The sequence below is a fragment of the Cyanistes caeruleus genome, chromosome 8 (genome assembly GCF_971803275.1).
Source record: "Cyanistes caeruleus chromosome 8, bCyaCae1.hap1.1, whole genome shotgun sequence".
Lineage (NCBI taxonomy): Eukaryota > Metazoa > Chordata > Aves > Passeriformes > Paridae > Cyanistes > Cyanistes caeruleus.
The window spans coordinates 32,271,105-32,341,969 of NC_141708.1; positions in this window are offsets into that span (position 1 = coordinate 32,271,105).

Consider the following 70,865-nt stretch of genomic DNA (forward strand, 5'->3'; position numbering starts at 1 on the left):
ATTTTGTGGAAATTTCCGGAGATTTTGTGAGATGTTGCAGGAATTTTGTGGGATTTTTCTGGAATTTTGAGGAATTCTCTTGAATTTTGTGGGATTTGGAGGAGACTTGAAGAAGTTGGAGGGATTTTTCCTAAATGTTGTGGAAATTGGTGGAGATTTTGTGAGATGTTTCAGGAATTTGTTTGGGTTTTGAGAAGATGGAAGGAATTTTGTTGGATTTTTGTGGAATTTTGAGGATTTCTCTTGAATTTTGTGGGATTTGGAGGAGACTTGAAGAATTTTGCGGGAATTTTCTTAGATTTTGTGGAAATGTGTGGAGATTTTGTGAGATGTCTGTAGAATTTTGTAATGTTTTGAGAAGATGTAGGGAATTTTGTGGCATTTTTCTGGAATTTTGAGGGGCTTTCAAGAACTTTGAGAGAGTTTTTTTGAATTTTTTGGAAATTTGTTGAGATTTTGTGAGATGGTTCTGGAGTTTGGTGGGATATTGAGGAAATTCAGTGAATTTGGAGGGAATGTTCTTGAATTTTGTGGAAATTGTTGGAGATTTTGTGGGATGTTGCAGGAATGTTGGTTGGGTTCTGAGAAGATTTAGGGAATTGTGTGGGGCTTGTACAGAATTTGGTGGGATTTCTCTTGAATTTTGTGGGATTTCTATTGAATTTTATGGGATGTTTGTGGGATGTTTGTGAGATGTTTGTAGGATGTTTGTGGTATTTGGAGGAGACTTGAAGAATTTTGCGGGATTTTTCTTGAAATGTTTGGAAACTGGTGGAGATTTTGTGAGATGTTGCAGGAATTTGTTTGGGTTTTGAGAAGATGGAAGGAATTTTGTTGGATTTTTGTGGAATTTTGAGGATTTCTCTTGAATTTTGTGGGATTTGGAGGAGACTTGAAGAAGTTGGAGGGATTTTTCCTAAATGTTGTGGAAATTGGTGGAGATTTTGTGAGATGTTTCAGGAATTTGTTTGGATTTTGAGAAGATGGAAGGAATTTTGTTGGATTTTTGTGGAATTTTGAGGATTTCTCTTGAATTTTGTGGGATTTGGAGGAGACTTGAAGAATTTTGCGGGAATTTTCTTAGATTTAGTGGAAATTTGTTGAGATTTTGTGAGATGGTTCTGGAATTTGGTGGGATATTGAGGAAATTCAGTGAATTTTGAGGGATTTTTCTTGAATTTTGTGGAAATTGTTGGAGATTTTGTGGGATGTTGCAGGAATTGGGTAGGGTTTTGAGAAGGTTTAGGGAATTTTGTGGCATTTTTCTGCAATTTTGTGAGGCTTTTCCAGAATTTTTGGTGATATTGAGGTGATTTGGTGGGATGTTTCTGGAATTTGGTGGGATTTTTGTGGGATTTTGAGGATTTGTCTTGAATTTTGTGGGATTTGGAGGAGACTTGAAGAATTTGGAGGGAATTTTCTTGAATTTTTTGGATATTGGTGGAGATTTTGTGAGATGCTGCAGGAATGTGGTTGGGTTTTGAGAAGATTTAGGGATTTTTGTGGGATTTTCGTGGAATTTTCAGCAGCTTTCAAGTATTTTGTGAGAGTCTTCTTGAATTTTGTGGAAATTTCCGGAGATTTTGTGAGATGTTGCAGGAATGTGGTTGGGTTTTGAGAAGATTTAGGGAATTGTGTGGGGCTTGTACAGGATTTTGTGCGATTTCTTTTGAATTTTGTGGGATTTCTCTTGAATTTTGTGGGATGTTTGTGAGATGTTTGTGGGATGTTTGTGGTATTTGGAGGAGACTTGAAGAATTTTGCGGGATTTTTCTTGAATTGTTTGGAAATTGGTGGAGATTTTGTGAGATGTTGCAGGAGTTTGTTTGGGTTCTGAGAAGATGGAAGGAATTTTGTGGGATTTTTGTGGAATTTTGAGGATTTGTCTTGAATTTTGTGGGATTTGGAGGAGACTTGAAGAATTTTGCGGAATTTTCTTAGATTTTGTGGAAATTTGTTGAGATATTGTGAGATGGTTCTGGAATTTGGTGGGATATTGAGGAAATACAGTGAATTTTGAGGGATTTTTCTTGAATTTTTTGGCTATTGGTGGAGATTTTGTGAGATGTTGCAGGAATTTGGTAGGGTTTTGAGAAGATTTATGGAATTTTGTGGCAGTTTTCTGCAATTTTGTGAGGCTTTTCCAGAATTTTTGGTGATATTGAGGTGATTTGGTGGGATGTTTCTGGAATTTTGTGGGATTTTTCTGGGATTTGTACGAGACTTGAAGAATTTTGCGGGATTTTTCTTGAATTGTTTGGAAATTGGTGGAGATTTTGTGAGATGTTGCAGGAGTTTGTTTGGGTTTTGAGAAGATGTAGGGAAGTTTGTGGCATTTTTCTGGAATTTTGAGGGGCTTTCAAGAACTTTGTGAGAGTTTTCTTGAATTTAGTGGAAATTTGTTGAGATTTTGTGAGATGGTTCTGGAATTTGGTGGGATTTTTGTGGGATTTTGAGGATTTGTCTTGAATTTTGTGGGATTTGGAGGAGACTTGAAGAATTTGGAGGGAATTTTCTTGAATTTTTTGGATATTGGTGGAGATTTTGTGAGATGCTGCAGGAATGTGGTTGGGTTTTGAGAAGATTTAGGGATTTTTGTGGGATTTTCGTGGAATTTTCAGCAGCTTTCAAGTATTTTGTGAGAGTCTTCTTGAATTTTGTGGAAATTTCCGGAGATTTTGTGAGATGTTGCAGGAATGTGGTTGCGTTTACAGAAGATTTAGGGAATTGTGTGGGGCTTGTACAGGATTTTGTGCGATTTCTTTTGAATTTTGTGGGATTTCTCTTGAATTTTGTGGGATGTTTGTGGGATGTTTGTGGGATGTTTGTGAGATGTTTGTGGGATGTTTGTGGTATTTGGAGGAGACTTGAAGAATTTTGCGGGATTTTTCTTGAATTGTTTGGAAATTGGTGGAGATTTTGTGAGATATTGCAGGAGTTTGTTTGGGTTCTGAGAAGATGGAAGGAATTTTGTGGGATTTTTGTGGAATTTTGAGGATTTGTCTTGAATTTTGTGGGATTTGGAGGAGACTTGAAGAATTTTGCGGAATTTTCTTAGATTTTGTGGAAATTTGTTGAGATTTTGTGAGATGGTTCTGGAATTTGGTGGGATATTGAGGAAATTCAGTGAATTTTGAGGGATTTTTCTTGAATTTTGTGGAAATTGTTGGAGATTTTGTGGGATGTTGCAGGAATTGGGTAGGGTTTTGAGAAGGTTTAGGGAATTTTGTGGCATTTTTCTGCAATTTTGTGAGGCTTTTCCAGAATTTTTGGTGATATTGAGGTGATTTGGTGGGATGTTTCTGGAATTTTGTGGGATTTTTCTGGGATTTGTAGGAGACTTGAAGAATTTTGCGGGATTTTTCTTGAATTGTTTGGAAATTGGTGGAGATTTTGTGAGATGTTGCAGGAGTTTGTTTGGGTTTTGAGAAGATGTAGGGAAGTTTGTGGCATTTTTCTGGAATTTTGAGGGGCTTTCAAGAACTTTGTGAGAGTTTTCTTGAATTTAGTGGAAATTTGTTGAGATTTTGTGAGATGGTTCTGGAATTTGGTGGGATTTTTGTGGGATTTTGAGGATTTGTCTTGAATTTTGTGGGATTTGGAGGAGACTTGAAGAATTTGGAGGGAATTTTCTTGAATTTTTTGGATATTGGTGGAGATTTTGTGAGATGCTGCAGGAATGTGGTTGGGTTTTGAGAAGATTTAGGGATTTTTGTGGGATATTCGTGGAATTTTCAGCAGCTTTCAAGTATTTTGTGAGAGTCTTCTTGAATTTTGTGGAAATTTCCGGAGATTTTGTGAGATGTTGCAGGAATTTTGTGGGATTTTTCTGGAATTTTGAGGAATTCTCTTGAATTTTGTGGGATTTGGAGGAGACTTGAAGAAGTTGGAGGGATTTTTCCTAAATGTTGTGGAAATTGGTGGAGATTTTGTGAGATGTTTCAGGAATTTGTTTGGGTTTACAGAAGATGGAAGGAATTTTGTTGGATTTTTGTGGAATTTTGAGGATTTCTCTTGAATTTTGTGGGATTTGGAGGAGACTTGAAGAATTTTGCGGGAATTTTCTTAGATTTTGTGGAAATGTGTGGAGATTTTGTGAGATGTCTGTAGAATTTTGTAATGTTTTGAGAAGATGTAGGGAATTTTGTGGCATTTTTCTGGAATTTTGAGGGGCTTTCAAGAACTTTGTGAGAGTTTGTTTGAATTTTTTGGAAATTTGTTGAGATTTTGTGAGATGGTTCTGGAGTTTGGTGGGATATTGAGGAAATTCAGTGAATTTGGAGGGAATTTTCTTGAATTTTGTGGAAATTGTTGGAGATTTTGTGGGATGTTGCAGGAATGTGGTTGGGTTCTGAGAAGATTTAGGGAATTGTGTGGGGCTTGTATAGAATTTGGTGGGATTTCTCTTGAATTTTGTGGGATTTCTATTGAATTTTATGGGATGTTTGTGGGATGTTTGTGAGATGTTTGTAGGATGTTTGTGGTATTTGGAGGAGACTTGAAGAATTTTGCGGGATTTTTCTTGAAATGTTTGGAAATTGGTGGAGATTTTGTGAGATGTTGCAGGAATTTGTTTGGGTTTTGAGAAGATGGAAGGAATTTTGTTGGATTTTTGTGGAATTTTGAGGATTTCTCTTGAATTTTGTGGGATTTGGAGGAGACTTGAAGAATTTTGCGGGAATTTTCTTAGATTTAGTGGAAATTTGTTGAGATTTTGTGAGATGGTTCTGGAATTTGGTGGGATATTGAGGAAATTCAGTGAATTTTGAGGGATTTTTCTTGAATTTTGTGGAAATTGTTGGAGATTTTGTGGGATGTTGCAGGAATTGGGTAGGGTTTTGAGAAGGTTTAGGGAATTTTGTGGCATTTTTCTGCAATTTTGTGAGGCTTTTCCAGAATTTTTGGTGATATTGAGGTGATTTGGTGGGATGTTTCTGGAATTTTGTGGGATTTTTCTGGGATTTGTAGGAGACTTGAAGAATTTTGCGGGATTTTTCTTGAATTGTTTGGAAATTGGTGGAGATTTTGTGAGATGTTGCAGGAGTTTGTTTGGGTTTTGAGAAGATGTAGGGAATTTTGTGGCATTTTTCTGGAATTTTGAGGGGCTTTCAAGAACTTTGTGAGAGTTTTCTTGAATTTAGTGGAAATTTGTTGAGATTTTGTGAGATGGTTCTGGAATTTGGTGGGATTTTTGTGGGATTTTGAGGATTTGTCTTGAATTTTGTGGGATTTGGAGGAGACTTGAAGAATTTGGAGGGAATTTTCTTGAATTTTTTGGATATTGGTGGAGATTTTGTGAGATGCTGCAGGAATGTGGTTGGGTTTTGAGAAGATTTAGGGATTTTTGTGGGATTTTCGTGGAATTTTCAGCAGCTTTCAAGTATTTTGTGAGAGTCTTCTTGAATTTTGTGGAAATTTCCGGAGATTTTGTGAGATGTTGCAGGAATGTGGTTGGGTTTACAGAAGATTTAGGGAATTGTGTGGGGCTTGTACAGGATTTTGTGCGATTTCTTTTGAATTTTGTGGGATTTCTCTTGAATTTTGTGGGATGTTTGTGGGATGTTTGTGGGATGTTTGTGAGATGTTTGTGGGATGTTTGTGGTATTTGGAGGAGACTTGAAGAATTTTGCGGGATTTTTCTTGAATTGTTTGGAAATTGGTGGAGATTTTGTGAGATATTGCAGGAGTTTGTTTGGGTTCTGAGAAGATGGAAGGAATTTTGTGGGATTTTTGTGGAATTTTGAGGATTTGTCTTGAATTTTGTGGGATTTGGAGGAGACTTGAAGAATTTTGCGGAATTTTCTTAGATTTTGTGGAAATTTGTTGAGATTTTGTGAGATGGTTCTGGAATTTGGTGGGATATTGAGGAAATTCAGTGAATTTTGAGGGATTTTTCTTGAATTTTGTGGAAATTGTTGGAGATTTTGTGGGATGTTGCAGGAATTGGGTAGGGTTTTGAGAAGGTTTAGGGAATTTTGTGGCATTTTTCTGCAATTTTGTGAGGCTTTTCCAGAATTTTTGGTGATATTGAGGTGATTTGGTGGGATGTTTCTGGAATTTTGTGGGATTTTTCTGGGATTTGTAGGAGACTTGAAGAATTTTGCGGGATTTTTCTTGAATTGTTTGGAAATTGGTGGAGATTTTGTGAGATGTTGCAGGAGTTTGTTTGGGTTTTGAGAAGATGTAGGGAAGTTTGTGGCATTTTTCTGGAATTTTGAGGGGCTTTCAAGAACTTTGTGAGAGTTTTCTTGAATTTAGTGGAAATTTGTTGAGATTTTGTGAGATGGTTCTGGAATTTGGTGGGATTTTTGTGGGATTTTGAGGATTTGTCTTGAATTTTGTGGGATTTGGAGGAGACTTGAAGAATTTGGAGGGAATTTTCTTGAATTTTTTGGATATTGGTGGAGATTTTGTGAGATGCTGCAGGAATGTGGTTGGGTTTTGAGAAGATTTAGGGATTTTTGTGGGATATTCGTGGAATTTTCAGCAGCTTTCAAGTATTTTGTGAGAGTCTTCTTGAATTTTGTGGAAATTTCCGGAGATTTTGTGAGATGTTGCAGGAATTTTGTGGGATTTTTCTGGAATTTTGAGGAATTCTCTTGAATTTTGTGGGATTTGGAGGAGACTTGAAGAAGTTGGAGGGATTTTTCCTAAATGTTGTGGAAATTGGTGGAGATTTTGTGAGATGTTTCAGGAATTTGTTTGGGTTTACAGAAGATGGAAGGAATTTTGTTGGATTTTTGTGGAATTTTGAGGATTTCTCTTGAATTTTGTGGGATTTGGAGGAGACTTGAAGAATTTTGCGGGAATTTTCTTAGATTTTGTGGAAATGTGTGGAGATTTTGTGAGATGTCTGTAGAATTTTGTAATGTTTTGAGAAGATGTAGGGAATTTTGTGGCATTTTTCTGGAATTTTGAGGGGCTTTCAAGAACTTTGTGAGAGTTTTTTTGAATTTTTTGGAAATTTGTTGAGATTTTGTGAGATGGTTCTGGAGTTTGGTGGGATATTGAGGAAATTCAGTGAATTTGGAGGGAATTTTCTTGAATTTTGTGGAAATTGTTGGAGATTTTGTGGGATGTTGCAGGAATGTGGTTGGGTTCTGAGAAGATTTAGGGAATTGTGTGGGGCTTGTATAGAATTTGGTGGGATTTCTCTTGAATTTTGTGGGATTTCTATTGAATTTTATGGGATGTTTGTGGGATGTTTGTGAGATGTTTGTAGGATGTTTGTGGTATTTGGAGGAGACTTGAAGAATTTTGCGGGATTTTTCTTGAAATGTTTGGAAATTGGTGGAGATTTTGTGAGATGTTGCAGGAATTTGTTTGGGTTTTGAGAAGATGGAAGGAATTTTGTTGGATTTTTGTGGAATTTTGAGGATTTCTCTTGAATTTTGTGGGATTTGGAGGAGACTTGAAGAATTTTGCGGGAATTTTCTTAGATTTAGTGGAAATTTGTTGAGATTTTGTGAGATGGTTCTGGAATTTGGTGGGATATTGAGGAAATTCAGTGAATTTTGAGGGATTTTTCTTGAATTTTGTGGAAATTGTTGGAGATTTTGTGGGATGTTGCAGGAATTGGGTAGGGTTTTGAGAAGGTTTAGGGAATTTTGTGGCATTTTTCTGCAATTTTGTGGGGCTTTTCCAGAATTTTTGGTGATATTGAGGTGATTTGGTGGGATGTTTCTGGAATTTTGTGGGATTTTTCTGGGATTTGTAGGAGACTTGAAGAATTTTGCGGGATTTTTCTTGAATTGTTTGGAAATTGGTGGAGATTTTGTGAGATGTTGCAGGAGTTTGTTTGGGTTTTGAGAAGATGTAGGGAATTTTGTGGCATTTTTCTGGAATTTTGAGGGGCTTTCAAGAACTTTGTGAGAGTTTTCTTGAATTTAGTGGAAATTTGTTGAGATTTTGTGAGATGGTTCTGGAATTTGGTGGGATTTTTGTGGGATTTTGAGGATTTGTCTTGAATTTTGTGGGATTTGGAGGAGACTTGAAGAATTTGGAGGGAATTTTCTTGAATTTTTTGGATATTGGTGGAGATTTTGTGAGATGCTGCAGGAATGTGGTTGGGTTTTGAGAAGATTTAGGGATTTTTGTGGGATATTCGTGGAATTTTCAGCAGCTTTCAAGTATTTTGTGAGAGTCTTCTTGAATTTTGTGGAAATTTCCGGAGATTTTGTGAGATGTTGCAGGAATTGTGTGGGATTTTTGTGGAATTTTGAGGAATTCTCTTGAATTTTGTGGGATTTGGAGGAGACTTGAAGAAGTTGGAGGGATTTTTCCTAAATGTTGTGGAAATTGGTGGAGATTTTGTGAGATGTTTCAGGAATTTGTTTGGATTTTGAGAAGATGGAAGGAATTTTGTTGGATTTTTGTGGAATTTTGAGGATTTCTCTTGAATTTTGTGGGATTTGGAGGAGACTTGAAGAATTTTGCGGGAATTTTCTTAGATTTTGTGGAAATGTGTGGAGATTTTGTGAGATGTCTGTAGAATTTTGTAATGTTTTGAGAAGATGTAGGGAATTTTGTGGCATTTTTCTGGAATTTTGAGGGGCTTTCAAGAACTTTGTGAGAGTTTTTTTGAATTTTTTGGAAATTTGTTGAGATTTTGTGAGATGGTTCTGGAGTTTGGTGGGATATTGAGGAAATTCAGTGAATTTGGAGGGAATTTTCTTGAATTTTGTGGAAATTGTTGGAGATTTTGTGGGATGTTGCAGGAATGCGGTTGGGTTCTGAGAAGATTTAGGGAATTGTGTGGGGCTTGTACAGAATTTGGTGGGATTTCTCTTGAATTTTGTGGGATTTCTATTGAATTTTATGGGATGTTTGTGGGATGTTTGTGAGATGTTTGTAGGATGTTTGTGGTATTTGGAGGAGACTTGAAGAATTTTGCGGGATTTTTCTTGAATTGTTTGGAAATTGGTGGAGATTTTGTGAGATGTTGCAGGAGTTTGTTTGGGTTCTGAGAAGATGGAAGGAATTTTGTGGGATTTTTGTGGAATTTTGAGGATTTGTCTTGAATTTTGTGGGATTTGGAGGAGACTTGAAGAATTTTGCGGAATTTTCTTAGATTTTGTGGAAATTTGTTGAGATATTGTGAGATGGTTCTGGAATTTGGTGGGATATTGAGGAAATACAGTGAATTTTGAGGGATTTTTCTTGAATTTTTTGGCTATTGGTGGAGATTTTGTGAGATGTTGCAGGAATGTGGTAGGGTTTTGAGAAGATTTATGGAATTTTGTGGCATTTTTCTGCAATTTTGTGAGGCTTTTCCAGAATTTTTGGTGATATTGAGGTGATTTGGTGGGATGTTTCTGGAATTTTGTGGGATTTTTCTGGGATTTGTAGGAGACTTGAAGAATTTTGCGGGATTTTTCTTGAATTGTTTGGAAATTGGTGGAGATTTTGTGAGATGTTGCAGGAGTTTGTTTGGGTTTTGAGAAGATGTAGGGAAGTTTGTGGCATTTTTCTGGAATTTTGAGTGGCTTTCAAGAACTTTGTGAGAGTTTTCTTGAATTTAGTGGAAATTTGTTGAGATTTTGTGAGATGGTTCTGGAATTTGGTGGGATTTTTGTGGGATTTTGAGGATTTGTCTTGAATTTTGTGGGATTTGGAGGAGACTTGAAGAATTTGGAGGGAATTTTCTTGAATTTTTTGGATATTGGTGGAGATTTTGTGAGATGCTGCAGGAATGTGGTTGGGTTTTGAGAAGATTTAGGGATTTTTGTGGGATTTTCGTGGAATTTTCAGCAGCTTTCAAGTTTTTTGTGTGAGTCTTCTTGAATTTTGTGGAAATTTCCAGAGATTTTGTGGGATGTTGCAGGAATGTGGTTGGGTTTTGAGAAGATTTAGGGAATTGTGTGGGGCTTGTACAGGATTTTGTGCGATTTCTTTTGAATTTTGTGGGATTTCTCTTGAATTTTGTGGGATGTTTGTGGGATGTTTGTGGGATGTTTGTGGGATGTTTGTGGTATTTGGAGGAGACTTGAAGAATTTTGCGGGATTTTTCTTGAATTGTTTGGAAATTGGTGGAGATTTTGTGAGATGTTGCAGGAGTTTGTTTGGGTTCTGAGAAGATGGAAGGAATTTTGTGGGATTTTTGTGGAATTTTGAGGATTTGTCTTGAATTTTGTGGGATTTGGAGGAGACTTGAAGAATTTTGCGGAATTTTCTTAGATTTTGTGTAAATTTGTTGAGATTTTGTGAGATGGTTCTGGAATTTGGTGGGATATTGAGGAAATTCAGTGAATTTTGAGGGATTTTTCTTGAATTTTGTGGAAATTGTTGGAGGTTTTGTGGGATGTTGCAGGAATTGGGTAGGGTTTTGAGAAGGTTTAGGGAATTTTGTGGCATTTTTCTGCAATTTTGTGAGGCTTTTCCAGAATTTTTGGTGATATTGAGGTGATTTGGTGGGATGTTTCTGGAATTTTGTGGGATTTTTCTGGGATTTGTAGGAGACTTGAAGAATTTTGCGGTATTTTTCTTGAATTGTTTGGAAATTGTTGGAGATTTTGTGAGATGTTGCAGGAGTTTGTTTGGGTTTTGAGAAGATGTAGGGAAGTTTGTGGCATTTTTCTGGAATTCTGAGGGGCTTTCAAGAACTTTGTGAGAGTTTTCTTGAATTTAGTGGAAATTTGTTGAGATTTTGTGAGATGGTTCTGGAATTTGGTGGGATATTGAGGAAATTCAGTGAATTTGGAGGGAATGTTCTTGAATTTTGTGGAAATTGTTGGAGATTTTGTGGGATGTTGCAGGAATGTTGGTTGGGTTCTGAGAAGATTTAGGGAATTGTGTGGGGCTTGTACAGAATTTGGTGGGATTTCTCTTGAATTTTGTGGGATTTCTATTGAATTTTATGGGATGTTTGTGGGATGTTTGTGAGATGTTTGTAGGATGTTTGTGGTATTTGGAGGAGACTTGAAGAATTTTGCGGGATTTTTCTTGAAATGTTTGGAAACTGGTGGAGATTTTGTGAGATGTTGCAGGAATTTGTTTGGGTTTTGAGAAGATGGAAGGAATTTTGTTGGATTTTTGTGGAATTTTGAGGATTTCTCTTGAATTTTGTGGGATTTGGAGGAGACTTGAAGAATTTTGCAGGAATTTTCTTAGATTTAGTGGAAATTTGTTGAGATTTTGTGAGATGGTTCTGGAATTTGGTGGGATATTGAGGAAATTCAGTGAATTTTGAGGGATTTTTCTTGAATTTTGTGGAAATTGTTGGAGATTTTGTGGGATGTTGCAGGAATTGGGTAGGGTTTTGAGAAGGTTTAGGGAATTTTGTGGCATTTTTCTGCAATTTTGTGAGGCTTTTCCAGAATTTTTGGTGATATTGAGGTGATTTGGTGGGATGTTTCTGGAATTTTGTGGGATTTTTCTGGGATTTGTAGGAGACTTGAAGAATTTTGCGGTATTTTTCTTGAATTGTTTGGAAATTGGTGGAGATTTTGTGAGATGTTGCAGGAGTTTGTTTGGGTTTTGAGAAGATGTAGGGAAGTTTGTGGCATTTTTCTGGAATTCTGAGGGGCTTTCAAGAACTTTGTGAGAGTTTTCTTGAATTTAGTGGAAATTTGTTGAGATTTTGTGAGATGGTTCTGGAATTTGGTGGGATTTTTGTGGGATTTTGAGGATTTGTCTTGAATTTTGTGGGATTTGGAGGAGACTTGAAGAATTTGGAGGGAATTTTCTTGAATTTTTTGGATATTGGTGGAGATTTTGTGAGATGCTGCAGGAATGTGGTTGGGTTTTGAGAAGATTTAGGGATTTTTGTGGGATATTCGTGGAATTTTCAGCAGCTTTCAAGTATTTTGTGAGAGTCTTCTTGAATTTTGTGGAAATTTCCGGAGATTTTGTGAGATGTTGCAGGAATTGTGTGGGATTTTTGTGGAATTTTGAGGAATTCTCTTGAATTTTGTGGGATTTGGAGGAGACTTGAAGAAGTTGGAGGGATTTTTCCTAAATGTTGTGGAAATTGGTGGAGATTTTGTGAGATGTTTCAGGAATTTGTTTGGATTTTGAGAAGATGGAAGGAATTTTGTTGGATTTTTGTGGAATTTTGAGGATTTCTCTTGAATTTTGTGGGATTTGGAGGAGACTTGAAGAATTTTGCGGGAATTTTCTTAGATTTTGTGGAAATGTGTGGAGATTTTGTGAGATGTCTGTAGAATTTTGTAATGTTTTGAGAAGATGTAGGGAATTTTGTGGCATTTTTCTGGAATTTTAAGGGGCTTTCAAGAACTTTGTGAGAGTTTTTTTGAATTTTTTGGAAATTTGTTGAGATTTTGTGAGATGGTTCTGGAGTTTGGTGGGATATTGAGGAAATTCAGTGAATTTGGAGGGAATTTTCTTGAATTTTGTGGAAATTGTTGGAGATTTTGTGGGATGTTGCAGGAATGCGGTTGGGTTCTGAGAAGATTTAGGGAATTGTGTGGGGCTTGTACAGAATTTGGTGGGATTTCTCTTGAATTTTGTGGGATTTCTATTGAATTTTATGGGATGTTTGTGGGATGTTTGTGAGATGTTTGTAGGATGTTTGTGGTATTTGGAGGAGACTTGAAGAATTTTGCGGGATTTTTCTTGAATTGTTTGGAAATTGGTGGAGATTTTGTGAGATGTTGCAGGAGTTTGTTTGGGTTCTGAGAAGATGGAAGGAATTTTGTGGGATTTTTGTGGAATTTTGAGGATTTGTCTTGAATTTTGTGGGATTTGGAGGAGACTTGAAGAATTTTGCGGAATTTTCTTAGATTTTGTGGAAATTTGTTGAGATATTGTGAGATGGTTCTGGAATTTGGTGGGATATTGAGGAAATACAGTGAATTTTGAGGGATTTTTCTTGAATTTTTTGGCTATTGGTGGAGATTTTGTGAGATGTTGCAGGAATGTGGTAGGGTTTTGAGAAGATTTATGGAATTTTGTGGCATTTTTCTGCAATTTTGTGAGGCTTTTCCAGAATTTTTGGTGATATTGAGGTGATTTGGTGGGATGTTTCTGGAATTTTGTGGGATTTTTCTGGGATTTGTACGAGACTTGAAGAATTTTGCGGGATTTTTCTTGAATTGTTTGGAAATTGGTGGAGATTTTGTGAGATGTTGCAGGAGTTTGTTTGGGTTTTGAGAAGATGTAGGGAAGTTTGTGGCATTTTTCTGGAATTTTGAGTGGCTTTCAAGAACTTTGTGAGAGTTTTCTTGAATTTAGTGGAAATTTGTTGAGATTTTGTGAGATGGTTCTGGAATTTGGTGGGATTTTTGTGGGATTTTGAGGATTTGTCTTGAATTTTGTGGGATTTGGAGGAGACTTGAAGAATTTGGAGGGAATTTTCTTGAATTTTTTGGATATTGGTGGAGATTTTGTGAGATGCTGCAGGAATGTGGTTGGGTTTTGAGAAGATTTAGGGATTTTTGTGGGATTTTCGTGGAATTTTCAGCAGCTTTCAAGTTTTTTGTGTGAGTCTTCTTGAATTTTGTGGAAATTTCCAGAGATTTTGTGGGATGTTGCAGGAATGTGGTTGGGTTTTGAGAAGATTTAGGGAATTGTGTGGGGCTTGTACAGGATTTTGTGCGATTTCTTTTGAATTTTGTGGGATTTCTCTTGAATTTTGTGGGATGTTTGTGGGATGTTTGTGGGATGTTTGTGGGATGTTTGTGGTATTTGGAGGAGACTTGAAGAATTTTGCGGGATTTTTCTTGAATTGTTTGGAAATTGGTGGAGATTTTGTGAGATGTTGCAGGAGTTTGTTTGGGTTCTGAGAAGATGGAAGGAATTTTGTGGGATTTTTGTGGAATTTTGAGGATTTGTCTTGAATTTTGTGGGATTTGGAGGAGACTTGAAGAATTTTGCGGAATTTTCTTAGATTTTGTGTAAATTTGTTGAGATTTTGTGAGATGGTTCTGGAATTTGGTGGGATATTGAGGAAATTCAGTGAATTTTGAGGGATTTTTCTTGAATTTTGTGGAAATTGTTGGAGGTTTTGTGGGATGTTGCAGGAATTGGGTAGGGTTTTGAGAAGGTTTAGGGAATTTTGTGGCATTTTTCTGCAATTTTGTGAGGCTTTTCCAGAATTTTTGGTGATATTGAGGTGATTTGGTGGGATGTTTCTGGAATTTTGTGGGATTTTTCTGGGATTTGTAGGAGACTTGAAGAATTTTGCGGGATTTTTCTTGAATTGTTTGGAAATTGTTGGAGATTTTGTGAGATGTTGCAGGAGTTTGTTTGGGTTTTGAGAAGATGTAGGGAAGTTTGTGGCATTTTTCTGGAATTCTGAGGGGCTTTCAAGAACTTTGTGAGAGTTTTCTTGAATTTAGTGGAAATTTGTTGAGATTTTGTGAGATGGTTCTGGAATTTGGTGGGATATTGAGGAAATTCAGTGAATTTGGAGGGAATGTTCTTGAATTTTGTGGAAATTGTTGGAGATTTTGTGGGATGTTGCAGGAATGTTGGTTGGGTTCTGAGAAGATTTAGGGAATTGTGTGGGGCTTGTACAGAATTTGGTGGGATTTCTCTTGAATTTTGTGGGATTTCTATTGAATTTTATGGGATGTTTGTGGGATGTTTGTGAGATGTTTGTAGGATGTTTGTGGTATTTGGAGGAGACTTGAAGAATTTTGCGGGATTTTTCTTGAAATGTTTGGAAACTGGTGGAGATTTTGTGAGATGTTGCAGGAATTTGTTTGGGTTTTGAGAAGATGGAAGGAATTTTGTTGGATTTTTGTGGAATTTTGAGGATTTCTCTTGAATTTTGTGGGATTTGGAGGAGACTTGAAGAATTTTGCAGGAATTTTCTTAGATTTAGTGGAAATTTGTTGAGATTTTGTGAGATGGTTCTGGAATTTGGTGGGATATTGAGGAAATTCAGTGAATTTTGAGGGATTTTTCTTGAATTTTGTGGAAATTGTTGGAGATTTTGTGGGATGTTGCAGGAATTGGGTAGGGTTTTGAGAAGGTTTAGGGAATTTTGTGGCATTTTTCTGCAATTTTGTGAGGCTTTTCCAGAATTTTTGGTGATATTGAGGTGATTTGGTGGGATGTTTCTGGAATTTTGTGGGATTTTTCTGGGATTTGTAGGAGACTTGAAGAATTTTGCGGTATTTTTCTTGAATTGTTTGGAAATTGGTGGAGATTTTGTGAGATGTTGCAGGAGTTTGTTTGGGTTTTGAGAAGATGTAGGGAAGTTTGTGGCATTTTTCTGGAATTCTGAGGGGCTTTCAAGAACTTTGTGAGAGTTTTCTTGAATTTAGTGGAAATTTGTTGAGATTTTGTGAGATGGTTCTGGAATTTGGTGGGATTTTTGTGGGATTTTGAGGATTTGTCTTGAATTTTGTGGGATTTGGAGGAGACTTGAAGAATTTGGAGGGAATTTTCTTGAATTTTTTGGATATTGGTGGAGATTTTGTGAGATGCTGCAGGAATGTGGTTGGGTTTTGAGAAGATTTAGGGATTTTTGTGGGATATTCGTGGAATTTTCAGCAGCTTTCAAGTATTTTGTGAGAGTCTTCTTGAATTTTGTGGAAATTTCCGGAGATTTTGTGAGATGTTGCAGGAATTGTGTGGGATTTTTGTGGAATTTTGAGGAATTCTCTTGAATTTTGTGGGATTTGGAGGAGACTTGAAGAAGTTGGAGGGATTTTTCCTAAATGTTGTGGAAATTGGTGGAGATTTTGTGAGATGTTTCAGGAATTTGTTTGGATTTTGAGAAGATGGAAGGAATTTTGTTGGATTTTTGTGGAATTTTGAGGATTTCTCTTGAATTTTGTGGGATTTGGAGGAGACTTGAAGAATTTTGCGGGAATTTTCTTAGATTTTGTGGAAATGTGTGGAGATTTTGTGAGATGTCTGTAGAATTTTGTAATGTTTTGAGAAGATGTAGGGAATTTTGTGGCATTTTTCTGGAATTTTAAGGGGCTTTCAAGAACTTTGTGAGAGTTTTTTTGAATTTTTTGGAAATTTGTTGAGATTTTGTGAGATGGTTCTGGAGTTTGGGGGGATATTGAGGAAATTCAGTGAATTTGGAGGGAATTTTCTTGAATTTTGTGGAAATTGTTGGAGATTTTGTGGGATGTTGCAGGAATGCGGTTGGGTTCTGAGAAGATTTAGGGAATTGTGTGGGGCTTGTACAGAATTTGGTGGGATTTCTCTTGAATTTTGTGGGATTTCTATTGAATTTTATGGGATGTTTGTGGGATGTTTGTGAGATGTTTGTAGGATGTTTGTGGTATTTGGAGGAGACTTGAAGAATTTTGCGGGATTTTTCTTGAATTGTTTGGAAATTGGTGGAGATTTTGTGAGATGTTGCAGGAGTTTGTTTGGGTTCTGAGAAGATGGAAGGAATTTTGTGGGATTTTTGTGGAATTTTGAGGATTTGTCTTGAATTTTGTGGGATTTGGAGGAGACTTGAAGAATTTTGCGGAATTTTCTTAGATTTTGTGGAAATTTGTTGAGATATTGTGAGATGGTTCTGGAATTTGGTGGGATATTGAGGAAATACAGTGAATTTTGAGGGATTTTTCTTGAATTTTTTGGCTATTGGTGGAGATTTTGTGAGATGTTGCAGGAATTTGGTAGGGTTTTGAGAAGATTTATGGAATTTTGTGGCATTTTTCTGCAATTTTGTGAGGCTTTTCCAGAATTTTTGGTGATATTGAGGTGATTTGGTGGGATGTTTCTGGAATTTTGTGGGATTTTTCTGGGATTTGTACGAGACTTGAAGAATTTTGCGGGATTTTTCTTGAATTGTTTGGAAATTGGTGGAGATTTTGTGAGATGTTGCAGGAGTTTGTTTGGGTTTTGAGAAGATGTAGGGAAGTTTGTGGCATTTTTCTGGAATTTTGAGTGGCTTTCAAGAACTTTGTGAGAGTTTTCTTGAATTTAGTGGAAATTTGTTGAGATTTTGTGAGATGGTTCTGGAATTTGGTGGGATTTTTGTGGGATTTTGAGGATTTGTCTTGAATTTTGTGGGATTTGGAGGAGACTTGAAGAATTTGGAGGGAATTTTCTTGAATTTTTTGGATATTGGTGGAGATTTTGTGAGATGCTGCAGGAATGTGGTTGGGTTTTGAGAAGATTTAGGGATTTTTGTGGGATTTTCGTGGAATTTTCAGCAGCTTTCAAGTTTTTTGTGTGAGTCTTCTTGAATTTTGTGGAAATTTCCGGAGATTTTGTGGGATGTTGCAGGAATGTGGTTGGGTTTTGAGAAGATTTAGGGAATTGTGTGGGGCTTGTACAGGATTTTGTGCGATTTCTTTTGAATTTTGTGGGATTTCTCTTGAATTTTGTGGGATGTTTGTGGGATGTTTGTGGGATGTTTGTGGGATGTTTGTGGTATTTGGAGGAGACTTGAAGAATTTTGCGGGATTTTTCTTGAATTGTTTGGAAATTGGTGGAGATTTTGTGAGATGTTGCAGGAGTTTGTTTGGGTTCTGAGAAGATGGAAGGAATTTTGTGGGATTTTTGTGGAATTTTGAGGATTTGTCTTGAATTTTGTGGGATTTGGAGGAGACTTGAAGAATTTTGCGGAATTTTCTTAGATTTTGTGGAAATTTGTTGAGATTTTGTGAGATGGTTCTGGAATTTGGTGGGATATTGAGGAAATTCAGTGAATTTTGAGGGATTTTTCTTGAATTTTGTGGAAATTGTTGGAGGTTTTGTGGGATGTTGCAGGAATTGGGTAGGGTTTTGAGAAGGTTTAGGGAATTTTGTGGCATTTTTCTGCAATTTTGTGAGGCTTTTCCAGAATTTTTGGTGATATTGAGGTGATTTGGTGGGATGTTTCTGGAATTTTGTGGGATTTTTCTGGGATTTGTAGGAGACTTGAAGAATTTTGCGGGATTTTTCTTGAATTGTTTGGAAATTGTTGGAGATTTTGTGAGATGTTGCAGGAGTTTGTTTGGGTTTTGAGAAGATGTAGGGAAGTTTGTGGCATTTTTCTGGAATTCTGAGGGGCTTTCAAGAACTTTGTGAGAGTTTTCTTGAATTTAGTGGAAATTTGTTGAGATTTTGTGAGATGGTTCTGGAATTTGGTGGGATATTGAGGAAATTCAGTGAATTTGGAGGGAATGTTCTTGAATTTTGTGGAAATTGTTGGAGATTTTGTGGGATGTTGCAGGAATGTTGGTTGGGTTCTGAGAAGATTTAGGGAATTGTGTGGGGCTTGTACAGAATTTGGTGGGATTTCTCTTGAATTTTGTGGGATTTCTATTGAATTTTATGGGATGTTTGTGGGATGTTTGTGAGATGTTTGTAGGATGTTTGTGGTATTTGGAGGAGACTTGAAGAATTTTGCGGGATTTTTCTTGAAATGTTTGGAAACTGGTGGAGATTTTGTGAGATGTTGCAGGAATTTGTTTGGGTTTTGAGAAGATGGAAGGAATTTTGTTGGATTTTTGTGGAATTTTGAGGATTTCTCTTGAATTTTGTGGGATTTGGAGGAGACTTGAAGAATTTTGCGGGAATTTTCTTAGATTTAGTGGAAATTTGTTGAGATTTTGTGAGATGGTTCTGGAATTTGGTGGGATATTGAGGAAATTCAGTGAATTTTGAGGGATTTTTCTTGAATTTTGTGGAAATTTTTGGAGATTTTGTGGGATGTTGCAGGAATTGGGTAGGGTTTTGAGAAGGTTTAGGGAATTTTGTGGCATTTTTCTGCAATTTTGTGAGGCTTTTCCAGAATTTTTGGTGATATTGAGGTGATTTGGTGGGATGTTTCTGGAATTTTGTGGGATTTTTCTGGGATTTGTAGGAGACTTGAAGAATTTTGCGGGATTTTTCTTGAATTGTTTGGAAATTGGTGGAGATTTTGTGAGATGTTGCAGGAGTTTGTTTGGGTTTTGAGAAGATGTAGGGAAGTTTGTGGCATTTTTCTGGAATTTTGAGGGGCTTTCAAGAACTTTGTGAGAGTTTTCTTGAATTTAGTGGAAATTTGTTGAGATTTTGTGAGATGGTTCTGGAATTTGGTGGGATTTTTGTGGGATTTTGAGGATTTGTCTTGAATTTTGTGGGATTTGGAGGAGACTTGAAGAATTTGGAGGGAATTTTCTTGAATTTTTTGGATATTGGTGGAGATTTTGTGAGATGCTGCAGGAATGTGGTTGGGTTTTGAGAAGATTTAGGGATTTTTGTGGGATATTCGTGGAATTTTCAGCAGCTTTCAAGTTTTTTGTGTGAGTCTTCTTGAATTTTGTGGAAATTTCCGGAGATTTTGTGAGATGTTGCAGGAATTTTGTGGGATTTTTGTGGAATTTTGAGGAATTCTCTTGAATTTTGTGGGATTTGGAGGAGACTTGAAGAAGTTGGAGGGATTTTTCCTAAATGTTGTGGAAATTGGTGGAGATTTTGTGAGATGTTTCAGGAATTTGTTTGGATTTTGAGAAGATGGAAGGAATTTTGTTGGATTTTTGTGGAATTTTGAGGATTTCTCTTGAATTTTGTGGGATTTGGAGGAGACTTGAAGAATTTTGCGGGAATTTTCTTAGATTTAGTGGAAATTTGTTGAGATTTTGTGAGATGGTTCTGGAATTTGGTGGGATATTGAGGAAATTCAGTGAATTTTGAGGGATTTTTCTTGAATTTTGTGGAAATTTTTGGAGATTTTGTGGGATGTTGCAGGAATTGGGTAGGGTTTTGAGAAGGTTTAGGGAATTTTGTGGCATTTTTCTGCAATTTTGTGAGGCTTTTCCAGAATTTTTGGTGATATTGAGGTGATTTGGTGGGATGTTTCTGGAATTTTGTGGGATTTTTCTGGGATTTGTAGGAGACTTGAAGAATTTTGTGGGATTTTTCTTGAATTGTTTGGAAATTGGTGGAGATTTTGTGAGATGTTGCAGGAGTTTGTTTGGGTTTTGAGAAGATGTAGGGAAGTTTGTGGCATTTTTCTGGAATTTTGAGGGGCTTTCAAGAACTTTGTGAGAGTTTTCTTGAATTTAGTGGAAATTTGTTGAGATTTTGTGAGATGGTTCTGGAATTTGGTGGGATTTTTGTGGGATTTTGAGGATTTGTCTTGAATTTTGTGGGATTTGGAGGAGACTTGAAGAATTTGGAGGGAATTTTCTTGAATTTTTTGGATATTGGTGGAGATTTTGTGAGATGCTGCAGGAATGTGGTTGGGTTTTGAGAAGATTTAGGGATTTTTGTGGGATATTCGTGGAATTTTCAGCAGCTTTCAAGTTTTTTGTGTGAGTCTTCTTGAATTTTGTGGAAATTTCCGGAGATTTTGTGAGATGTTGCAGGAATTTTGTGGGATTTTTGTGGAATTTTGAGGAATTCTCTTGAATTTTGTGGGATTTGGAGGAGACTTGAAGAAGTTGGAGGGATTTTTCCTAAATGTTGTGGAAATTGGTGGAGATTTTGTGAGATGTTTCAGGAATTTGTTTGGATTTTGAGAAGATGGAAGGAATTTTGTTGGATTTTTGTGGAATTTTGAGGATTTCTCTTGAATTTTGTGGGATTTGGAGGAGACTTGAAGAATTTTGCGGGAATTTTCTTAGATTTAGTGGAAATTTGTTGAGATTTTGTGAGATGGTTCTGGAATTTGGTGGGATATTGAGGAAATTCAGTGAATTTTGAGGGATTTTTCTTGAATTTTGTGGAAATTTTTGGAGATTTTGTGGGATGTTGCAGGAATTGGGTAGGGTTTTGAGAAGGTTTAGGGAATTTTGTGGCATTTTTCTGCAATTTTGTGAGGCTTTTCCAGAATTTTTGGTGATATTGAGGTGATTTGGTGGGATGTTTCTGGAATTTTGTGGGATTTTTCTGGGATTTGTAGGAGACTTGAAGAATTTTGTGGGATTTTTCTTGAATTGTTTGGAAATTGGTGGAGATTTTGTGAGATGTTGCAGGAGTTTGTTTGGGTTTTGAGAAGATGTAGGGAAGTTTGTGGCATTTTTCTGGAATTTTGAGGGGCTTTCAAGAACTTTGTGAGAGTTTTCTTGAATTTAGTGGAAATTTGTTGAGATTTTGTGAGATGGTTCTGGAATTTGGTGGGATTTTTGTGGGATTTTGAGGATTTGTCTTGAATTTTGTGGGATTTGGAGGAGACTTGAAGAATTTGGAGGGAATTTTCTTGAATTTTTTGGATATTGGTGGAGATTTTGTGAGATGCTGCAGGAATGTGGTTGGGTTTTGAGAAGATTTAGGGATTTTTGTGGGATTTTCGTGGAATTTTCAGCAGCTTTCAAGTATTTTGTGAGAGTCTTCTTGAATTTTGTGGAAATTTCCGGAGATTTTGTGAGATGTTGCAGGAATGTGGTTGGGTTTTGAGAAGATTTAGGGAATTGTGTGGGGCTTGTACAGGATTTTGTGCGATTTCTTTTGAATTTTGTGGGATTTCTCTTGAATTTTGTGGGATGTTTGTGGGATGTTTGTGGGATGTTTGTGAGATGTTTGTGGGATGTTTGTGGTATTTGGAGGAGACTTGAAGAATTTTGCGGGATTTTTCTTGAATTGTTTGGAAATTGGTGGAGATTTTGTGAGATGTTGCAGGAGTTTGTTTGGGTTCTGAGAAGATGGAAGGAATTTTGTGGGATTTTTGTGGAATTTTGAGGATTTGTCTTGAATTTTGTGGGATTTGGAGGAGACTTGAAGAATTTTGCGGAATTTTCTTAGATTTTGTGGAAATTTGTTGAGATTTTGTGAGATGGTTCTGGAATTTGGTGGGATATTGAGGAAATTCAGTGAATTTTGAGGGATTTTTCTTGAATTTTTTGGCTATTGGTGGAGATTTTGTGGGATGTTGCAGGAATTTGGTAGGGTTTTGAGAAGATTTATGGAATTTTGTGGCATTTTTCTGCAATTTTGTGAGGCTTTTCCAGAATGTTTGGTGATATTGAGGTGATTTGGTGGGATGTTTCTGGAATTTTGTGGGATTTTTCTGGGATTTGTACGAGACTTGAAGAATTTTGCGGGATTTTTCTTGAATTGTTTGGAAATTGTTGGAGATTTTGCGAGATGTTGCAGGAGTTTGTTTGGGTTTTGAGAAGATGTAGGGAATTTTGTGGCATTTTTCTGGAATTTTGAGGGGCTTTCAAGAACTTTGTGAGAGTTTTCTTGAATTTAGTGGAAATTTGTTGAGATTTTGTGAGATGGTTCTGGAATTTGGTGGGATTTTTGTGGGATTTTGAGGATTTGTCTTGAATTTTGTGGGATTTGGAGGAGACTTGAAGAATTTGGAGGGAATTTTCTTGAATTTTTTGGATATTGGTGGAGATTTTGTGAGATGCTGCAGGAATGTGGTTGGGTTTTGAGAAGATTTAGGGATTTTTGTGGGATATTCGTGGAATTTTCAGCAGCTTTCAAGTTTTTTGTGTGAGTCTTCTTGAATTTTGTGGAAATTTCCGGAGATTTTGTGAGATGTTGCAGGAATTGTGTGGGATTTTTGTGGAATTTTGAGGAATTCTCTTGAATTTTGTGGGATTTGGAGGAGACTTGAAGAAGTTGGAGGGATTTTTCCTAAATGTTTTGGAAATTGGTGGAGATTTTGTGAGATGTTTCAGGAATTTGTTTGGATTTTGAGAAGATGTAGGGAATTTTGTTGGATTTTTGTGGAATTTTGAGGATTTCTCTTGAATTTTGTGGGATTTGGAGGAGACTTGAAGAATTTTGCGGGAATTTTCTTAGATTTTGTGGAAATGTGTGGAGATTTTGTGAGATGTCTGTAGAATTTTGTAATGTTTTGAGAAGATGTAGGGAATTTTGTGGCATTTTTCTGGAATTTTGAGGGGCTTTCAAGAACTTTGTGAGAGTTTTTTTGAATTTTTTGGAAATTTGTTGAGATTTTGTGAGATGGTTCTGGAGTTTGGTGGGATATTGAGGAAATTCAGTGAATTTGGAGGGAATTTTCTTGAATTTTGTGGAAATTGTTGGAGATTTTGTGAGATGTTGCAGGAATGTGGTTGGGTTTACAGTAGATTTAGGGAATTGTGTGGGGCTTGTACAGGATTTTGTGCGATTTCTTTTGAATTTTGTGGGATTTCTCTTGAATTTTGTGGGATGTTTGTGGGATGTTTGTGGGATGTTTGTGAGATGTTTGTGGGATGTTTGTGGTATTTGGAGGAGACTTGAAGAATTTTGCGGGATTTTTCTTGAATTGTTTGGAAATTGGTGGAGATTTTGTGAGATGTTGCAGGAGTTTGTTTGGGTTCTGAGAAGATGGAAGGAATTTTGTGGGATTTTTGTGGAATTTTGAGGATTTGTCTTGAATTTTGTGGGATTTGGAGGAGACTTGAAGAATTTTGCGGAATTTTCTTAGATTTTGTGGAAATTTGTTGAGATTTTGTGAGATGGTTCTGGAATTTGGTGGGATATTGAGGAAATTCAGTGAATTTTGAGGGATTTTTCTTGAATTTTTTGGCTATTGGTGGAGATTTTGTGAGATGTTGCAGGAATGTGGTAGGGTTTTGAGAAGATTTATGGAATTTTGTGGCATTTTTCTGCAATTTTGTGAGGCTTTTCCAGAATGTTTGGTGATATTGAGGTGATTTGTTGGGATGTTTCTGGAATTTTGTGGGATTTTTCTGGGATTTGTAGGAGACTTGAAGAATTTTGCGGGATTTTTCTTGAATTGTTTGGAAATTGTTGGAGATTTTGTGAGATGTTGCAGGAGTTTGTTTGGGTTTTGAGAAGATGTAGGGAATTTTGTGGCATTTTTCTGGAATTTTGAGGGGCTTTCAAGAACTTTGTGAGAGTTTTCTTGAATTTAGTGGAAATTTGTTGAGATTTTGTGAGATGGTTCTGGAATTTGGTGGGATTTTTGTGGGATTTTGAGGATTTGTCTTGAATTTTGTGGGATTTGGAGGAGACTTGAAGAATTTGGAGGGAATTTTCTTGAATTTTTTGGATATTGGTGGAGATTTTGTGAGATGCTGCAGGAATGTGGTTGGGTTTTGAGAAGATTTAGGGATTTTTGTGGGATATTCGTGGAATTTTCAGCAGCTTTCAAGTATTTTGTGAGAGTCTTCTTGAATTTTGTGGAAATTTCCGGAGATTTTGTGAGATGTTGCAGGAATGTGGTTGGGTTTACAGAAGATTTAGGGAATTGTGTGGGGCTTGTACAGGATTTTGTGCGATTTCTTTTGAATTTTGTGGGATTTCTCTTGAATTTTGTGGGATGTTTGTGGGATGTTTGTGGGATGTTTGTGAGATGTTTGTGGGATGTTTGTGGTATTTGGAGGAGACTTGAAGAATTTTGCGGGATTTTTCTTGAATTGTTTGGAAATTGGTGGAGATTTTGTGAGATATTGCAGGAGTTTGTTTGGGTTCTGAGAAGATGGAAGGAATTTTGTGGGATTTTTGTGGAATTTTGAGGATTTGTCTTGAATTTTGTGGGATTTGGAGGAGACTTGAAGAATTTTGCGGAATTTTCTTAGATTTTGTGGAAATTTGTTGAGATTTTGTGAGATGGTTCTGGAATTTGGTGGGATATTGAGGAAATTCAGTGAATTTTGAGGGATTTTTCTTGAATTTTGTGGAAATTGTTGGAGATTTTGTGGGATGTTGCAGGAATTGGGTAGGGTTTTGAGAAGGTTTAGGGAATTTTGTGGCATTTTTCTGCAATTTTGTGAGGCTTTTCCAGAATTTTTGGTGATATTGAGGTGATTTGGTGGGATGTTTCTGGAATTTTGTGGGATTTTTCTGGGATTTGTAGGAGACTTGAAGAATTTTGCGGGATTTTTCTTGAATTGTTTGGAAATTGGTGGAGATTTTGTGAGATGTTGCAGGAGTTTGTTTGGGTTTTGAGAAGATGTAGGGAAGTTTGTGGCATTTTTCTGGAATTTTGAGGGGCTTTCAAGAACTTTGTGAGAGTTTTCTTGAATTTAGTGGAAATTTGTTGAGATTTTGTGAGATGGTTCTGGAATTTGGTGGGATTTTTGTGGGATTTTGAGGATTTGTCTTGAATTTTGTGGGATTTGGAGGAGACTTGAAGAATTTGGAGGGAATTTTCTTGAATTTTTTGGATATTGGTGGAGATTTTGTGAGATGCTGCAGGAATGTGGTTGGGTTTTGAGAAGATTTAGGGATTTTTGTGGGATATTCGTGGAATTTTCAGCAGCTTTCAAGTATTTTGTGAGAGTCTTCTTGAATTTTGTGGAAATTTCCGGAGATTTTGTGAGATGTTGCAGGAATTTTGTGGGATTTTTCTGGAATTTTGAGGAATTCTCTTGAATTTTGTGGGATTTGGAGGAGACTTGAAGAAGTTGGAGGGATTTTTCCTAAATGTTGTGGAAATTGGTGGAGATTTTGTGAGATGTTTCAGGAATTTGTTTGGGTTTACAGAAGATGGAAGGAATTTTGTTGGATTTTTGTGGAATTTTGAGGATTTCTCTTGAATTTTGTGGGATTTGGAGGAGACTTGAAGAATTTTGCGGGAATTTTCTTAGATTTTGTGGAAATGTGTGGAGATTTTGTGAGATGTCTGTAGAATTTTGTAATGTTTTGAGAAGATGTAGGGAATTTTGTGGCATTTTTCTGGAATTTTGAGGGGCTTTCAAGAACTTTGTGAGAGTTTTTTTGAATTTTTTGGAAATTTGTTGAGATTTTGTGAGATGGTTCTGGAGTTTGGTGGGATATTGAGGAAATTCAGTGAATTTGGAGGGAATTTTCTTGAATTTTGTGGAAATTGTTGGAGATTTTGTGGGATGTTGCAGGAATGTGGTTGGGTTCTGAGAAGATTTAGGGAATTGTGTGGGGCTTGTATAGAATTTGGTGGGATTTCTCTTGAATTTTGTGGGATTTCTATTGAATTTTATGGGATGTTTGTGGGATGTTTGTGAGATGTTTGTAGGATGTTTGTGGTATTTGGAGGAGACTTGAAGAATTTTGCGGGATTTTTCTTGAAATGTTTGGAAATTGGTGGAGATTTTGTGAGATGTTGCAGGAATTTGTTTGGGTTTTGAGAAGATGGAAGGAATTTTGTTGGATTTTTGTGGAATTTTGAGGATTTCTCTTGAATTTTGTGGGATTTGGAGGAGACTTGAAGAATTTTGCGGGAATTTTCTTAGATTTAGTGGAAATTTGTTGAGATTTTGTGAGATGGTTCTGGAATTTGGTGGGATATTGAGGAAATTCAGTGAATTTTGAGGGATTTTTCTTGAATTTTGTGGAAATTGTTGGAGATTTTGTGGGATGTTGCAGGAATTGGGTAGGGTTTTGAGAAGGTTTAGGGAATTTTGTGGCATTTTTCTGCAATTTTGTGAGGCTTTTCCAGAATTTTTGGTGATATTGAGGTGATTTGGTGGGATGTTTCTGGAATTTTGTGGGATTTTTCTGGGATTTGTAGGAGACTTGAAGAATTTTGCGGGATTTTTCTTGAATTGTTTGGAAATTGGTGGAGATTTTGTGAGATGTTGCAGGAGTTTGTTTGGGTTTTGAGAAGATGTAGGGAATTTTGTGGCATTTTTCTGGAATTTTGAGGGGCTTTCAAGAACTTTGTGAGAGTTTTCTTGAATTTAGTGGAAATTTGTTGAGATTTTGTGAGATGGTTCTGGAATTTGGTGGGATTTTTGTGGGATTTTGAGGATTTGTCTTGAATTTTGTGGGATTTGGAGGAGACTTGAAGAATTTGGAGGGAATTTTCTTGAATTTTTTGGATATTGGTGGAGATTTTGTGAGATGCTGCAGGAATGTGGTTGGGTTTTGAGAAGATTTAGGGATTTTTGTGGGATATTCGTGGAATTTTCAGCAGCTTTCAAGTATTTTGTGAGAGTCTTCTTGAATTTTGTGGAAATTTCCGGAGATTTTGTGAGATGTTGCAGGAATTGTGTGGGATTTTTGTGGAATTTTGAGGAATTCTCTTGAATTTTGTGGGATTTGGAGGAGACTTGAAGAAGTTGGAGGGATTTTTCCTAAATGTTGTGGAAATTGGTGGAGATTTTGTGAGATGTTTCAGGAATTTGTTTGGATTTTGAGAAGATGGAAGGAATTTTGTTGGATTTTTGTGGAATTTTGAGGATTTCTCTTGAATTTTGTGGGATTTGGAGGAGACTTGAAGAATTTTGCGGGAATTTTCTTAGATTTTGTGGAAATGTGTGGAGATTTTGTGAGATGTCTGTAGAATTTTGTAATGTTTTGAGAAGATGTAGGGAATTTTGTGGCATTTTTCTGGAATTTTGAGGGGCTTTCAAGAACTTTGTGAGAGTTTTTTTGAATTTTTTGGAAATTTGTTGAGATTTTGTGAGATGGTTCTGGAGTTTGGTGGGATATTGAGGAAATTCAGTGAATTTGGAGGGAATTTTCTTGAATTTTGTGGAAATTGTTGGAGATTTTGTGGGATGTTGCAGGAATGCGGTTGGGTTCTGAGAAGATTTAGGGAATTGTGTGGGGCTTGTACAGAATTTGGTGGGATTTCTCTTGAATTTTGTGGGATTTCTATTGAATTTTATGGGATGTTTGTGGGATGTTTGTGAGATGTTTGTAGGATGTTTGTGGTATTTGGAGGAGACTTGAAGAATTTTGCGGGATTTTTCTTGAATTGTTTGGAAATTGGTGGAGATTTTGTGAGATGTTGCAGGAGTTTGTTTGGGTTCTGAGAAGATGGAAGGAATTTTGTGGGATTTTTGTGGAATTTTGAGGATTTGTCTTGAATTTTGTGGGATTTGGAGGAGACTTGAAGAATTTTGCGGAATTTTCTTAGATTTTGTGGAAATTTGTTGAGATATTGTGAGATGGTTCTGGAATTTGGTGGGATATTGAGGAAATACAGTGAATTTTGAGGGATTTTTCTTGAATTTTTTGGCTATTGGTGGAGATTTTGTGAGATGTTGCAGGAATGTGGTAGGGTTTTGAGAAGATTTATGGAATTTTGTGGCATTTTTCTGCAATTTTGTGAGGCTTTTCCAGAATTTTTGGTGATATTGAGGTGATTTGGTGGGATGTTTCTGGAATTTTGTGGGATTTTTCTGGGATTTGTACGAGACTTGAAGAATTTTGCGGGATTTTTCTTGAATTGTTTGGAAATTGGTGGAGATTTTGTGAGATGTTGCAGGAGTTTGTTTGGGTTTTGAGAAGATGTAGGGAAGTTTGTGGCATTTTTCTGGAATTTTGAGTGGCTTTCAAGAACTTTGTGAGAGTTTTCTTGAATTTAGTGGAAATTTGTTGAGATTTTGTGAGATGGTTCTGGAATTTGGTGGGATTTTTGTGGGATTTTGAGGATTTGTCTTGAATTTTGTGGGATTTGGAGGAGACTTGAAGAATTTGGAGGGAATTTTCTTGAATTTTTTGGATATTGGTGGAGATTTTGTGAGATGCTGCAGGAATGTGGTTGGGTTTTGAGAAGATTTAGGGATTTTTGTGGGATTTTCGTGGAATTTTCAGCAGCTTTCAAGTTTTTTGTGTGAGTCTTCTTGAATTTTGTGGAAATTTCCAGAGATTTTGTGGGATGTTGCAGGAATGTGGTTGGGTTTTGAGAAGATTTAGGGAATTGTGTGGGGCTTGTACAGGATTTTGTGCGATTTCTTTTGAATTTTGTGGGATTTCTCTTGAATTTTGTGGGATGTTTGTGGGATGTTTGTGGGATGTTTGTGGGATGTTTGTGGTATTTGGAGGAGACTTGAAGAATTTTGCGGGATTTTTCTTGAATTGTTTGGAAATTGGTGGAGATTTTGTGAGATGTTGCAGGAGTTTGTTTGGGTTCTGAGAAGATGGAAGGAATTTTGTGGGATTTTTGTGGAATTTTGAGGATTTGTCTTGAATTTTGTGGGATTTGGAGGAGACTTGAAGAATTTTGCGGAATTTTCTTAGATTTTGTGTAAATTTGTTGAGATTTTGTGAGATGGTTCTGGAATTTGGTGGGATATTGAGGAAATTCAGTGAATTTTGAGGGATTTTTCTTGAATTTTGTGGAAATTGTTGGAGGTTTTGTGGGATGTTGCAGGAATTGGGTAGGGTTTTGAGAAGGTTTAGGGAATTTTGTGGCATTTTTCTGCAATTTTGTGAGGCTTTTCCAGAATTTTTGGTGATATTGAGGTGATTTGGTGGGATGTTTCTGGAATTTTGTGGGATTTTTCTGGGATTTGTAGGAGACTTGAAGAATTTTGCGGGATTTTTCTTGAATTGTTTGGAAATTGTTGGAGATTTTGTGAGATGTTGCAGGAGTTTGTTTGGGTTTTGAGAAGATGTAGGGAAGTTTGTGGCATTTTTCTGGAATTCTGAGGGGCTTTCAAGAACTTTGTGAGAGTTTTCTTGAATTTAGTGGAAATTTGTTGAGATTTTGTGAGATGGTTCTGGAATTTGGTGGGATATTGAGGAAATTCAGTGAATTTGGAGGGAATGTTCTTGAATTTTGTGGAAATTGTTGGAGATTTTGTGGGATGTTGCAGGAATGTTGGTTGGGTTCTGAGAAGATTTAGGGAATTGTGTGGGGCTTGTACAGAATTTGGTGGGATTTCTCTTGAATTTTGTGGGATTTCTATTGAATTTTATGGGATGTTTGTGGGATGTTTGTGAGATGTTTGTAGGATGTTTGTGGTATTTGGAGGAGACTTGAAGAATTTTGCGGGATTTTTCTTGAAATGTTTGGAAACTGGTGGAGATTTTGTGAGATGTTGCAGGAATTTGTTTGGGTTTTGAGAAGATGGAAGGAATTTTGTTGGATTTTTGTGGAATTTTGAGGATTTCTCTTGAATTTTGTGGGATTTGGAGGAGACTTGAAGAATTTTGCAGGAATTTTCTTAGATTTAGTGGAAATTTGTTGAGATTTTGTGAGATGGTTCTGGAATTTGGTGGGATATTGAGGAAATTCAGTGAATTTTGAGGGATTTTTCTTGAATTTTGTGGAAATTGTTGGAGATTTTGTGGGATGTTGCAGGAATTGGGTAGGGTTTTGAGAAGGTTTAGGGAATTTTGTGGCATTTTTCTGCAATTTTGTGAGGCTTTTCCAGAATTTTTGGTGATATTGAGGTGATTTGGTGGGATGTTTCTGGAATTTTGTGGGATTTTTCTGGGATTTGTAGGAGACTTGAAGAATTTTGCGGTATTTTTCTTGAATTGTTTGGAAATTGGTGGAGATTTTGTGAGATGTTGCAGGAGTTTGTTTGGGTTTTGAGAAGATGTAGGGAAGTTTGTGGCATTTTTCTGGAATTCTGAGGGGCTTTCAAGAACTTTGTGAGAGTTTTCTTGAATTTAGTGGAAATTTGTTGAGATTTTGTGAGATGGTTCTGGAATTTGGTGGGATTTTTGTGGGATTTTGAGGATTTGTCTTGAATTTTGTGGGATTTGGAGGAGACTTGAAGAATTTGGAGGGAATTTTCTTGAATTTTTTGGATATTGGTGGAGATTTTGTGAGATGCTGCAGGAATGTGGTTGGGTTTTGAGAAGATTTAGGGATTTTTGTGGGATATTCGTGGAATTTTCAGCAGCTTTCAAGTATTTTGTGAGAGTCTTCTTGAATTTTGTGGAAATTTCCGGAGATTTTGTGAGATGTTGCAGGAATTTGGTGGGATTTTTGTGGAATTTTGAGGAATTCTCTTGAATTTTGTGGGATTTGGAGGAGACTTGAAGAAGTTGGAGGGATTTTTCCTAAATGTTGTGGAAATTGGTGGAGATTTTGTGAGATGTTTCAGGAATTTGTTTGGATTTTGAGAAGATGGAAGGAATTTTGTTGGATTTTTGTGGAATTTTGAGGATTTCTCTTGAATTTTGTGGGATTTGGAGGAGACTTGAAGAATTTTGCGGGAATTTTCTTAGATTTTGTGGAAATGTGTGGAGATTTTGTGAGATGTCTGTAGAATTTTGTAATGTTTTGAGAAGATGTAGGGAATTTTGTGGCATTTTTCTGGAATTTTAAGGGGCTTTCAAGAACTTTGTGAGAGTTTTTTTGAATTTTTTGGAAATTTGTTGAGATTTTGTGAGATGGTTCTGGAGTTTGGGGGGATATTGAGGAAATTCAGTGAATTTGGAGGGAATTTTCTTGAATTTTGTGGAAATTGTTGGAGATTTTGTGGGATGTTGCAGGAATGCGGTTGGGTTCTGAGAAGATTTAGGGAATTGTGTGGGGCTTGTACAGAATTTGGTGGGATTTCTCTTGAATTTTGTGGGATTTCTATTGAATTTTATGGGATGTTTGTGGGATGTTTGTGAGATGTTTGTAGGATGTTTGTGGTATTTGGAGGAGACTTGAAGAATTTTGCGGGATTTTTCTTGAATTGTTTGGAAATTGGTGGAGATTTTGTGAGATGTTGCAGGAGTTTGTTTGGGTTCTGAGAAGATGGAAGGAATTTTGTGGGATTTTTGTGGAATTTTGAGGATTTGTCTTGAATTTTGTGGGATTTGGAGGAGACTTGAAGAATTTTGCGGAATTTTCTTAGATTTTGTGGAAATTTGTTGAGATATTGTGAGATGGTTCTGGAATTTGGTGGGATATTGAGGAAATACAGTGAATTTTGAGGGATTTTTCTTGAATTTTTTGGCTATTGGTGGAGATTTTGTGAGATGTTGCAGGAATTTGGTAGGGTTTTGAGAAGATTTATGGAATTTTGTGGCATTTTTCTGCAATTTTGTGAGGCTTTTCCAGAATTTTTGGTGATATTGAGGTGATTTGGTGGGATGTTTCTGGAATTTTGTGGGATTTTTCTGGGATTTGTACGAGACTTGAAGAATTTTGCGGGATTTTTCTTGAATTGTTTGGAAATTGGTGGAGATTTTGTGAGATGTTGCAGGAGTTTGTTTGGGTTTTGAGAAGATGTAGGGAAGTTTGTGGCATTTTTCTGGAATTTTGAGTGGCTTTCAAGAACTTTGTGAGAGTTTTCTTGAATTTAGTGGAAATTTGTTGAGATTTTGTGAGATGGTTCTGGAATTTGGTGGGATTTTTGTGGGATTTTGAGGATTTGTCTTGAATTTTGTGGGATTTGGAGGAGACTTGAAGAATTTGGAGGGAATTTTCTTGAATTTTTTGGATATTGGTGGAGATTTTGTGAGATGCTGCAGGAATGTGGTTGGGTTTTGAGAAGATTTAGGGATTTTTGTGGGATTTTCGTGGAATTTTCAGCAGCTTTCAAGTTTTTTGTGTGAGTCTTCTTGAATTTTGTGGAAATTTCCGGAGATTTTGTGGGATGTTGCAGGAATGTGGTTGGGTTTTGAGAAGATTTAGGGAATTGTGTGGGGCTTGTACAGGATTTTGTGCGATTTCTTTTGAATTTTGTGGGATTTCTCTTGAATTTTGTGGGATGTTTGTGGGATGTTTGTGGGATGTTTGTGGGATGTTTGTGGTATTTGGAGGAGACTTGAAGAATTTTGCGGGATTTTTCTTGAATTGTTTGGAAATTGGTGGAGATTTTGTGAGATGTTGCAGGAGTTTGTTTGGGTTCTGAGAAGATGGAAGGAATTTTGTGGGATTTTTGTGGAATTTTGAGGATTTGTCTTGAATTTTGTGGGATTTGGAGGAGACTTGAAGAATTTTGCGGAATTTTCTTAGATTTTGTGTAAATTTGTTGAGATTTTGTGAGATGGTTCTGGAATTTGGTGGGATATTGAGGAAATTCAGTGAATTTTGAGGGATTTTTCTTGAATTTTGTGGAAATTGTTGGAGGTTTTGTGGGATGTTGCAGGAATTGGGTAGGGTTTTGAGAAGGTTTAGGGAATTCTGTGGCATTTTTCTGCAATTTTGTGAGGCTTTTCCAGAATTTTTGGTGATATTGAGGTGATTTGGTGGGATGTTTCTGGAATTTTGTGGGATTTTTCTGGGATTTGTACGAGACTTGAAGAATTTTGCGGGATTTTTCTTGAATTGTTTGGAAATTGTTGGAGATTTTGTGAGATGTTGCAGGAGTTTGTTTGGGTTTTGAGAAGATGTAGGGAAGTTTGTGGCATTTTTCTGGAATTCTGAGGGGCTTTCAAGAACTTTGTGAGAGTTTTCTTGAATTTAGTGGAAATTTGTTGAGATTTTGTGAGATGGTTCTGGAATTTGGTGGGATATTGAGGAAATTCAGTGAATTTGGAGGGAATGTTCTTGAATTTTGTGGAAATTGTTGGAGATTTTGTGGGATGTTGCAGGAATGTTGGTTGGGTTCTGAGAAGATTTAGGGAATTGTGTGGGGCTTGTACAGAATTTGGTGGGATTTCTCTTGAATTTTGTGGGATTTCTATTGAATTTTATGGGATGTTTGTGGGATGTTTGTGAGATGTTTGTAGGATGTTTGTGGTATTTGGAGGAGACTTGAAGAATTTTGCGGGATTTTTCTTGAAATGTTTGGAAACTGGTGGAGATTTTGTGAGATGTTGCAGGAATTTGTTTGGGTTTTGAGAAGATGGAAGGAATTTTGTTGGATTTTTGTGGAATTTTGAGGATTTCTCTTGAATTTTGTGGGATTTGGAGGAGACTTGAAGAATTTTGCGGGAATTTTCTTAGATTTAGTGGAAATTTGTTGAGATTTTGTGAGATGGTTCTGGAATTTGGTGGGATATTGAGGAAATTCAGTGAATTTTGAGGGATTTTTCTTGAATTTTGTGGAAATTTTTGGAGATTTTGTGGGATGTTGCAGGAATTGGGTAGGGTTTTGAGAAGGTTTAGGGAATTTTGTGGCATTTTTCTGCAATTTTGTGAGGCTTTTCCAGAATTTTTGGTGATATTGAGGTGATTTGGTGGGATGTTTCTGGAATTTTGTGGGATTTTTCTGGGATTTGTAGGAGACTTGAAGAATTTTGCGGGATTTTTCTTGAATTGTTTGGAAATTGGTGGAGATTTTGTGAGATGTTGCAGGAGTTTGTTTGGGTTTTGAGAAGATGTAGGGAAGTTTGTGGCATTTTTCTGGAATTTTGAGGGGCTTTCAAGAACTTTGTGAGAGTTTTCTTGAATTTAGTGGAAATTTGTTGAGATTTTGTGAGATGGTTCTGGAATTTGGTGGGATTTTTGTGGGATTTTGAGGATTTGTCTTGAATTTTGTGGGATTTGGAGGAGACTTGAAGAATTTGGAGGGAATTTTCTTGAATTTTTTGGATATTGGTGGAGATTTTGTGAGATGCTGCAGGAATGTGGTTGGGTTTTGAGAAGATTTAGGGATTTTTGTGGGATATTCGTGGAATTTTCAGCAGCTTTCAAGTTTTTTGTGTGAGTCTTCTTGAATTTTGTGGAAATTTCCGGAGATTTTGTGAGATGTTGCAGGAATTTTGTGGGATTTTTGTGGAATTTTGAGGAATTCTCTTGAATTTTGTGGGATTTGGAGGAGACTTGAAGAAGTTGGAGGGATTTTTCCTAAATGTTGTGGAAATTGGTGGAGATTTTGTGAGATGTTTCAGGAATTTGTTTGGATTTTGAGAAGATGGAAGGAATTTTGTTGGATTTTTGTGGAATTTTGAGGATTTCTCTTGAATTTTGTGGGATTTGGAGGAGACTTGAAGAATTTTGCGGGAATTTTCTTAGATTTAGTGGAAATTTGTTGAGATTTTGTGAGATGGTTCTGGAATTTGGTGGGATATTGAGGAAATTCAGTGAATTTTGAGGGATTTTTCTTGAATTTTGTGGAAATTTTTGGAGATTTTGTGGGATGTTGCAGGAATTGGGTAGGGTTTTGAGAAGGTTTAGGGAATTTTGTGGCATTTTTCTGCAATTTTGTGAGGCTTTTCCAGAATTTTTGGTGATATTGAGGTGATTTGGTGGGATGTTTCTGGAATTTTGTGGGATTTTTCTGGGATTTGTAGGAGACTTGAAGAATTTTGTGGGATTTTTCTTGAATTGTTTGGAAATTGTTGGAGATTTTGTGAGATGTTGCAGGAGTTTGTTTGGGTTTTGAGAAGATGTAGGGAAGTTTGTGGCATTTTTCTGGAATTTTGAGGGGCTTTCAAGAACTTTGTGAGAGTTTTCTTGAATTTAGTGGAAATTTGTTGAGATTTTGTGAGATGGTTCTGGAATTTGGTGGGATTTTTGTGGGATTTTGAGGATTTGTCTTGAATTTTGTGGGATTTGGAGGAGACTTGAAGAATTTGGAGGGAATTTTCTTGAATTTTTTGGATATTGGTGGAGATTTTGTGAGATGCTGCAGGAATGTGGTTGGGTTTTGAGAAGATTTAGGGATTTTTGTGGGATTTTCGTGGAATTTTCAGCAGCTTTCAAGTATTTTGTGAGAGTCTTCTTGAATTTTGTGGAAATTTCCGGAGATTTTGTGAGATGTTGCAGGAATGTGGTTGGGTTTTGAGAAGATTTAGGGAATTGTGTGGGGCTTGTACAGGATTTTGTGCGATTTCTTTTGAATTTTGTGGGATTTCTCTTGAATTTTGTGGGATGTTTGTGGGATGTTTGTGGGATGTTTGTGAGATGTTTGTGGGATGTTTGTGGTATTTGGAGGAGACTTGAAGAATTTTGCGGGATTTTTCTTGAATTGTTTGGAAATTGGTGGAGATTTTGTGAGATGTTGCAGGAGTTTGTTTGGGTTCTGAGAAGATGGAAGGAATTTTGTGGGATTTTTGTGGAATTTTGAGGATTTGTCTTGAATTTTGTGGGATTTGGAGGAGACTTGAAGAATTTTGCGGAATTTTCTTAGATTTTGTGGAAATTTGTTGAGATTTTGTGAGATGGTTCTGGAATTTGGTGGGATATTGAGGAAATTCAGTGAATTTTGAGGGATTTTTCTTGAATTTTTTGGCTATTGGTGGAGATTTTGTGGGATGTTGCAGGAATTTGGTAGGGTTTTGAGAAGATTTATGGAATTTTGTGGCATTTTTCTGCAATTTTGTGAGGCTTTTCCAGAATGTTTGGTGATATTGAGGTGATTTGGTGGGATGTTTCTGGAATTTTGTGGGATTTTTCTGGGATTTGTACGAGACTTGAAGAATTTTGCGGGATTTTTCTTGAATTGTTTGGAAATTGTTGGAGATTTTGCGAGATGTTGCAGGAGTTTGTTTGGGTTTTGAGAAGATGTAGGGAATTTTGTGGCATTTTTCTGGAATTTTGAGGGGCTTTCAAGAACTTTGTGAGAGTTTTCTTGAATTTAGTGGAAATTTGTTGAGATTTTGTGAGATGGTTCTGGAATTTGGTGGGATTTTTGTGGGATTTTGAGGATTTGTCTTGAATTTTGTGGGATTTGGAGGAGACTTGAAGAATTTGGAGGGAATTTTCTTGAATTTTTTGGATATTGGTGGAGATTTTGTGAGATGCTGCAGGAATGTGGTTGGGTTTTGAGAAGATTTAGGGATTTTTGTGGGATATTCGTGGAATTTTCAGCAGCTTTCAAGTTTTTTGTGTGAGTCTTCTTGAATTTTGTGGAAATTTCCGGAGATTTTGTGAGATGTTGCAGGAATTGTGTGGGATTTTTGTGGAATTTTGAGGAATTCTCTTGAATTTTGTGGGATTTGGAGGAGACTTGAAGAAGTTGGAGGGATTTTTCCTAAATGTTTTGGAAATTGGTGGAGATTTTGTGAGATGTTTCAGGAATTTGTTTGGATTTTGAGAAGATGTAGGGAATTTTGTTGGATTTTTGTGGAATTTTGAGGATTTCTCTTGAATTTTGTGGGATTTGGAGGAGACTTGAAGAATTTTGCGGGAATTTTCTTAGATTTTGTGGAAATGTGTGGAGATTTTGTGAGATGTCTGTAGAATTTTGTAATGTTTTGAGAAGATGTAGGGAATTTTGTGGCATTTTTCTGGAATTTTGAGGGGCTTTCAAGAACTTTGTGAGAGTTTTTTTGAATTTTTTGGAAATTTGTTGAGATTTTGTGAGATGGTTCTGGAGTTTGGTGGGATATTGAGGAAATTCAGTGAATTTGGAGGGAATTTTCTTGAATTTTGTGGAAATTGTTGGAGATTTTGTGAGATGTTGCAGGAATGTGGTTGGGTTTACAGAAGATTTAGGGAATTGTGTGGGGCTTGTACAGGATTTTGTGCGATTTCTTTTGAATTTTGTGGGATTTCTCTTGAATTTTGTGGGATGTTTGTGGGATGTTTGTGGGATGTTTGTGAGATGTTTGTGGGATGTTTGTGGTATTTGGAGGAGACTTGAAGAATTTTGCGGGATTTTTCTTGAATTGTTTGGAAATTGGTGGAGATTTTGTGAGATGTTGCAGGAGTTTGTTTGGGTTCTGAGAAGATGGAAGGAATTTTGTGGGATTTTTGTGGAATTTTGAGGATTTGTCTTGAATTTTGTGGGATTTGGAGGAGACTTGAAGAATTTTGCGGAATTTTCTTAGATTTTGTGGAAATTTGTTGAGATTTTGTGAGATGGTTCTGGAATTTGGTGGGATATTGAGGAAATTCAGTGAATTTTGAGGGATTTTTCTTGAATTTTTTGGCTATTGGTGGAGATTTTGTGAGATGTTGCAGGAATGTGGTAGGGTTTTGAGAAGATTTATGGAATTTTGTGGCATTTTTCTGCAATTTTGTGAGGCTTTTCCAGAATGTTTGGTGATATTGAGGTGATTTGTTGGGATGTTTCTGGAATTTTGTGGGATTTTTCTGGGATTTGTAGGAGACTTGAAGAATTTTGCGGGATTTTTCTTGAATTGTTTGGAAATTGTTGGAGATTTTGTGAGATGTTGCAGGAGTTTGTTTGGGTTTTGAGAAGATGTAGGGAATTTTGTGGCATTTTTCTGGAATTTTGAGGGGCTTTCAAGAACTTTGTGAGAGTTTTCTTGAATTTAGTGGAAATTTGTTGAGATTTTGTGAGATGGTTCTGGAATTTGGTGGGATTTTTGTGGGATTTTGAGGATTTGTCTTGAATTTTGTGGGATTTGGAGGAGACTTGAAGAATTTGGAGGGAATTTTCTTGAATTTTTTGGATATTGGTGGAGATTTTGTGAGATGCTGCAGGAATGTGGTTGGGTTTTGAGAAGATTTAGGGATTTTTGTGGGATATTCGTGTTATTTTCAGCAGCTTTCAAGTATTTTGTGAGAGTCTTCTTGAATTTTGTGGAAATTTCCGGAGATTTTGTGAGATGTTGCAGGAATTTTGTGGGATTTTTGTGGAATTTTGAGGAATTCTCTTGAATTTTGTGGGATTTGGAGGAGACTTGAAGAAGTTGGAGGGATTTTTCCTAAATGTTGTGGAAATTGGTGGAGATTTTGTGAGATGTTTCAGGAATTTGTTTGGATTTTGAGAAGATGGAAGGAATTTTGTTGGATTTTTGTGGAATTTTGAGGATTTCTCTTGAATTTTGTGGGATTTGGAGGAGACTTGAAGAATTTTGCGGGAATTTTCTTAGATTTTGTGGAAATGTGTGGAGATTTTGTGAGATGTCTGTAGAATTTTGTAATGTTTTGAGAAGATGTAGGGAATTTTGTGGCATTTTTCTGGAATTTTGAGGGGCTTTCAAGAACTTTGTGAGAGTTTTTTTGAATTTTTTGGAAATTTGTTGAGATTTTGTGAGATGGTTCTGGAGTTTGGTGGGATATTGAGGAAATTCAGTGAATTTGGAGGGAATGTTCTTGAATTTTGTGGAAATTGTTGGAGATTTTGTGGGATGTTGCAGGAATGTGGTTGGGTTCTGAGAAGATTTAGGGAATTGTGTGGGGCTTGTACAGAATTTGGTGGGATTTCTCTTGAATTTTGTGGGATTTCTATTGAATTTTATGGGATGTTTGTGGGATGTTTGTGAGATGTTTGTAGGATGTTTGTGGTATTTGGAGGAGACTTGAAGAATTTTGCGGGATTTTTCTTGAAATGTTTGGAAATTGGTGGAGATTTTTTGAGATGTTGCAGGAATTTGTTTGGGTTTTGAGAAGATGGAAGGAATTTTGTTGGATTTTTGTGGAATTTTGAGGATTTCTCTTGAATTTTGTGGGATTTGGAGGAGACTTGAAGAATTTTGCGGGAATTTTCTTAGATTTAGTGGAAATTTGTTGAGATTTTGTGAGATGGTTCTGGAATTTGGTGGGATATTGAGGAAATTCAGTGAATTTTGAGGGATTTTTCTTGAATTTTGTGGAAATTGTTGGAGATTTTGTGGGATGTTGCAGGAATTGGGTAGGGTTTTGAGAAGGTTTAGGGAATTTTGTGGCATTTTTCTGCAATTTTGTGAGGCTTTTCCAGAATTTTTGGTGATATTGAGGTGATTTGGTGGGATGTTTCTGGAATTTTGTGGGATTTTTCTGGGATTTGTAGGAGACTTGAAGAATTTTGCGGGATTTTTCTTGAATTGTTTGGAAATTGGTGGAGATTTTGTGAGATGTTGCAGGAGTTTGTTTGGGTTTTGAGAAGATGTAGGGAAGTTTGTGGCATTTTTCTGGAATTCTGAGGGGCTTTCAAGAACTTTGTGAGAGTTTTCTTGAATTTAGTGGAAATTTGTTGAGATTTTGTGAGATGGTTCCGGAATTTGGTGGGATTTTTGTGGGATTTTGAGGATTTGTCTTGAATTTTGTGGGATTTGGAGGAGACTTGAAGAATTTGGAGGGAATTTTCTTGAATTTTTTGGATATTGGTGGAGATTTTGTGAGATGCTGCAGGAATGTGGTTGGGTTTTGAGAAGATTTAGGGATTTTTGTGGGATATTCGTGGAATTTTCAGCAGCTTTCAAGTTTTTTGTGTGAGTCTTCTTGAATTTTGTGGAAATTTCCGGAGATTTTGTGAGATGTTGCAGGAATTGTGTGGGATTTTTGTGGAATTTTGAGGAATTCTCTTGAATTTTGTGGGATTTGGAGGAGACTTGAAGAAGTTGGAGGGATTTTTCTTGAAATGTTTGGAAATTGGTGGAGATTTTGTGAGATGTTTCAGGAATTTGTTTGGATTTTGAGAAGATGTAGGGAATTTTGTTGGATTTTTGTGGAATTTTGAGGATTTCTCTTGAATTTTGTGGGATTTGGAGGAGACTTGAAGAATTTTGCGGGAATTTTCTTAGATTTTGTGGAAATGTGTGGAGATTTTGTGAGATGTCTGTAGAATTTTGTAATGTTTTGAGAAGATGTAGGGAATTTTGTGGCATTTTTCTGGAATTTTGAGGGGCTTTCAAGAACTTTGTGAGAGTTTTTTTGAATTTTTTGGAAATTTGTTGAGATTTTGTGAGATGGTTCTGGAGTTTGGTGGGATATTGAGGAAATTCAGTGAATTTGGAGGGAATTTTCTTGAATTTTGTGGAAATTGTTGGAGATTTTGTGAGATGTTGCAGGAATGTGGTTGGGTTTACAGAAGATTTAGGGAATTGTGTGGGGCTTGTACAGGATTTTGTGCGATTTCTTTTGAATTTTGTGGGATTTCTCTTGAATTTTGTGGGATGTTTGTGGGATGTTTGTGGGATGTTTGTGAGATGTTTGTGGGATGTTTGTGGTATTTGGAGGAGACTTGAAGAATTTTGCGGGATTTTTCTTGAATTGTTTGGAAATTGGTGGAGATTTTGTGAGATGTTGCAGGAGTTTGTTTGGGTTCTGAGAAGATGGAAGGAATTTTGTGGGATTTTTGTGGAATTTTGAGGATTTCTCTTGAATTTTGTGGGATTTGGAGGAGACTTGAAGAATTTTGCGGAATTTTCTTAGATTTTGTGGAAATTTGTTGAGATTTTGTGAGATGGTTCTGGAATTTGGTGGGATATTGAGGAAATTCAGTGAATTTTGAGGGATTTTTCTTGAATTTTTTGGCTATTGGTGGAGATTTTGTGAGATGTTGCAGGAATTTGGTAGGGTTTTGAGAAGATTTATGGAATTTTGTGGCATTTTTCTGCAATTTTTGAGGCTTTTCCAGAATGTTTGGTGATATTGAGGTGATTTGTTGGGATGTTTCTGGAATTTTGTGGGATTTTTCTGGGATTTGTATGAGACTTGAAGAATTTTGCGGGATTTTTCTTGAATTGTTTGGAAATTGTTGGAGATTTTGTGAGATGTCTGTAGAATTTTGTAATGTTTTGAGAAGATGTAGGGAATTTTGTGGCATTTTTCTGGAATTTTGAGGGGCTTTCAAGAACTTTGTGAGAGTTTTCTTGAATTTAGTGGAAATTTGTTGAGATTTTGTGAGATGGTTCTGGAATTTGGTGGGATTTTTGTGGGATTTTGAGGATTTGTCTTGAATTTTGTGGGATTTGGAGGAGACTTGAAGAATTTGGAGGGAATTTTCTTGAATTTTTTGGATATTGGTGGAGATTTTGTGAGATGCTGCAGGAATGTGGTTGGGTTTTGAGAAGATTTAGGGATTTTTGTGGGATATTCGTGTTATTTTCAGCAGCTTTCAAGTATTTTGTGAGAGTCTTCTTGAATTTTGTGGAAATTTCCGGAGATTTTGTGAGATGTTGCAGGAATTTTGTGGGATTTTTGTGGAATTTTGAGGAATTCTCTTGAATTTTGTGGGATTTGGAGGAGACTTGAAGAAGTTGGAGGGATTTTTCCTAAATGTTGTGGAAATTGGTGGAGATTTTGTGAGATGTTTCAGGAATTTGTTTGGATTTTGAGAAGATGTAGGGAATTTTGTTGGATTTTTGTGGAATTTTGAGGATTTCTCTTGAATTTTGTGGGATTTGGAGGAGACTTGAAGAATTTTGCGGGAATTTTCTTAGATTTTGTGGAAATGTGTGGAGATTTTGTGAGATGTCTGTAGAATTTTGTAATGTTTTGAGAAGATGTAGGGAATTTTGTGGCATTTTTCTGGAATTTTGAGGGGCTTTCAAGAACTTTGTGAGAGTTTTTTTGAATTTTTTGGAAATTTGTTGAGATTTTGTGAGATGGTTCTGGAGTTTGGTGGGATATTGAGGAAATTCAGTGAATTTGGAGGGAATTTTCTTGAATTTTGTGGAAATTGTTGGAGATTTTGTGGGATGTTGCAGGAATGTGGTTGGGTTCTGAGAAGATTTAGGGAATTGTGTGGGGCTTGTACAGAATTTGGTGGGATTTCTCTTGAATTTTGTGGGATTTCTATTGAATTTTATGGGATGTTTGTGGGATGTTTGTGAGATGTTTGTAGGATGTTTGTGGTATTTGGAGGAGACTTGAAGAATTTTGCGGGATTTTTCTTGAATTGTTTGGAAATTGGTGGAGATTTTGTGAGATGTTGCAGGAGTTTGTTTGGGTTCTGAGAAGATGGAAGGAATTTTGTGGGATTTTTGTGGAATTTTGAGGATTTGTCTTGAATTTTGTGGGATTTGGAGGAGACTTGAAGAATTTTGTGGAATTTTCTTAGATTTTGTGGAAATTTGTTGAGATTTTGTGAGATGGTTCTGGAATTTGGTGGGATATTGAGGAAATTCAGTGAATTTTGAGGGATTTTTCTTGAATTTTGTGGAAATTGTTGGAGATTTTGTGGGATGTTGCAGGAATTGGGTAGGGTTTTGAGAAGGTTTAGGGAATTTTGTGGCATTTTTCTGCAATTTTGTGAGGCTTTTCCAGAATTTTTGGTGATATTGAGGTGATTTGGTGGGATGTTTCTGGAATTTTGTGGGATTTTTCTGGGATTTGTACGAGACTTGAAGAATTTTGCGGGATTTTTCTTGAATTGTTTGGAAATTGGTGGAGATTTTGTGAGATGTTGCAGGAGTTTGTTTGGGTTTTGAGAAGATGTAGGGAAGTTTGTGGCATTTTTCTGGAATTTTGAGGGGCTTTCAAGAACTTTGTGAGAGTTTTCTTGAATTTAGTGGAAATTTGTTGAGATTTTGTGAGATGGTTCTGGAATTTGGTGGGATTTTTGTGGGATTTTGAGGATTTGTCTTGAATTTTGTGGGATTTGGAGGAGACTTGAAGAATTTGGAGGGAATTTTCTTGAATTTTTTGGATATTGGTGGAGATTTTGTGAGATGCTGCAGGAATGTGGTTGGGTTTTGAGAAGATTTAGGGATTTTTGTGGGATATTCGTGGAATTTTCAGCAGCTTTCAAGTATTTTGTGAGATTCTTCTTGAATTTTGTGGAAATTTCCGAAGATTTTGTGAGATGTTGCAGGAATTTTGTGGGATTTTTGTGGAATTTTGAGGAATTCTCTTGAATTTTGTGGGATTTGGAGGAGACTTGAAGAAGTTGGAGGGATTTTTCCTAAATGTTGTGGAAATTGGTGGAGATTTTGTGAGATGTTTCAGGAATTTGTTTGGATTTTGAGAAGATGTAGGGAATTTTGTTGGATTTTTGTGGAATTTTGAGGATTTCTCTTGAATTTTGTGGGATTTGGAGGAGACTTGAAGAATTTTGCGGGAATTTTCTTAGATTTTGTGGAAATGTGTGGAGATTTTGTGAGATGTCTGTAGAATTTTGTAATGTTTTGAGAAGATGTAGGGAATTTTGTGGCATTTTTCTGGAATTTTGAGGGGCTTTCAAGAACTTTGTGAGAGTTTTTTTGAATTTTTTGGAAATTTGTTGAGATTTTGTGAGATGGTTCTGGAGTTTGGTGGGATATTGAGGAAATTCAGTGAATTTGGAGGGAATTTTCTTGAATTTTGTGGAAATTATTGGAGATTTTGTGAGATGTTGCAGGAATGTGGTTGGGTTTACAGAAGATTTAGGGAATTGTGTGGGGCTTGTACAGGATTTTGTGCGATTTCTTTTGAATTTTGTGGGATTTCTCTTGAATTTTGTGGGATGTTTGTGGGATGTTTGTGGGATGTTTGTGAGATGTTTGTGGGATGTTTGTGGTATTTGGAGGAGACTTGAAGAATTTTGCGGGATTTTTCTTGAATTGTTTGGAAATTGGTGGAGATTTTGTGAGATGTTGCAGGAGTTTGTTTGGGTTCTGAGAAGATGGAAGGAATTTTGTGGGATTTTTGTGGAATTTTGAGGATTTCTCTTGAATTTTGTGGGATTTGGAGGAGACTTGAAGAATTTTGCGGAATTTTCTTAGATTTTGTGGAAATTTGTTGAGATTTTGTGAGATGGTTCTGGAATTTGGTGGGATATTGAGGAAATTCAGTGAATTTTGAGGGATTTTTCTTGAATTTTTTGGCTATTGGTGGAGATTTTGTGAGATGTTGCAGGAATTTGGTAGGGTTTTGAGAAGATTTATGGAATTTTGTGGCATTTTTCTGCAATTTTGTGAGGCTTTTCCAGAATTTTTGGTGATATTGAGGTGATTTGGTGGGATGTTTCTGGAATTTTGTGGGATTTTTCTGGGATTTGTATGAGACTTGAAGAATTTTGCGGGATTTTTCTTGAATTGTTTGGAAATTGTTGGAGATTTTGTGAGATGTTGCAGGAGTTTGTTTGGGTTTTGAGAAGATGTAGGGAATTTTGTGGCATTTTTCTGGAATTTTGAGGGGCTTTCAAGAACTTTGTGAGAGTTTTCTTGAATTTAGTGGAAATTTGTTGAGATTTTGTGAGATGTTCTGGAATTTGGTGGGATTTTTGTGGGATTTTGAGGATTTGTCTTGAATTTTGTGGGATTTGGAGGAGACTTGAAGAATTTGGAGGGAATTTTCTTGAATTTTTTGGATATTGGTGGAGATTTTGTGAGATGCTGCAGGAATGTGGTTGGGTTTTGAGAAGATTTAGGGATTTTTGTGGGATATTCGTGTTATTTTCAGCAGCTTTCAAGTATTTTGTGAGAGTCTTCTTGAATTTTGTGGAAATTTCCGGAGATTTTGTGAGATGTTGCAGGAATTTTGTGGGATTTTTGTGGAATTTTGAGGAATTCTCTTGAATTTTGTGGGATTTGGAGGAGACTTGAAGAAGTTGGAGGGATTTTTCCTAAATGTTGTGGAAATTGGTGGAGATTTTGTGAGATGTTTCAGGAATTTGTTTGGGTTTTGAGAAGATGGAAGGAATTTTGTTGGATTTTTGTGGAATTTTGAGGATTTCTCTTGAATTTTGTGGGATTTGGAGGAGACTTGAAGAATTTTGCGGGAATTTTCTTAGATTTTGTGGAAATGTGTGGAGATTTTGTGAGATGTCTGTAGAATTTTGTAATGTTTTGAGAAGATGTAGGGAATTTTGTGGCATTTTTCTGGAATTTTGAGGGGCTTTCAAGAACTTTGTGAGAGTTTTTTTGAATTTTTTGGAAATTTGTTGAGATTTTGTGAGATGGTTCTGGAGTTTGGTGGGATATTGAGGAAATTCAGTGAATTTGGAGGGAATGTTCTTGAATTTTGTGGAAATTGTTGGAGATTTTGTGGGATGTTGCAGGAATGTGGTTGGGTTCTGAGAAGATTTAGGGAATTGTGTGGGGCTTGTACAGAATTTGGTGGGATTTCTCTTGAATTTTGTGGGATTTCTATTGAATTTTATGGGATGTTTGTGGGATGTTTGTGGGATGTTTGTGGGATGTTTGTGGTATTTGGAGGAGACTTGAAGAATTCTGTGGTATTTTTCTTGAATTGTTTGGAAATTGGTGGAGATTTTGTGAGATGTTGCAGGAGTTTGTTTGGGTTTTGAGAAGATGTAGGGAAGTTTGTGGCATTTTTCTGGAATTCTGAGGGGCTTTCAAGAACTTTGTGAGAGTTTTCTTGAATTTAGTGGAAATTTGTTGAGATTTTGTGAGATGGTTCTGGAATTTGGTGGGATTTTTGTGGGATTTTGAGGATTTGTCTTGAATTTTGTGGGATTTGGAGGAGACTTGAAGAATTTGGAGGGAATTTTCTTGAATTTTTTGGATATTGGTGGAGATTTTGTGAGATGCTGCAGGAATGTGGTTGGGTTTTGAGAAGATTTAGGGATTTTTGTGGGATATTCGTGGAATTTTCAGCAGCTTTCAAGTTTTTTGTGTGAGTCTTCTTGAATTTTGTGGAAATTTCCGGAGATTTTGTGAGATGTTGCAGGAATTTTGTGGGATTTTTGTGGAATTTTGAGGAATTCTCTTGAATTTTGTAGGATTTGGAGGAGACTTGAAGAAGTTGGAGGGATTTTTCCTAAATGTTGTGGAAATTGGTGGAGATTTTGTGAGATGTTTCAGGAATTTGTTTGGATTTTGAGAAGATGGAAGGAATTTTGTTGGATTTTTGTGGAATTTTGAGGATTTCTCTTGAATTTTGTGGGATTTGGAGGAGACTTGAAGAAGTTGGAGGGATTTTTCCTAAATGTTGTGGAAATTGGTGGAGATTTTGTGAGATGTTTCAGGAATTTGTTTGGATTTTGAGAAGATGGAAGGAATTTTGTTGGATTTTTGTGGAATTTTGAGGATTTCTCTTGAATTTTGTGGGATTTGGAGGAGACTTGAAGAATTTTGCGGGAATTTTCTTAGATTTTGTGGAAATTTGTTGAGATTTTGTGAGATGGTTCTGGAATTTGGTGGGATATTGAGGAAATTCAGTGAATTTTGAGGGATTTTTCTTGAATTTTGTGGAAATTGTTGGAGATTTTGTGGGATGTTGCAGGAATTGGGTAGGGTTTTGAGAAGGTTTAGGGAATTTTGTGGCATTTTTCTGCAATTTTGTGAGGCTTTTCCAGAATTTTTGGTGATATTGAGGTGATTTGGTGGGATGTTTCTGGAATTTTGTGGGATTTTTCTGGGATTTGTAGGAGACTTGAAGAATTTTGCGGGATTTTTCTTGAATTGTTTGGAAATTGGTGGAGATTTTGTGAGATGTTGCAGGAGTTTGTTTGGGTTTTGAGAAGATGTAGGGAAGTTTGTGGCATTTTTCTGGAATTTTGAGGGGCTTTCAAGAACTTTGTGAGAGTTTTCTTGAATTTAGTGGAAATTTGTTGAGATTTTGTGAGATGGTTCTGGAATTTGGTGGGATTTTTGTGGGATTTTGAGGATTTGTCTTGAATTTTGTGGGATTTGGAGGAGACTTGAAGAATTTGGAGGGAATTTTCTTGAATTTTTTGGATATTGGTGGAGATTTTGTGAGATGCTGCAGGAATGTGGTTGGGTTTTGAGAAGATTTAGGGATTTTTGTGGGATTTTCGTGGAATTTTCAGCAGCTTTCAAGTATTTTGTGAGAGTCTTCTTGAATTTTGTGGAAATTTCCGGAGATTTTGTGAGATGTTGCAGGAATGTGGTTGCGTTTACAGAAGATTTAGGGAATTGTGTGGGGCTTGTACAGGATTTTGTGCGATTTCTTTTGAATTTTGTGGGATTTCTCTTGAATTTTGTGGGATGTTTGTGGGATGTTTGTGGGATGTTTGTGAGATGTTTGTGGGATGTTTGTGGTATTTGGAGGAGACTTGAAGAATTTTGCGGGATTTTTCTTGAATTGTTTGGAAATTGGTGGAGATTTTGTGAGATGTTGCAGGAGTTTGTTTGGGTTCTGAGAAGATGGAAGGAATTTTGTGGGATTTTTGTGGAATTTTGAGGATTTGTCTTGAATTTTGTGGGATTTGGAGGAGACTTGAAGAATTTTGCGGAATTTTCTTAGATTTTGTGTAAATTTGTTGAGATTTTGTGAGATGGTTCTGGAATTTGGTGGGATATTGAGGAAATTCAGTGAATTTTGAGGGATTTTTCTTGAATTTTTTGGCTATTGGTGGAGATTTTGTGGGATGTTGCAGGAATTTGGTAGGGTTTTGAGAAGATTTATGGAATTTTGTGGCATTTTTCTGCAATTTTGTGAGGCTTTTCCAGAATGTTTGGTGATATTGAGGTGATTTGTTGGGATGTTTCTGGAATTTTGTGGGATTTTTCTGGGATTTGTAGGAGACTTGAAGAATTTTGCGGGATTTTTCTTGAATTGTTTGGAAATTGTTGGAGATTTTGTGAGATGTTGCAGGAGTTTGTTTGGGTTTTGAGAAGATGTAGGGAATTTTGTGGCATTTTTCTGGAATTTTGAGGGGCTTTCAAGAACTTTGTGAGAGTTTTCTTGAATTTAGTGGAAATTTGTTGAGATTTTGTGAGATGGTTCTGGAATTTGGTGGGATTTTTGTGGGATTTTGAGGATTTGTCTTGAATTTTGTGGGATTTGGAGGAGACTTGAAGAATTTGGAGGGAATTTTCTTGAATTTTTTGGATATTGGTGGAGATTTTGTGAGATGCTGCAGGAATGTGGTTGGGTTTTGAGAAGATTTAGGGATTTTTGTGGGATATTCGTGGAATTTTCAGCAGCTTTCAAGTATTTTGTGAGAGTCTTCTTGAATTTTGTGGAAATTTCCGGAGATTTTGTGAGATGTTGCAGGAATTTGGTGGGATTTTCGTGGAATTTTGAGGAATTCTCTTGAATTTTGTGGGATTTGGAGGAGACTTGAAGAAGTTGGAGGGATTTTTCCTAAATGTTGTGGAAATTGGTGGAGATTTTGTGAGATGTTTCAGGAATTTGTTTGGGTTTTGAGAAGATGGAAGGAATTTTGTTGGATTTTTGTGGAATTTTGAGGATTTCTCTTGAATTTTGTGGGATTTGGAGGAGACTTGAAGAATTTTGCGGGAATTTTCTTAGATTTTGTGGAAATGTGTGGAGATTTTGTGAGATGTCTGTAGAATTTTGTAATGTTTTGAGAAGATGTAGGGAATTTTGTGGCATTTTTCTGGAATTTTGAGGGGCTTTCAAGAACTTTGTGAGAGTTTTTTTGAATTTTTTGGAAATTTGTTGAGATTTTGTGAGATGGTTCTGGAGTTTGGTGGGATATTGAGGAAATTCAGTGAATTTGGAGGGAATGTTCTTGAATTTTGTGGAAATTGTTGGAGATTTTGTGGGATGTTGCAGGAATGTGGTTGGGTTCTGAGAAGATTTAGGGAATTGTGTGGGGCTTGTACAGAATTTGGTGGGATTTCTCTTGAATTTTGTGGGATTTCTATTGAATTTTATGGGATGTTTGTGGGATGTTTGTGAGATGTTTGTAGGATGTTTGTGGTATTTGGAGGAGACTTGAAGAATTTTGCGGGATTTTTCTTAAATGTTTGGAAATTGGTGGAGATTTTGTGAGATGTTGCAGGAATTTGTTTGGGTTTTGAGAAGATGGAAGGAATTTTGTTGGATTTTTGTGGAATTTTGAGGATTTGTCTTGAATTTTGTGGGATTTGGAGGAGACTTGAAGAATTTTGCAGGAATTTTCTTAGATTTTGTGGAAATTTGTTGAGATTTTGTGAGATGGTTCTGGAATTTGGTGGGATATTGAGGAAATTCAGTGAATTTTGAGGGAATTTTCTTGAATTTTGTGGAAATTGTTGGAGATTTTGTGGGATGTTGCAGGAATTGGGTAGGGTTTTGAGAAGGTTTAGGGAATTTTGTGGCATTTTTCTGCAATTTTGTGAGGCTTTTCCAGAATTTTTGGTGATATTGAGGTGATTTGGTGGGATGTTTCTGGAATTTTGTGGGATTTTTCTGGGATTTGTAGGAGACTTGAAGAATTTTGCGGGATTTTTCTTGAATTGTTTGGAAATTGGTGGAGATTTTGTGAGATGTTGCAGGAGTTTGTTTGGGTTTTGAGAAGATGTAGGGAAGTTTGTGGCATTTTTCTGGAATTTTGAGGGGCTTTCAAGAACTTTGTGAGAGTTTTCTTGAATTTAGTGGAAATTTGTTGAGATTTTGTGAGATGGTTCTGGAATTTGGTGGGATTTTTGTGGGATTTTGAGGATTTGTCTTGAATTTTGTGGGATTTGGAGGAGACTTGAAGAATTTGGAGGGAATTTTCTTGAATTTTTTGGATATTGGTGGAGATTTTGTGAGATGCTGCAGGAATGTGGTTGGGTTTTGAGAAGATTTAGGGATTTTTGTGGGATATTCGTGGAATTTTCAGCAGCTTTCAAGTATTTTGTGAGAGTCTTCTTGAATTTTGTGGAAATTTCCGGAGATTTTGTGAGATGTTGCAGGAATTTGGTGGGATTTTCGTGGAATTTTGAGGAATTCTCTTGAATTTTGTGGGATTTGGAGGAGACTTGAAGAAGTTGGAGGGATTTTTCCTAAATGTTGTGGAAATTGGTGGAGATTTTGTGAGATGTTTCAGGAATTTGTTTGGGTTTTGAGAAGATGGAAGGAATTTTGTTGGATTTTTGTGGAATTTTGAGGATTTCTCTTGAATTTTGTGGGATTTGGAGGAGACTTGAAGAATTTTGCGGGAATTTTCTTAGATTTTGTGGAAATGTGTGGAGATTTTGTGAGATGTCTGTAGAATTTTGTAATGTTTTGAGAAGATGTAGGGAATTTTGTGGCATTTTTCTGGAATTTTGAGGGGCTTTCAAGAACTTTGTGAGAGTTTTTTTGAATTTTTTGGAAATTTGTTGAGATTTTGTGAGATGGTTCTGGAGTTTGGTGGGATATTGAGGAAATTCAGTGAATTTGGAGGGAATGTTCTTGAATTTTGTGGAAATTGTTGGAGATTTTGTGGGATGTTGCAGGAATGTGGTTGGGTTCTGAGAAGATTTAGGGAATTGTGTGGGGCTTGTACAGAATTTGGTGGGATTTCTCTTGAATTTTGTGGGATTTCTATTGAATTTTATGGGATGTTTGTGGGATGTTTGTGAGATGTTTGTAGGATGTTTGTGGTATTTGGAGGAGACTTGAAGAATTTTGCGGGATTTTTCTTAAATGTTTGGAAATTGGTGGAGATTTTGTGAGATGTTGCAGGAATTTGTTTGGGTTTTGAGAAGATGGAAGGAATTTTGTTGGATTTTTGTGGAATTTTGAGGATTTGTCTTGAATTTTGTGGGATTTGGAGGAGACTTGAAGAATTTTGCAGGAATTTTCTTAGATTTTGTGGAAATTTGTTGAGATTTTGTGAGATGGTTCTGGAATTTGGTGGGATATTGAGGAAATTCAGTGAATTTTGAGGGAATTTTCTTGAATTTTGTGGAAATTGTTGGAGATTTTGTGGGATGTTGCAGGAATTGGGTAGGGTTTTGAGAAGGTTTAGGGAATTTTGTGGCATTTTTCTGCAATTTTGTGAGGCTTTTCCAGAATTTTTGGTGATATTGAGGTGATTTGGTGGGATGTTTCTGGAATTTTGTGGGATTTTTCTGGGATTTGTAGGAGACTTGAAGAATTTTGCGGGATTTTTCTTGAATTGTTTGGAAATTGGTGGAGATTTTGTGAGATGTTGCAGGAGTTTGTTTGGGTTTTGAGAAGATGTAGGGAAGTTTGTGGCATTTTTCTGGAATTTTGAGGGGCTTTCAAGAACTTTGTGAGAGTTTTCTTGAATTTAGTGGAAATTTGTTGAGATTTTGTGAGATGGTTCTGGAATTTGGTGGGATTTTTGTGGGATTTTGAGGATTTGTCTTGAATTTTGTGGGATTTGGAGGAGACTTGAAGAATTTGGAGGGAATTTTCTTGAATTTTTTGGATATTGGTGGAGATTTTGTGAGATGCTGCAGGAATGTGGTTGGGTTTTGAGAAGATTTAGGGATTTTTGTGGGATTTTCGTGGAATTTTCAGCAGCTTTCAAGTATTTTGTGAGAGTCTTCTTGAATTTTGTGGAAATTTCCGGAGATTTTGTGAGATGTTGCAGGAATGTGGTTGGGTTTTGAGAAGATTTAGGGAATTGTGTGGGGCTTGTACAGGATTTTGTGCGATTTCTTTTGAATTTTGTGGGATTTCTCTTGAATTTTGTGGGATGTTTGTGGGATGTTTGTGGGATGTTTGTGGGATGTTTGTGGGATGTTTGTGGTATTTGGAGGAGACTTGAAGAATTTTGCGGGATTTTTCTTGAATTGTTTGGAAATTGGTGGAGATTTTGTGAGATGTTGCAGGAGTTTGTTTGGGTTCTGAGAAGATGGAAGGAATTTTGTGGGATTTTTGTGGAATTTTGAGGATTTGTCTTGAATTTTGTGGGATTTGGAGGAGACTTGAAGAATTTTGCGGAATTTTCTTAGATTTTGTGGAAATTTGTTGAGATTTTGTGAGATGGTTCTGGAATTTGGTGGGATATTGAGGAAATTCAGTGAATTTGGAGGGATTTTTCTTGAATTTTGTGGAAATTGTTGGAGATTTTGTGGGATGTTGCAGGAATTGGGTAGGGTTTTGAGAAGGTTTAGGGAATTTTGTGGCATTTTTCTGCAATTTTGTGAGGCTTTTCCAGAATTTTTGGTGATATTGAGGTGATTTGGTGGGATGTTTCTGGAATTTTGTGGGATTTTTCTGGGATTTGTAGGAGACTTGAAGAATTTTGCGGGATTTTTCTTGAATTGTTTGGAAATTGGTGGAGATTTTGTGAGATGTTGCAGGAGTTTGTTTGGGTTTTGAGAAGATGTAGGGAATTTTGTGGCATTTTTCTGGAATTTTGAGGGGCTTTCAAGAACTTTGTGAGAGTTTTCTTGAATTTAGTGGAAATTTGTTGAGATTTTGTGAGATGGTTCTGGAATTTGGTGGGATTTTTGTGGGATTTTGAGGATTTGTCTTGAATTTTGTGGGATTTGGAGGAGACTTGAAGAATTTGGAGGGAATTTTCTTGAATTTTTTGGATATTGGTGGAGATTTTGTGAGATGCTGCAGGAATGTGGTTGGGTTTTGAGAAGATTTAGGGATTTTTGTGGGATATTCGTGGAATTTTCAGCAGCTTTCAAGTATTTTGTGAGAGTCTTCTTGAATTTTGTGGAAATTTCCGGAGATTTTGTGAGATGTTGCAGGAATTTGGTGGGATTTTTGTGGAATTTTGAGGAATTCTCTTGAATTTTGTGGGATTTGGAGGAGACTTGAAGAAGTTGGAGGGATTTTTCCTAAATGTTGTGGAAATTGGTGGAGATTTTGTGAGATGTTTCAGGAATTTGTTTGGGTTTACAGAAGATGGAAGGAATTTTGTTGGATTTTTGTGGAATTTTGAGGATTTCTCTTGAATTTTGTGGGATTTGGAGGAGACTTGAAGAATTTTGCGGGAATTTTCTTAGATTTTGTGGAAATGTGTGGAGATTTTGTGAGATGTCTGTAGAATTTTGTAATGTTTTGAGAAGATGTAGGGAATTTTGTGGCATTTTTCTGGAATTTTGAGGGGCTTTCAAGAACTTTGTGAGAGTTTTTTTGAATTTTTTGGAAATTTGTTGAGATTTTGTGAGATGGTTCTGGAGTTTGGTGGGATATTGAGGAAATTCAGTGAATTTGGAGGGAATGTTCTTGAATTTTGTGGAAATTGTTGGAGATTTTGTGGGATGTTGCAGGAATGTGGTTGGGTTCTGAGAAGATTTAGGGAATTGTGTGGGGCTTGTACAGAATTTGGTGGGATTTCTCTTGAATTTTGTGGGATTTCTATTGAATTTTATGGGATGTTTGTGGGATGTTTGTGAGATGTTTGTAGGATGTTTGTGGTATTTGGAGGAGACTTGAAGAATTTTGCGGGATTTTTCTTGAATTGTTTGGAAATTGGTGGAGATTTTGTGTGATGTTGCAGGAGTTTGTTTGGGTTTTGAGAAGATGTAGGGAAGTTTGTGGCATTTTTCTGGAATTTTGAGGGGCTTTCAAGAACTTTGTGAGAGTTTTCTTGAATTTAGTGGAAATTTGTTGAGATTTTGTGAGATGGTTCTGGAATTTGGTGGGATTTTTGTGGGATTTTGAGGATTTGTCTTGAATTTTGTGGGATTTGGAGGAGACTTGAAGAATTTGGAGGGAATTTTCTTGAATTTTTTGGATATTGGTGGAGATTTTGTGAGATGCTGCAGGAATGTGGTTGGGTTTTGAGAAGATTTAGGGATTTTTGTGGGATTTTCGTGGAATTTTCAGCAGCTTTCAAGTATTTTGTGAGAGTCTTCTTGAATTTTGTGGAAATTTCCGGAGATTTTGTGAGATGTTGCAGGAATGTGGTTGGGTTTTGAGAAGATTTAGGGAATTGTGTGGGGCTTGTACAGGATTTTGTGCGATTTCTTTTGAATTTTGTGGGATTTCTCTTGAATTTTGTGGGATGTTTGTGGGATGTTTGTGGGATGTTTGTGGGATGTTTGTGGGATGTTTGTGGTATTTGGAGGAGACTTGAAGAATTTTGCGGGATTTTTCTTGAATTGTTTGGAAATTGGTGGAGATTTTGTGAGATGTTGCAGGAGTTTGTTTGGGTTCTGAGAAGATGGAAGGAATTTTGTGGGATTTTTGTGGAATTTTGAGGATTTGTCTTGAATTTTGTGGGATTTGGAGGAGACTTGAAGAATTTTGCGGAATTTTCTTAGATTTTGTGGAAATTTGTTGAGATTTTGTGAGATGGTTCTGGAATTTGGTGGGATATTGAGGAAATTCAGTGAATTTTGAGGGATTTTTCTTGAATTTTGTGGAAATTGTTGGAGATTTTGTGGGATGTTGCAGGAATTGGGTAGGGTTTTGAGAAGGTTTAGGGAATTTTGTGGCATTTTTCTGCAATTTTGTGAGGCTTTTCCAGAATTTTTGGTGATATTGAGGTGATTTGGTGGGATGTTTCTGGAATTTTGTGGGATTTTTCTGGGATTTGTAGGAGACTTGAAGAATTTTGCGGGATTTTTCTTGAATTGTTTGGAAATTGGTGGAGATTTTGTGAGATGTTGCAGGAGTTTGTTTGGGTTTTGAGAAGATGTAGGGAATTTTGTGGCATTTTTCTGGAATTTTGAGGGGCTTTCAAGAACTTTGTGAGAGTTTTCTTGAATTTAGTGGAAATTTGTTGAGATTTTGTGAGATGGTTCTGGAATTTGGTGGGATTTTTGTGGGATTTTGAGGATTTGTCTTGAATTTTGTGGGATTTGGAGGAGACTTGAAGAATTTGGAGGGAATTTTCTTGAATTTTTTGGATATTGGTGGAGATTTTGTGAGATGCTGCAGGAATGTGGTTGGGTTTTGAGAAGATTTAGGGATTTTTGTGGGATATTCGTGGAATTTTCAGCAGCTTTCAAGTTTTTTGTGTAAGTCTTCTTGAATTTTGTGGAAATTTCCGGAGATTTTGTGAGATTTTGCAGGAATGTGGTTGGGTTTACAGAAGATTTAGGGAATTGTGTGGGGCTTGTACAGGATTTTGTGCGATTTCTTTTGAATTTTGTGGGATTTCTCTTGAATTTTGTGGGATGTTTGTGGGATGTTTGTGGGATGTTTGTGGGATGTTTGTGGGATGTTTGTGGTATTTGGAGGAGACTTGAAGAATTTTGCGGGATTTTTCTTGAATTGTTTGGAAATTGGTGGAGATTTTGTGAGATGTTGCAGGAGTTTGTTTGGGTTCTGAGAAGATGGAAGGAATTTTGTGGGATTTTTGTGGAATTTTGAGGATTTGTCTTGAATTTTGTGGGATTTGGAGGAGACTTGAAGAATTTTGCGGAATTTTCTTAGATTTTGTGTAAATTTGTTGAGATTTTGTGAGATGGTTCTGGAATTTGGTGGGATATTGAGGAAATTCAGTGAATTTTGAGGGATTTTTCTTGAATTTTGTGGAAATTGTTGGAGGTTTTGTGGGATGTTGCAGGAATTGGGTAGGGTTTTGAGAATGTTTAGGGAATTTTGTGGCATTTTTCTGCAATTTTGTGAGGCTTTTCCAGAATTTTTGGTGATATTGAGGTGATTTGGTGGGATGTTTCTGGAATTTTGTGGGATTTTTCTGGGATTTGTAGGAGACTTGAAGAATTTTGCGGGATTTTTCTTGAATTGTTTGGAAATTGGTGGAGATTTTGTGAGATGTTGCAGGAGTTTGTTTGGGTTTTGAGAAGATGTAGGGAAGTTTGTGGCATTTTTCTGGAATTCTGAGGGGCTTTCAAGAACTTTCTGAGAGTTTTCTTGAATTTAGTGGAAATTTGTTGAGATTTTGTGAGATGGTTCTGGAATTTGGTGGGATTTTTGTGGGATTTTGAGGATTTGTCTTGAATTTTGTGGGATTTGGAGGAGACTTGAAGAATTTGGAGGGAATTTTCTTGAATTTTTTGGATATTGGTGGAGATTTTGTGAGATGCTGCAGGAATGTGGTTGGGTTTTGAGAAGATTTAGGGATTTTTGTGGGATATTCGTGGAATTTTCAGCAGCTTTCAAGTATTTTGTGAGAGTCTTCTTGAATTTTGTGGAAATTTCCGGAGATTTTGTGAGATGTTGCAGGAATTTGGTGGGATTTTTGTGGAATTTTGAGGAATTCTCTTGAATTTTGTGGGATTTGGAGGAGACTTGAAGAAGTTGGAGGGATTTTTCCTAAATGTTGTGGAAATTGGTGGAGATTTTGTGAGATGTTTCAGGAATTTGTTTGGGTTTACAGAAGATGGAAGGAATTTTGTTGGATTTTTGTGGAATTTTGAGGATTTCTCTTGAATTTTGTGGGATTTGGAGGAGACTTGAAGAATTTTGCGGGAATTTTCTTAGATTTTGTGGAAATGTGTGGAGATTTTGTGAGATGTCTGTAGAATTTTGTAATGTTTTGAGAAGATGTAGGGAATTTTGTGGCATTTTTCTGGAATTTTGAGGGGCTTTCAAGAACTTTGTGAGAGTTTTTTTGAATTTTTTGGAAATTTGTTGAGATTTTGTGAGATGGTTCTGGAGTTTGGTGGGATATTGAGGAAATTCAGTGAATTTGGAGGGAATGTTCTTGAATTTTGTGGAAATTGTTGGAGATTTTGTGGGATGTTGCAGGAATGTGGTTGGGTTCTGAGAAGATTTAGGGAATTGTGTGGGGCTTGTACAGAATTTGGTGGGATTTCTCTTGAATTTTGTGGGATTTCTATTGAATTTTATGGGATGTTTGTGGGATGTTTGTGAGATGTTTGTAGGATGTTTGTGGTATTTGGAGGAGACTTGAAGAATTTTGCGGGATTTTTCTTAAATGTTTGGAAATTGGTGGAGATTTTGTGAGATGTTGCAGGAATTTGTTTGGGTTTTGAGAAGATGGAAGGAATTTTGTTGGATTTTTGTGGAATTTTGAGGATTTGTCTTGAATTTTGTGGGATTTGGAGGAGACTTGAAGAATTTTGCAGGAATTTTCTTAGATTTTGTGGAAATTTGTTGAGATTTTGTGAGATGGTTCTGGAATTTGGTGGGATATTGAGGAAATTCAGTGAATTTTGAGGGAATTTTCTTGAATTTTGTGGAAATTGTTGGAGATTTTGTGGGATGTTGCAGGAATTGGGTAGGGTTTTGAGAAGGTTTAGGGAATTTTGTGGCATTTTTCTGCAATTTTGTGAGGCTTTTCCAGAATTTTTGGTGATATTGAGGTGATTTGGTGGGATGTTTCTGGAATTTTGTGGGATTTTTCTGGGATTTGTAGGAGACTTGAAGAATTTTGCGGGATTTTTCTTGAATTGTTTGGAAATTGGTGGAGATTTTGTGAGATGTTGCAGGAGTTTGTTTGGGTTTTGAGAAGATGTAGGGAAGTTTGTGGCATTTTTCTGGAATTTTGAGGGGCTTTCAAGAACTTTGTGAGAGTTTTCTTGAATTTAGTGGAAATTTGTTGAGATTTTGTGAGATGGTTCTGGAATTTGGTGGGATTTTTGTGGGATTTTGAGGATTTGTCTTGAATTTTGTGGGATTTGGAGGAGACTTGAAGAATTTGGAGGGAATTTTCTTGAATTTTTTGGATATTGGTGGAGATTTTGTGAGATGCTGCAGGAATGTGGTTGGGTTTTGAGAAGATTTAGGGATTTTTGTGGGATATTCGTGGAATTTTCAGCAGCTTTCAAGTATTTTGTGAGAGTCTTCTTGAATTTTGTGGAAATTTCCGGAGATTTTGTGAGATGTTGCAGGAATTTGGTGGGATTTTCGTGGAATTTTGAGGAATTCTCTTGAATTTTGTGGGATTTGGAGGAGACTTGAAGAAGTTGGAGGGATTTTTCCTAAATGTTGTGGAAATTGGTGGAGATTTTGTGAGATGTTTCAGGAATTTGTTTGGGTTTTGAGAAGATGGAAGGAATTTTGTTGGATTTTTGTGGAATTTTGAGGATTTCTCTTGAATTTTGTGGGATTTGGAGGAGACTTGAAGAATTTTGCGGGAATTTTCTTAGATTTTGTGGAAATGTGTGGAGATTTTGTGAGATGTCTGTAGAATTTTGTAATGTTTTGAGAAGATGTAGGGAATTTTGTGGCATTTTTCTGGAATTTTGAGGGGCTTTCAAGAACTTTGTGAGAGTTTTTTTGAATTTTTTGGAAATTTGTTGAGATTTTGTGAGATGGTTCTGGAGTTTGGTGGGATATTGAGGAAATTCAGTGAATTTGGAGGGAATGTTCTTGAATTTTGTGGAAATTGTTGGAGATTTTGTGGGATGTTGCAGGAATGTGGTTGGGTTCTGAGAAGATTTAGGGAATTGTGTGGGGCTTGTACAGAATTTGGTGGGATTTCTCTTGAATTTTGTGGGATTTCTATTGAATTTTATGGGATGTTTGTGGGATGTTTGTGAGATGTTTGTAGGATGTTTGTGGTATTTGGAGGAGACTTGAAGAATTTTGCGGGATTTTTCTTAAATGTTTGGAAATTGGTGGAGATTTTGTGAGATGTTGCAGGAATTTGTTTGGGTTTTGAGAAGATGGAAGGAATTTTGTTGGATTTTTGTGGAATTTTGAGGATTTGTCTTGAATTTTGTGGGATTTGGAGGAGACTTGAAGAATTTTGCAGGAATTTTCTTAGATTTTGTGGAAATTTGTTGAGATTTTGTGAGATGGTTCTGGAATTTGGTGGGATATTGAGGAAATTCAGTGAATTTTGAGGGATTTTTCTTGAATTTTGTGGAAATTGTTGGAGATTTTGTGGGATGTTGCAGGAATTGGGTAGGGTTTTGAGAAGGTTTAGGGAATTTTGTGGCATTTTTCTGCAATTTTGTGAGGCTTTTCCAGAATTTTTGGTGATATTGAGGTGATTTGGTGGGATGTTTCTGGAATTTTGTGGGATTTTTCTGGGATTTGTAGGAGACTTGAAGAATTTTGCGGGATTTTTCTTGAATTGTTTGGAAATTGGTGGAGATTTTGTGAGATGTTGCAGGAGTTTGTTTGGGTTTTGAGAAGATGTAGGGAAGTTTGTGGCATTTTTCTGGAATTTTGAGGGGCTTTCAAGAACTTTGTGAGAGTTTTCTTGAATTTAGTGGAAATTTGTTGAGATTTTGTGAGATGGTTCTGGAATTTGGTGGGATTTTTGTGGGATTTTGAGGATTTGTCTTGAATTTTGTGGGATTTGGAGGAGACTTGAAGAATTTGGAGGGAATTTTCTTGAATTTTTTGGATATTGGTGGAGATTTTGTGAGATGCTGCAGGAATGTGGTTGGGTTTTGAGAAGATTTAGGGATTTTTGTGGGATATTCGTGGAATTTTCAGCAGCTTTCAAGTATTTTGTGAGAGTCTTCTTGAATTTTGTGGAAATTTCCGGAGATTTTGTGAGATGTTGCAGGAATTTGGTGGGATTTTCGTGGAATTTTGAGGAATTCTCTTGAATTTTGTGGGATTTGGAGGAGACTTGAAGAAGTTGGAGGGATTTTTCCTAAATGTTGTGGAAATTGGTGGAGATTTTGTGAGATGTTTCAGGAATTTGTTTGGGTTTTGAGAAGATGGAAGGAATTTTGTTGGATTTTTGTGGAATTTTGAGGATTTCTCTTGAATTTTGTGGGATTTGGAGGAGACTTGAAGAATTTTGCGGGAATTTTCTTAGATTTTGTGGAAATGTGTGGAGATTTTGTGAGATGTCTGTAGAATTTTGTAATGTTTTGAGAAGATGTAGGGAATTTTGTGGCATTTTTCTGGAATTTTGAGGGGCTTTCAAGAACTTTGTGAGAGTTTTTTTGAATTTTTTGGAAATTTGTTGAGATTTTGTGAGATGGTTCTGGAGTTTGGTGGGATATTGAGGAAATTCAGTGAATTTGGAGGGAATGTTCTTGAATTTTGTGGAAATTGTTGGAGATTTTGTGGGATGTTGCAGGAATGTGGTTGGGTTCTGAGAAGATTTAGGGAATTGTGTGGGGCTTGTACAGAATTTGGTGGGATTTCTCTTGAATTTTGTGGGATTTCTATTGAATTTTATGGGATGTTTGTGGGATGTTTGTGAGATGTTTGTAGGATGTTTGTGGTATTTGGAGGAGACTTGAAGAATTTTGCGGGATTTTTCTTAAATGTTTGGAAATTGGTGGAGATTTTGTGAGATGTTGCAGGAATTTGTTTGGGTTTTGAGAAGATGGAAGGAATTTTGTTGGATTTTTGTGGAATTTTGAGGATTTGTCTTGAATTTTGTGGGATTTGGAGGAGACTTGAAGAATTTTGCAGGAATTTTCTTAGATTTTGTGGAAATTTGTTGAGATTTTGTGAGATGGTTCTGGAATTTGGTGGGATATTGAGGAAATTCAGTGAATTTTGAGGGAATTTTCTTGAATTTTGTGGAAATTGTTGGAGATTTTGTGGGATGTTGCAGGAATTGGGTAGGGTTTTGAGAAGGTTTAGGGAATTTTGTGGCATTTTTCTGCAATTTTGTGAGGCTTTTCCAGAATTTTTGGTGATATTGAGGTGATTTGGTGGGATGTTTCTGGAATTTTGTGGGATTTTTCTGGGATTTGTAGGAGACTTGAAGAATTTTGCGGGATTTTTCTTGAATTGTTTGGAAATTGGTGGAGATTTTGTGAGATGTTGCAGGAGTTTGTTTGGGTTTTGAGAAGATGTAGGGAAGTTTGTGGCATTTTTCTGGAATTTTGAGGGGCTTTCAAGAACTTTGTGAGAGTTTTCTTGAATTTAGTGGAAATTTGTTGAGATTTTGTGAGATGGTTCTGGAATTTGGTGGGATTTTTGTGGGATTTTGAGGATTTGTCTTGAATTTTGTGGGATTTGGAGGAGACTTGAAGAATTTGGAGGGAATTTTCTTGAATTTTTTGGATATTGGTGGAGATTTTGTGAGATGCTGCAGGAATGTGGTTGGGTTTTGAGAAGATTTAGGGATTTTTGTGGGATTTTCGTGGAATTTTCAGCAGCTTTCAAGTATTTTGTGAGAGTCTTCTTGAATTTTGTGGAAATTTCCGGAGATTTTGTGAGATGTTGCAGGAATGTGGTTGGGTTTTGAGAAGATTTAGGGAATTGTGTGGGGCTTGTACAGGATTTTGTGCGATTTCTTTTGAATTTTGTGGGATTTCTCTTGAATTTTGTGGGATGTTTGTGGGATGTTTGTGGGATGTTTGTGGGATGTTTGTGGGATGTTTGTGGTATTTGGAGGAGACTTGAAGAATTTTGCGGGATTTTTCTTGAATTGTTTGGAAATTGGTGGAGATTTTGTGAGATGTTGCAGGAGTTTGTTTGGGTTCTGAGAAGATGGAAGGAATTTTGTGGGATTTTTGTGGAATTTTGAGGATTTGTCTTGAATTTTGTGGGATTTGGAGGAGACTTGAAGAATTTTGCGGAATTTTCTTAGATTTTGTGGAAATTTGTTGAGATTTTGTGAGATGGTTCTGGAATTTGGTGGGATATTGAGGAAATTCAGTGAATTTGGAGGGATTTTTCTTGAATTTTGTGGAAATTGTTGGAGATTTTGTGGGATGTTGCAGGAATTGGGTAGGGTTTTGAGAAGGTTTAGGGAATTTTGTGGCATTTTTCTGCAATTTTGTGAGGCTTTTCCAGAATTTTTGGTGATATTGAGGTGATTTGGTGGGATGTTTCTGGAATTTTGTGGGATTTTTCTGGGATTTGTAGGAGACTTGAAGAATTTTGCGGGATTTTTCTTGAATTGTTTGGAAATTGGTGGAGATTTTGTGAGATGTTGCAGGAGTTTGTTTGGGTTTTGAGAAGATGTAGGGAATTTTGTGGCATTTTTCTGGAATTTTGAGGGGCTTTCAAGAACTTTGTGAGAGTTTTCTTGAATTTAGTGGAAATTTGTTGAGATTTTGTGAGATGGTTCTGGAATTTGGTGGGATTTTTGTGGGATTTTGAGGATTTGTCTTGAATTTTGTGGGATTTGGAGGAGACTTGAAGAATTTGGAGGGAATTTTCTTGAATTTTTTGGATATTGGTGGAGATTTTGTGAGATGCTGCAGGAATGTGGTTGGGTTTTGAGAAGATTTAGGGATTTTTGTGGGATATTCGTGGAATTTTCAGCAGCTTTCAAGTATTTTGTGAGAGTCTTCTTGAATTTTGTGGAAATTTCCGGAGATTTTGTGAGATGTTGCAGGAATTTGGTGGGATTTTTGTGGAATTTTGAGGAATTCTCTTGAATTTTGTGGGATTTGGAGGAGACTTGAAGAAGTTGGAGGGATTTTTCCTAAATGTTGTGGAAATTGGTGGAGATTTTGTGAGATGTTTCAGGAATTTGTTTGGGTTTACAGAAGATGGAAGGAATTTTGTTGGATTTTTGTGGAATTTTGAGGATTTCTCTTGAATTTTGTGGGATTTGGAGGAGACTTGAAGAATTTTGCGGGAATTTTCTTAGATTTTGTGGAAATGTGTGGAGATTTTGTGAGATGTCTGTAGAATTTTGTAATGTTTTGAGAAGATGTAGGGAATTTTGTGGCATTTTTCTGGAATTTTGAGGGGCTTTCAAGAACTTTGTGAGAGTTTTTTTGAATTTTTTGGAAATTTGTTGAGATTTTGTGAGATGGTTCTGGAGTTTGGTGGGATATTGAGGAAATTCAGTGAATTTGGAGGGAATGTTCTTGAATTTTGTGGAAATTGTTGGAGATTTTGTGGGATGTTGCAGGAATGTGGTTGGGTTCTGAGAAGATTTAGGGAATTGTGTGGGGCTTGTACAGAATTTGGTGGGATTTCTCTTGAATTTTGTGGGATTTCTATTGAATTTTATGGGATGTTTGTGGGATGTTTGTGAGATGTTTGTAGGATGTTTGTGGTATTTGGAGGAGACTTGAAGAATTTTGCGGGATTTTTCTTGAATTGTTTGGAAATTGGTGGAGATTTTGTGTGATGTTGCAGGAGTTTGTTTGGGTTTTGAGAAGATGTAGGGAAGTTTGTGGCATTTTTCTGGAATTTTGAGGGGCTTTCAAGAACTTTGTGAGAGTTTTCTTGAATTTAGTGGAAATTTGTTGAGATTTTGTGAGATGGTTCTGGAATTTGGTGGGATTTTTGTGGGATTTTGAGGATTTGTCTTGAATTTTGTGGGATTTGGAGGAGACTTGAAGAATTTGGAGGGAATTTTCTTGAATTTTTTGGATATTGGTGGAGATTTTGTGAGATGCTGCAGGAATGTGGTTGGGTTTTGAGAAGATTTAGGGATTTTTGTGGGATTTTCGTGGAATTTTCAGCAGCTTTCAAGTATTTTGTGAGAGTCTTCTTGAATTTTGTGGAAATTTCCGGAGATTTTGTGAGATGTTGCAGGAATGTGGTTGGGTTTTGAGAAGATTTAGGGAATTGTGTGGGGCTTGTACAGGATTTTGTGCGATTTCTTTTGAATTTTGTGGGATTTCTCTTGAATTTTGTGGGATGTTTGTGGGATGTTTGTGGGATGTTTGTGGGATGTTTGTGGGATGTTTGTGGTATTTGGAGGAGACTTGAAGAATTTTGCGGGATTTTTCTTGAATTGTTTGGAAATTGGTGGAGATTTTGTGAGATGTTGCAGGAGTTTGTTTGGGTTCTGAGAAGATGGAAGGAATTTTGTGGGATTTTTGTGGAATTTTGAGGATTTGTCTTGAATTTTGTGGGATTTGGAGGAGACTTGAAGAATTTTGCGGAATTTTCTTAGATTTTGTGGAAATTTGTTGAGATTTTGTGAGATGGTTCTGGAATTTGGTGGGATATTGAGGAAATTCAGTGAATTTTGAGGGATTTTTCTTGAATTTTGTGGAAATTGTTGGAGATTTTGTGGGATGTTGCAGGAATTGGGTAGGGTTTTGAGAAGGTTTAGGGAATTTTGTGGCATTTTTCTGCAATTTTGTGAGGCTTTTCCAGAATTTTTGGTGATATTGAGGTGATTTGGTGGGATGTTTCTGGAATTTTGTGGGATTTTTCTGGGATTTGTAGGAGACTTGAAGAATTTTGCGGGATTTTTCTTGAATTGTTTGGAAATTGGTGGAGATTTTGTGAGATGTTGCAGGAGTTTGTTTGGGTTTTGAGAAGATGTAGGGAATTTTGTGGCATTTTTCTGGAATTTTGAGGGGCTTTCAAGAACTTTGTGAGAGTTTTCTTGAATTTAGTGGAAATTTGTTGAGATTTTGTGAGATGGTTCTGGAATTTGGTGGGATTTTTGTGGGATTTTGAGGATTTGTCTTGAATTTTGTGGGATTTGGAGGAGACTTGAAGAATTTGGAGGGAATTTTCTTGAATTTTTTGGATATTGGTGGAGATTTTGTGAGATGCTGCAGGAATGTGGTTGGGTTTTGAGAAGATTTAGGGATTTTTGTGGGATATTCGTGGAATTTTCAGCAGCTTTCAAGTTTTTTGTGTAAGTCTTCTTGAATTTTGTGGAAATTTCCGGAGATTTTGTGAGATGTTGCAGGAATGTGGTTGGGTTTACAGAAGATTTAGGGAATTGTGTGGGGCTTGTACAGGATTTTGTGCGATTTCTTTTGAATTTTGTGGGATTTCTCTTGAATTTTGTGGGATGTTTGTGGGATGTTTGTGGGATGTTTGTGGGATGTTTGTGGGATGTTTGTGGTATTTGGAGGAGACTTGAAGAATTTTGCGGGATTTTTCTTGAATTGTTTGGAAATTGGTGGAGATTTTGTGAGATGTTGCAGGAGTTTGTTTGGGTTCTGAGAAGATGGAAGGAATTTTGTGGGATTTTTGTGGAATTTTGAGGATTTGTCTTGAATTTTGTGGGATTTGGAGGAGACTTGAAGAATTTTGCGGAATTTTCTTAGATTTTGTGTAAATTTGTTGAGATTTTGTGAGATGGTTCTGGAATTTGGTGGGATATTGAGGAAATTCAGTGAATTTTGAGGGATTTTTCTTGAATTTTGTGGAAATTGTTGGAGGTTTTGTGGGATGTTGCAGGAATTGGGTAGGGTTTTGAGAATGTTTAGGGAATTTTGTGGCATTTTTCTGCAATTTTGTGAGGCTTTTCCAGAATTTTTGGTGATATTGAGGTGATTTGGTGGGATGTTTCTGGAATTTTGTGGGATTTTTCTGGGATTTGTAGGAGACTTGAAGAATTTTGCGGGATTTTTCTTGAATTGTTTGGAAATTGGTGGAGATTTTGTGAGATGTTGCAGGAGTTTGTTTGGGTTTTGAGAAGATGTAGGGAAGTTTGTGGCATTTTTCTGGAATTCTGAGGGGCTTTCAAGAACTTTCTGAGAGTTTTCTTGAATTTAGTGGAAATTTGTTGAGATTTTGTGAGATGGTTCTGGAATTTGGTGGGATTTTTGTGGGATTTTGAGGATTTGTCTTGAATTTTGTGGGATTTGGAGGAGACTTGAAGAATTTGGAGGGAATTTTCTTGAATTTTTTGGATATTGGTGGAGATTTTGTGAGATGCTGCAGGAATGTGGTTGGGTTTTGAGAAGATTTAGGGATTTTTGTGGGATATTCGTGGAATTTTCAGCAGCTTTCAAGTATTTTGTGAGAGTCTTCTTGAATTTTGTGGAAATTTCCGGAGATTTTGTGAGATGTTGCAGGAATTTGGTGGGATTTTTGTGGAATTTTGAGGAATTCTCTTGAATTTTGTGGGATTTGGAGGAGACTTGAAGAAGTTGGAGGGATTTTTCCTAAATGTTGTGGAAATTGGTGGAGATTTTGTGAGATGTTTCAGGAATTTGTTTGGGTTTACAGAAGATGGAAGGAATTTTGTTGGATTTTTGTGGAATTTTGAGGATTTCTCTTGAATTTTGTGGGATTTGGAGGAGACTTGAAGAATTTTGCGGGAATTTTCTTAGATTTTGTGGAAATGTGTGGAGATTTTGTGAGATGTCTGTAGAATTTTGTAATGTTTTGAGAAGATGTAGGGAATTTTGTGGCATTTTTCTGGAATTTTGAGGGGCTTTCAAGAACTTTGTGAGAGTTTTTTTGAATTTTTTGGAAATTTGTTGAGATTTTGTGAGATGGTTCTGGAGTTTGGTGGGATATTGAGGAAATTCAGTGAATTTGGAGGGAATGTTCTTGAATTTTGTGGAAATTGTTGGAGATTTTGTGGGATGTTGCAGGAATGTGGTTGGGTTCTGAGAAGATTTAGGGAATTGTGTGGGGCTTGTACAGAATTTGGTGGGATTTCTCTTGAATTTTGTGGGATTTCTATTGAATTTTATGGGATGTTTGTGGGATGTTTGTGAGATGTTTGTAGGATGTTTGTGGTATTTGGAGGAGACTTGAAGAATTTTGCGGGATTTTTCTTAAATGTTTGGAAATTGGTGGAGATTTTGTGAGATGTTGCAGGAATTTGTTTGGGTTTTGAGAAGATGGAAGGAATTTTGTTGGATTTTTGTGGAATTTTGAGGATTTGTCTTGAATTTTGTGGGATTTGGAGGAGACTTGAAGAATTTTGCAGGAATTTTCTTAGATTTTGTGGAAATTTGTTGAGATTTTGTGAGATGGTTCTGGAATTTGGTGGGATATTGAGGAAATTCAGTGAATTTTGAGGGAATTTTCTTGAATTTTGTGGAAATTGTTGGAGATTTTGTGGGATGTTGCAGGAATTTGGTAGGGTTTTGAGAAGGTTTAGGGAATTTTGTGGCATTTTTCTGCAATTTTGTGAGGCTTTTCCAGAATTTTTGGTGATATTGAGGTGATTTGGTGGGATGTTTCTGGAATTTTGTGGGATTTTTCTGGGATTTGTAGGAGACTTGAAGAATTTTGCGGGATTTTTCTTGAATTGTTTGGAAATTGGTGGAGATTTTGTGAGATGTTGCAGGAGTTTGTTTGGGTTTTGAGAAGATGTAGGGAAGTTTGTGGCATTTTTCTGGAATTTTGAGGGGCTTTCAAGAACTTTGTGAGAGTTTTCTTGAATTTAGTGGAAATTTGTTGAGATTTTGTGAGATGGTTCTGGAATTTGGTGGGATTTTTGTGGGATTTTGAGGATTTGTCTTGAATTTTGTGGGATTTGGAGGAGACTTGAAGAATTTGGAGGGAATTTTCTTGAATTTTTTGGATATTGGTGGAGATTTTGTGAGATGCTGCAGGAATGTGGTTGGGTTTTGAGAAGATTTAGGGATTTTTGTGGGATATTCGTGGAATTTTCAGCAGCTTTCAAGTATTTTGTGAGAGTCTTCTTGAATTTTGTGGAGATTTCCGGAGATTTTGTGAGATGTTGCAGGAATTTGGTGGGATTTTTGTGGAATTTTGAGGAATTCTCTTGAATTTTGTGGGATTTGGAGGAGACTTGAAGAAGTTGGAGGGATTTTTCCTAAATGTTGTGGAAATTGGTGGAGATTTTGTGAGATGTTTCAGGAATTTGTTTGGATTTTGAGAAGATGGAAGGAATTTTGTTGGATTTTTGTGGAATTTTGAGGATTTCTCTTGAATTTTGTGGGATTTGGAGGAGACTTGAAGAATTTTGCGGGAATTTTCTTAGATTTTGTGGAAATGTGTGGAGATTTTGTGAGATGTCTGTAGAATTTTGTAATGTTTTGAGAAGATGTAGGGAATTTTGTGGCATTTTTCTGGAATTTTAAGGGGCTTTCAAGAACTTTGTGAGAGTTTTTTTGAATTTTTTGGAAATTTGTTGAGATTTTGTGAGATGGTTCTGGAGTTTGGTGGGATATTGAGGAAATTCAGTGAATTTGGAGGGAATTTTCTTGAATTTTGTGGAAATTGTTGGAGATTTTGTGGGATGTTGCAGGAATGCGGTTGGGTTCTGAGAAGATTTAGGGAATTGTGTGGGGCTTGTACAGAATTTGGTGGGATTTCTCTTGAATTTTGTGGGATTTCTATTGAATTTTATGGGATGTTTGTGGGATGTTTGTGAGATGTTTGTAGGATGTTTGTGGTATTTGGAGGAGACTTGAAGAATTTTGCGGGATTTTTCTTGAATTGTTTGGAAATTGGTGGAGATTTTGTGAGATGTTGCAGGAGTTTGTTTGGGTTCTGAGAAGATGGAAGGAATTTTGTGGGATTTTTGTGGAATTTTGAGGATTTCGCTTGAATTTTGTGGGATTTGGAGGAGACTTAAAGAATTTTGCGGAATTTTCTTAGATTTTGTGGAAATTTGTTGAGATATTGTGAGATGGTTCTGGAATTTGGTGGGATATTGAGGAAATACAGTGAATTTTGAGGGATTTTTCTTGAATTTTTTGGCTATTGGTGGAGATTTTGTGAGATGTTGCAGGAATTTGGTAGGGTTTTGAGAAGATTTATGGAATTTTGTGGCATTTTTCTGCAATTTTGTGAGGCTTTTCCAGAATTTTTGGTGATATTGAGGTGATTTGGTGGGATGTTTCTGGAATTTTGTGGGATTTTTCTGGGATTTGTAGGAGACTTGAAGAATTTTGCGGGATTTTTCTTGAATTGTTTGGAAATTGGTGGAGATTTTGTGAGATGTTGCAGGAGTTTGTTTGGGTTTTGAGAAGATGTAGGGAAGTTTGTGGCATTTTTCTGGAATTTTGAGTGGCTTTCAAGAACTTTGTGAGAGTTTTCTTGAATTTAGTGGAAATTTGTTGAGATTTTGTGAGATGGTTCTGGAATTTGGTGGGATTTTTGTGGGATTTTGAGGATTTGTCTTGAATTTTGTGGGATTTGGAGGAGACTTGAAGAATTTGGAGGGAATTTTCTTGAATTTTTTGGATATTGGTGGAGATTTTGTGAGATGCTGCAGGAATGTGGTTGGGTTTTGAGAAGATTTAGGGATTTTTGTGGGATTTTCGTGGAATTTTCAGCAGCTTTCAAGTTTTTTGTGTGAGTCTTCTTGAATTTTGTGGAAATTTCCAGAGATTTTGTGGGATGTTGCAGGAATGTGGTTGGGTTTTGAGAAGATTTAGGGAATTGTGTGGGGCTTGTACAGGATTTTGTGCGATTTCTTTTGAATTTTGTGGGATTTCTCTTGAATTTTGTGGGATGTTTGTGGGATGTTTGTGGGATGTTTGTGGGATGTTTGTGGTATTTGGAGGAGACTTGAAGAATTTTGCGGGATTTTTCTTGAATTGTTTGGAAATTGGTGGAGATTTTGTGAGATGTTGCAGGAGTTTGTTTGGGTTCTGAGAAGATGGAAGGAATTTTGTGGGATTTTTGTGGAATTTTGAGGATTTGTCTTGAATTTTGTGGGATTTGGAGGAGACTTGAAGAATTTTGCGGAATTTTCTTAGATTTTGTGTAAATTTGTTGAGATTTTGTGAGATGGTTCTGGAGTTTGGTGGGATATTGAGGAAATTCAGTGAATTTGGAGGGAATTTTCTTGAATTTTGTGGAAATTGTTGGAGATTTTGTGGGATGTTGCAGGAATGTGGTTGGGTTCTGAGAAGATTTAGGGAATTGTGTGGGGCTTGTATAGAATTTGGTGGGATTTCTCTTGAATTTTGTGGGATTTCTATTGAATTTTATGGGATGTTTGTGGGATGTTTGTGAGATGTTTGTAGGATGTTTGTGGTATTTGGAGGAGACTTGAAGAATTTTGCGGGATTTTTCTTGAAATGTTTGGAAATTGGTGGAGATTTTGTGAGATGTTGCAGGAATTTGTTTGGGTTTTGAGAAGATGGAAGGAATTTTGTTGGATTTTTGTGGAATTTTGAGGATTTCTCTTGAATTTTGTGGGATTTGGAGGAGACTTGAAGAATTTTGCGGGAATTTTCTTAGATTTAGTGGAAATTTGTTGAGATTTTGTGAGATGGTTCTGGAATTTGGTGGGATATTGAGGAAATTCAGTGAATTTTGAGGGATTTTTCTTGAATTTTGTGGAAATTGTTGGAGATTTTGTGGGATGTTGCAGGAATTTGGTAGGGTTTTGAGAAGGTTTAGGGAATTTTGTGGCATTTTTCTGCAATTTTGTGAGGCTTTTCCAGAATGTTTGGTGATATTGAGGTGATTTGGTGGGATGTTTCTGGAATTTTGTGGGATTTTTCTGGGATTTGTACGAGACTTGAAGAATTTTGCGGGATTTTTCTTGAATTGTTTGGAAATTGGTGGAGATTTTGTGAGATGTTGCAGGAGTTTGTTTGGGTTTTGAGAAGATGTAGGGAATTTTGTGGCATTTTTCTGGAATTTTGAGGGGCTTTCAAGAACTTTGTGAGAGTTTTCTTGAATTTAGTGGAAATTTGTTGAGATTTTGTGAGATGGTTCTGGAATTTGGTGGGATTTTTGTGGGATTTTGAGGATTTGTCTTGAATTTTGTGGGATTTGGAGGAGACTTGAAGAATTTGGAGGGAATTTTCTTGAATTTTTTGGATATTGGTGGAGATTTTGTGAGATGCTGCAGGAATGTGGTTGGGTTTTGAGAAGATTTAGGGATTTTTGTGGGATATTCGTGGAATTTTCAGCAGCTTTCAAGTATTTTGTGAGAGTCTTCTTGAATTTTGTGGAAATTTCCGGAGATTTTGTGTGATGTTGCAGGAATTTGGTGGGATTTTTGTGGAATTTTGAGGAATTCTCTTGAATTTTGTGGGATTTGGAGGAGACTTGAAGAAGTTGGAGGGATTTTTCCTAAATGTTGTGGAAATTGGTGGAGATTTTGTGAGATGTTTCAGGAATTTGTTTGGATTGTGAGAAGATGTAGGGAATTTTGTTGGATTTTTGTGGAATTTTGAGGATTTCTCTTGAATTTTGCGGGATTTGGAGGAGACTTGAAGAATTTTGCGGGAATTTTCTTAGATTTTGTGGAAATGTGTGGAGATTTTGTGAGATGTCTGTAGAATTTTGTAATGTTTTGAGAAGATGTAGGGAATTTTGTGGCATTTTTCTGGAATTTTAAGGGGCTTTCAAGAACTTTGTGAGAGTTTTTTTGAATTTTTTGGAAATTTGTTGAGATTTTGTGAGATGGTTCTGGAGTTTGGTGGGATATTGAGGAAATTCAGTGAATTTGGAGGGAATTTTCTTGAATTTTGTGGAAATTGTTGGAGATTTTGTGGGATGTTGCAGGAATGTGGTTGGGTTCTGAGAAGATTTAGGGAATTGTGTGGGGCTTGTACAGAATTTGGTGGGATTTCTCTTGAATTTTGTGGGATTTCTATTGAATTTTATGGGATGTTTGTGGGATGTTTGTGAGATGTTTGTAGGATGTTTGTGGTATTTGGAGGAGACTTGAAGAATTTTGCGGGATTTTTCTTGAATTGTTTGGAAATTGGTGGAGATTTTGTGAGATGTTGCAGGAGTTTGTTTGGGTTCTGAGAAGATGGAAGGAATTTTGTGGGATTTTTGTGGAATTTTGAGGATTTGTCTTGAATTTTGTGGGATTTGGAGGAGACTTGAAGAATTTTGCGGAATTTTCTTAGATTTTGTGGAAATTTGTTGAGATATTGTGAGATGGTTCTGGAATTTGGTGGGATATTGAGGAAATACAGTGAATTTTGAGGGATTTTTCTTGAATTTTGTGGAAATTGTTGGAGATTTTGTGGGA